This window comes from Carcharodon carcharias, chromosome 30, assembly GCF_017639515.1.
Source record: "Carcharodon carcharias isolate sCarCar2 chromosome 30, sCarCar2.pri, whole genome shotgun sequence".
Lineage (NCBI taxonomy): Eukaryota > Metazoa > Chordata > Chondrichthyes > Lamniformes > Lamnidae > Carcharodon > Carcharodon carcharias.
Window position 1 is genome coordinate 5524744 of NC_054496.1, and position 72089 is coordinate 5596832.

The following is a 72089-nucleotide window of genomic DNA, read 5'->3' on the forward strand; positions in this document are numbered from 1 at the left end:
AGGAGCAGATTGGGATTTGTTCTTTTTTTTTGCTTTGGAAGGTAGAGGATGGGGGAGGGTGAGGATATCTGGGGGAGTGGTGGTGGTGGGGGGGGGGTTGGTCACAGGGTGAATGCATTAGTCGAAGATGCGTTTGAGAGAGAACTTTATTCTGCATCTACCTCGGGAATGATGCTCCGACGTGTGCTTCAGATGGAAAGTGTTCCAATCCCCTTGCATTTGTCGTCTTTCGCTTAGTGACTCAATGGTTGAAAAAAATCCAAAAGAAGCTTTTGTATTAACTGTGAATATTTGTTAATGGAACTCTGAATGTTTTGACATCTTCTTACAGACTGTCTCTGCTGTTGAACCTGCGTCTTGTGTTCAGCATCACATCTCCAAGAGCGAATCTATCGGTGAGGTGCTTTTCTTCAACACTGAGCATAAAACTATTAACAAACTGCAGTTTCCAGGACTTGAAGTTGGATGTCAGGGGGTGATCTTACACTAGTAGTTCTGTCGAAGGGTCATGAGGACTCGAAACGTCAACTCTTTTCTTCTCCGCCGATGCTGCCAGACCTGCTGAGTTTTTCCAGGTAATTCTGTTTTTGTTTTGGTGATCTTACACTGCCGGAGAACCGTGACAGAAAGAGAGACTTGCACTTCTATAGCGTCTTCCACAACGTCACAATGTCCCAAAGCGCCTTACAGCCAATCAAGTACTTTTCTAGTGTAGTCACCGTTGTAGTGGAGGAAACATGGCAGTCAGTTTGTGCACAGCAAGATCCCCACAAACAGCAATGTGATAACAATCAGATGATTTGTTGTTGTGATGCTAATTCAGGCATAAATATTGGCCAGGGCACTGGGGTTAACCCCCTCTTTGAAAAATAGCGCTGTGGGATCTTTTGCATCTGTGGGATCTTTTGCATCTGCCTGAGAGAGCAGACGGGGGCGGGGAGGGGGCGCTCAGTTTAATGTCTCATCTGAAAGACAGTACCTCAGGGATTGCAGCACCCTCTCAGTACTGTGATGGGAATGTCAGCCTGGATTTTGTGCTCAAGTCTCTGGAGTGGGACTTGACACTGAACTTCTGATTCAGAAGGGAGAGCACAACCCACTGAACCACAGCTGATACCTAATTGAGGGTTAAGAATGTTGTTAGGAATGGTCCCACATGGTGGAATGGAGAGTATCCAGGCCCTCACTGAAGGAGGAGCTGCTGATGTCTGTGACAGACTAAGAGTGATATCAGCTGGAAAGCAGGGGAAATATTGGTAGCATTGGAAAGTTATTTTTTTGGAATTCAACACTTATAACCATTGAGCAGACTATAAAGGGCTCTGTCCTCTCCTGTCCCTTAAGTTCTCTTTCTCCCAGTGAAGCAGCTGAATTTTCTGATGGTGATGCTGCCATGTGTCTGTGTTTGATGCGGGGACATAAAAAATGTCGCAGTGTTGATTACAAGTGAGTGATGGTCTCCATTCCTAAGAAAATCATTGGGTATCCATTTGTAATCTTGCCCTTTCTGTTCTCACCAGTTGCAAGGGCTACTAAACAGGAGAGCGGGCTGTCAACATTCAATGGCACACAGCCGTGTTTCTGTGACACAGCACCTGCTCGGGTCTTTGCCATGCTACTCTCATCGAGAACTCCTCCTGAGAGCAAAATAGAAATCAACCCTGGGTTCTGTCCTAACACAGTGAGTGGCTCTAGGTGAGAGAGATGCCAACCCTAACCTTTAATTATTACATAATGTAGTGGGACCTTGAGGGAAATCTCCTATTTAGAAATTGTTTCATTTTATTTATTTGCAAACATTGGAAAGATACCAACAGTGTCTGTCCCAGTCCCTTTCTGCACTGCGAGGTAGGGGGAAGTGGGGGAAGAGTCCCTGTTTACCAGGGTGGCGGGGTGCTGCCCTGTCTGCTGTCGTGAGAGAACCTGCTCTGCTTCTTATCCCCCTCTTTGACATTGGGAATCCCACTTGAAAAGCAGATCCTAACAGAAGCAGAACCTTCGTATTAGAGCCACCAGCTGTCTGGACATTTTTAACAAAATGGCTATTTTATTTCCTGCCATAACTTTTGTGCATCTTGGGGAAAACGTTCATCTTTAAATGGGCTTGAGGGGTCACAGGTTCAGTTTTGAGAGGTCACTGGTTCGGTTTTGAGAGGTCACTGGTTTGGTTTTGAGAGGTCACAGGTTCGGTTTTGAGAGGTCACAGGTTTGGTTTTGAGGGGTCACTGGTTCAGTTTTGAGGGGTCACTGGTTCGGTTTTGAGGGGTCACTGGTTCAGTTTTGAGAGGTCACTGGTTCGGTTTTGAGGGGTCACTGGTTCGGTTTTGAGAGTCACTGGTTCGGTTTTGAGGGGTCACTGGTTCGGTTTTGAGAGTCACTGGTTCGGTTTTGAGGGGTCACTGGTTCGGTTTTGAGAGTCACTGGTTCGGTTTTGAGGGGTCACTGGTTCGGTTTTGAGGGGTCACTGGTTCGGTTTTGAGAGTCACTGGTTCGGTTTTGAGAGTCACTGGTTCGGTTTTGAGGGGTCACTGGTTCGGTTTTGAGGGGTCACTGGTTCGGTTTTGAGAGGTCACTGGTTCGGTTTTGAGGGGTTACTGGTTTGGTTTTGGTTTTTGGATGGCTGCAGATTAAGTATCTTCACTGTTTCTGTGTTTCCTCCACTATCTTGCCTAATACATGATTTTGTTTTTACAGAGCTAGACGAACAAGCGATGCAGGCCACCGGAGCGCTACATTCCCTGGTTCTCGGTCTCAGAGTCTCTTGGATGACAGTGTGATGGAAGATGGTTTATTGCGGGTGATGCAGGCGATGGTCCAGCCTGTCTGTGAACACTCTGCAGGTGAAACACCATCTGCTGTTGCACAGGGGTTTATGACACCATTTCCTGCCTGATTAGGTTTCTCCTTCTTCTGTAGCTTTGTAGCCCTCGAGAAAAAGAGAACCAACTCATGACCTCAGGATACCCCAAAGTGTTTTACAGCCAGTGAAGTACTTTTGGAAATGCAATCACCGTTGTAATGTAGAAAGCACAGCAGCCAATTTGTGCACAGCAAGCTCCCACAAGCAGCAATGAGGCGGTGACTAGGTGATCTGCTTTATTGGTGTTGGTTGAGGGATAAATATTGACCTGGACACCAAAGAGATCTCCTGCTGTTCTTTGTGTAGTGACCATGGGACTTGATGGGGCCTTGGGTTAACGTTTCATCCGAAAGATAGCACCTCTGACAGTGCAGAGCTCCCTCAGTACTACACTGGGGTGTCAGGCTACATTAAGTCTTTGGATTAGAGCTTAAACTTAACTGTCTAATGTAGAGAGGAGATAAATTGGGGGATTGTTTTTTTTTGTTTAGCCAACATCACGTTCAAACTGTGAATAGAATCCTCGTTTATTTTAACCTCGTGGTGCACAGGGGGAAACAGAGAGAAAAACTCCTGGTTGTCTTTTGAACGGTGAGATTTGAGGAAATCTGAAGTGGTAACCAAGCATTTAAAGCTGACTTAATGTCTTTAAGTAAAGAACTTAACTTCCGCCTTTCCCATGCATTATGGAGAGATTAAAATAAACTAGGTTTATGTTCTCAGGAATGTAGAACGTTCGGGGATGATTTGATGGAGGATTTTTAGGAGTTTGAAAGGAATTGATCAGACAGATAGAGCTTTCAAGTGATCTAGGTCATTATCACCTTGCTGTTTGTGGGAGCTTGCTGTGCACAAGTATCTGCCTCGTTTCCTTACATTACAACAGTGTCCACACATCAAAAGTACTTCAGTCGTTGTGGGCTGCTTTAGGACATTGAGGTTGTGAAATGTGCTCTAGAAAATGTGTGTTTTTTTCTTCTCTATAAACCTTTCATGGTGTTTGTCGGTGAGTTGACCACACTAGCCCCCACATCAGTGGAACATTTCTGTTTCACATGCTCGAACCTTCAGATCCCCTCACCTACCAACCCCTGCCTCTTCAAGGCTGACCTCAGCAGTGTGTACCTTACTTGCAGTTCACTAAACTGGTTTGAGCCAGGGTTGAGGGGGGTCCAGGTTAGGGGGTTGGTTGAGGCGGCGGGGGGGTGGGGGGAATGTTTGTATGGTGGGCTGTTGAGGAAACACAAAACCAGCTGGCTGGAGTAACAGCTTCCCCTCTTCCACCTTGGCTGGCTGACCGTCTTGTTTAATGATGTTCCAGTTGTGGATTGAGAACAGTGTGATCTTATGTGGGAATAATCTGTGTTGTTCCACTTTTTGATCATGTTTCTCATTAATCCCCCAACGGTCTCCTCTCCTCCCCCCAGTGGCCCATTACATCGGGATTTAACTAGTGTTAAACACAGTGATTGGGAACAGTTCAGTTTGTGCACCGTGGGAACAGAACTGACCCAATTCTGGGTCCACTCAGCATCTGGCTTTCATCTCTTTAAGAGTCCCTGAAGGGAAGAGAAAGCATCTGTCACCCCCACTGCTTTTCCTCCTATTTCCACATTCCTCTGCACTGAGACTGTTTAGAGAGTCCACCAGCTGCGAGACATTGTGGGCCAGAGACTCCATATGGTATTTCTGAAGAAGGTGGTGATGGACCGACACTTTTTTTCCTTTGTCCCAGCCTCCTGGGAAGAGAGCCGTGACATCGGAGAGAGGAACTCCTGGGTGTCTTTTGAACAGTGAGATTTGGGGAAATCTGAAGTGGTAACCAAGTGGTTAAAGCTGAATTCACATCTTTAAGTAGAGCAAGGTGAATATTTGGACACCCCACCCACCCCCCGACACCAATGCATTAGGGAGAGATTAAAATAAAGTAGGTCTGTATTTTCAGGAATGTAGAATTTTCGGATGTGAAGGAAGGATTTTAGGATTTTGAAAGAATTGATAGGACAGATAGAGAGAAGCTATTTTCTCTGGTGGGGAAGACAGGACAAGAACATATCCTTAAAATTCAGGAGAGAAGTTAGGAAACACATCTTTCACACACAGGGTGGTCACAGGGTGAAATACTCAGATGCAAATGAACATAGATGCTAGTTCAATTAATAACAAAATCTGAAATTGCTAGATTTTGTGCTCACTTAGGGGTATTAAGGGCTGGTGGAGCCAAGGGAGGTGTTGGGATACAAATCAGCGATCTTATTATTCAGTGGCTGGACAGGCTGGAGGGGATGAACTGCAAACTGCTTCCTCCTGTTCATGTGCCCCCCCCGGGCTGAATTTATGTTCACAGAATCACAGTGCCGAAGAGGCCCTTCGGTCCATCGAGTCTGCACTGACACGTGAGAAACACCTGACCTACCTACCTACCTAATCCCATTTACCAGCACTTGGCCCATAGCCTTGAATGTTATGACGTGCCAGGTACTTTTTAAAGGTTGTGAGGCAACCCGCCTCCACCACCCTCCCAGGCAGTGCATGTTAATTAGGATTTGCTTTACTTGTTTTTACAACAGGAATGGGTTCTATCACTCCCTGGGTCCTATGATGAAGCTGGTGGGCAGTTCTCGCAGGAGCTTAGCCAGGTATGTCAGCATCAACATGTGGTACACACTCCACCATTAGATACCCAACATCCTCATCTTTCATCAGTGTGAGTGCACAGGGGAGGGGAACATGTGGTGAAACAGCTCTTGGGAGTGCAGAGAATTATGGGTGGGATACAAATGTCCTGCCCACATCTTCCAGCATCAGGGTTCCTGACTGCTGCTGTGTCCAGTGATGTCTGTCTGTGTTTCAGCTCTAGACTTGGCAATGATGTGTCACTCACAGATCTGGACACTCTCCTCCAACAATAAAATGGATCTCTCCTTACAGCTGCTCAAAGCACAATACAGTATCAAGGGTGCAGTAGGGGGATTGATGCTTATATGCGATGCCCTCTGTGTTCGAGTAGCCAGTTGACAGTCAACTGGAATAGTGACAAAGATATTAAAATCGGATTCTGTATTCCCAGGGAGAGGGCAGGATTGAAAAGGAAATCACTATTCAGTGACCCTTGTCAGACAGCACTTGTATGTAGACGTTGTATGTTGTATGTTCAGTAGGTCTCACAAAGAGGCTGAGTCTTTTATGGTTGACAATGAAGTGTTTATTGATAACATATATAACTATGTACATATCTTCAGCTATACCAATATATATGAGCTAACTCCATGCTTGCTTCTACACAGGTCTCTGTCCAGTCCACAGCTAACTCTTGTCTCAGGTCATATGACTCTTCACATCTCACTGGGCGGAACTGGCCAGTCCTACGTTAACTCTTGCTATGACTGATACCCTTAAACTACCAATGTGGGTTAGGGCAGCATTGACCCTGACTGTTTCAGCTCCCTGTACTATTAATCAGCTTATTGAAACTTGCTGTTTTGCCCATATGTGGGCAAGGTTCTGGACAGAGATGGTGCAGTGGGATTACATCCCAATCTTTGGGAAAGGATTCGAGATCAAATGGGAGGGATAGAGGGGAGAAATCACCTCCCTGTTAATGATTGCTGGAACCGGAGTGTTACCCTCGCCACAGGGAAGTGAAATAATGATGATTTGTTTGAACTTTGAAAATGTCAAGAGGCTGTGGTGCTTCATATTGTTGTGACTGGAATAATGTACCCTAATTTTACTCTACCCAGACCCCCCACTACCCGAGAATTCGAGAGTCCATCCACCATTGAAAGCAAATTGCGAAGGAGAACAATCCTGAAAGACAACAAGAAGCCAATGGTAAAGGGAACATTGAAACACATGTCGTGTTACTGTTGGCTCAGTTTTTATTTCTTGTAGCCCCAAGTTTCTTATTTGCGAATGTACTTTGATTTTTATATTTTATTTGCTGGGAATGGAATACTTTTCGCAATGAGCGTCGACCAGTGGCCAGCGTTTGAAGCCTTGCACCTTGCTGTCCTCATACTGACCTGGCACTTCACAGATCAGAGGGAAATAAAGAAACAGCTGAAAGACTTGCATTTCTATAGGGTCTTGCACGACCTCAGGACATCCCAAGTGTTTCACAGCCAGTGAAGTACTTTTTGAAGCTTTGGCACTGTAGAATACACTGCAGTCAATTTGTGCACCGCAAACTCCCACAAACAATGATAATGACCAGATTTTAGTGATGTTGGCTGATTATATAAATGTTGGACCCAGGTCACCATTGCCATGTGGAGAACCACCACCGCCCCTCCCACCCCACCCCCCGCCCCCCCCCCACCCCCGACCCCCACCCCCGCAACCCCACTGCCATGGGAGAACAGCTCCTCCCCCCGCGCCCCAGCCGTGGGAGAACATTCCCCCTCCCCCTCCCCCTCCCCCTTTGGCCGGTGGAGAACGTTCCCCCTCCCCCGCTGGCTGATGGAGAACATTCACTCCCCACCCCACACCACCCCACCCCGAGCATTGCCCTTGCTTTTCTTGGAAATTGTGTCATTATGCTTTTTACATCCACTCGAGAGGGCAAATGAGGTTTAATGTTTCATTCAAAAGACAGTACCTCCAATAATGTGGCACTCTCACAAAGCTGTACTGGGAGTGTCAGCCTAGAGTTTTGTGCTCAAGTTTCTGGAGAGGGATTTGAACCCACAACCATCTGACTCAGAAGTGAGATTGCTGTCTACTGAACCACTGCTAACATCTGGGCACTGCCGTGTACTGGCTGCAAATCCTGCTTTCAAATCCTGTCACTTACATTGCATTTGGTAAAATGTGGGAGCACTGGATAAAATTGGCAAGAAATATCCACTCATGGTAAATGCTAAAAAGCAACTGTGTCTTGACCTGGGGACTGAAGCAAGTTAAATTCAGGAGTGGAGTAAAATTTCTCTTGCACCCTCCCCCCAACCCAGCACTACTTGACCATGCATACCCTCAAGGCAGCTCTGAACCAAGAAACTTGGTTTCTGGAGTTTGCATGTCCATTGACATTCGAACTGGTGAATGGACTCTGGAATTCCCAGAGAGGTCAGTTTAGCTGGAGACTGTGTGAGATTGTGGAGCTGAGTGTAACACTGGGTCAGCAGAGCCTCTAAACTGGCGACTGTCCTGTCTTAACCCCGGTGTCACTCTGGACAATGTATTGGGTTGCACTCTGTGACAGTCAGCTGCTCTACTACAGAGCCAAATCACTGAAATTGACTGAAAGAAAACAGGTCAGTGTCTTTCAAACATGGATATGGGAAGAGTTTTCATTCCTCCCTAAATATTTACATCTTCTAAAACTGATTAACCATATGTTGGGATGTTGAATTTGAGTTATTGGGCTGGTAAGGTACCTGGGCCGAAGGTGCAAAGCACTCTCAAGTTCCATGTCGAATAATAGGATCAAGAGGCCTTACAGTCCCTCAAATCTGTTCTGACATTCGGTTAGATCATGGCTGATCTGTATCTCAACTCCATTTCCTTTGATGTCCTTACTCAACAAAAACCTCGGCCTTGAAAGATCCATTTGTCCCTGCAATCCTTAACATAACCTATCAGGAGAGAGAGTTCCAGATTCCCACTCTCCTTTTATGCAGAAAAAGTGCTTCCTAATCCCCTTCCTGAAGAGGCTAGCTCTAATTTTAAGATCGGGAAATCAAAAACAAAAAGGCTCAATTAGAGGAAATAGTTTATCCCTCCCTACCCCATCAAAAGCATTTATTAGTGTAAACACTCTGATTAGATCACCCCTCGACCATGTAAACTCAAGGGAATACAAGTCAAGTTTATGCAACCTGTCCTCATAATTTTAACACTTGTGCTGCTAGTCTCATTCTGGTGAATTGGTGCTGCACTCCTTCCCTCCCCGAGGTGCGATGCACAAGTGGAGGAATAGCAATTTAGAAAAAAAATGTTCTCCCCCTTTTCCCCTCCCACCTTGTTACTGCACATTTCAGTTTTGAAATATTTTTGACGAGGGGTAAAGTCTTTCGAGGAGGGCACTGTTCCCAGGTTAGAGTTCAAACACTGAATTCATTCTATTTCCAATTTAAGTGAATCTGAGATAAAGGAATCCTAATCTGCTTCTGTTTCTTTCCAATTGTTGAATTTGAATTGTTTTTTGAGCAGTTGAAGTCGAGCTGGTGTAAGAGAGTATCTGTCATTGATTGGATGCCTCTATTGATGGGTGATCCAGAGGTGGACATGTTCCAGCTCTCAGTTTCTGAGCACAGTGAGATCAACATTGTCTTTATCTTTTTGGAATTGCTTCCTATTTAAAAACCTGAGAATTCCTTTGAATGAGGTGTGAGGTGTAAAGATAATTCTGCTCACAAAGTATTGAGGGATCATTTCTCCCGATGGGGTGGTTAAGAAATTGTTTATTTATATAAGTGCTGGTCCTGTCGTGTGAAACGAGTGGGCACAATCTTCACAAGGGCCACACGAGGGAGGGAACATGTTGGATGTTGAGTGAGACAAGTCTGTGCATCTCTAAAATTGTTGAATATGGCAGCATTGCCAATTCGGGTGGAGCAAGGACAAGGGAGATCTTCTTTGGCCCAAGACACTGGGAACCATTGTGGTTTTTGTCAGTCCTGTATATTGCTATGTTTCTGAGGGGTAGGACTCTCTCTCAATGCTGTCTAGCAGCAGTTGACATCAGTAAGTTAGGAAGAATCTGTCTATCTCTATTTCCATCTGTCCATCTCTCTCTCCCTCTTTGTCTCTCTCTCTCTCTCTCTCTCTGTCTGTCGCTCAGTCACTCTGCCCTTTGAGGATCTGGGGACTGCCCTTTTTCACGTTAGGCTCTGCTGTAATTATCTAAACTTGCCTCGAGTCTCCTCCTGTTTTCCAAGCAGGGAATTGCTATTGGTTTCATGTAGGGAGCAGACTGTGGTTCAGACACCTTGGCAGGGCTTGCAATGGTAACAGGAACCAGGTGAGTGTCACCTGATCAGAGACTAACTAATTTGAAGGCAAGAATGTCTAACTTGTCCAAAGTAAGTTCCTACAAACAGGAAAGTGGTAATGACGAGATCATCAGTTTTAGTGATGTTGACTGAGGGCTAAATATTGCTCTGGACACCAGGGAGAACACCCCTGCCCTTCAAATAAAATATCATGGGAGCTTTTACATCCACCTGGAAGGGTAGGTGGGGCCTTGATTTTAAGATCTCCTGAAAGACAACACCTCTCACAGAGCAAAGCCCCTCCCTCTCAGGGCTGGCCCTCTGACAGGGCAGCAATGCCCCCCACCCCTCAGGGCTGGCCCTCTGACAGATCGGCAATGCCCCCCACCCTTCAGGGCTGGCTCTCTGACAGGTCGGCAATGCCCCCCACCCCTCAGGCCTGGCCCTCTGACAGGGCGGCAATGCCCCCCACCCCTCAGGCCTGGCCCTCTGACAGGGCGGCAATGCCCCCCACCCCTCAGGCCTGGCCCTCTGACAGGGCAGCAGCCCACAGGAAGGTACAGGATGTGGTAGGGATAGGGAATAATCAGCTAGGTGGTTCCCAGTCTCATTGAGTGTTTATAAATGCTGCAGTAAAGGACTGTTTATGAAATAAACAATGTTTCACAACCAATGGAGTTGTTTATTGAATGTGGAATCTTGAGGAACTGCCAGCTGCTGAGTAATGGCAGCATTAGCAGCAGAAACTTAACCAAATGGCAGCTCTTCATGTAAGAAACGACAGTGAGAAGTAGCAGAATATTCATGATGACAACCCAGCCCCATCCCTTCCCACTTACATCTCCCCCTCCCACTCTCCCCGACTTCTGCCTTCCTCCCTCCCTCAGTCTCCCCGAGCCCTGCCTCCCTCTCTCCTGCTTTCCCCTCCCACTCTTTCACCCCCCCACCCCCCCTCTTGCTGTCTGCCCTTTCCATTCTCCCTCTGTCATCTCCCCTACAGCCCTGCCATTTCTTTCATTTTGATCTGGTGCCCAATACAAACCCTGCCCCTGCTCTGAACTGATTTAATCTTTGTTGCAGCCTCTATTGAACTTGATGTCTTTTGAATGAGTGAGAAAGACCATTGGAGGAAAATACGAAAACCACGATACAACTTCTAGGTGTTTGTTTTGTAATGTGCAGGATCTCGGGAGGCAGGTGAAATGATGCAACCTTCTCCCAGTGTAACCATCAGTTCATCAACCTCTGGATATTTCCAAGGAGCCTTGTCATTGTCGAGTTGATCCAGAGACTGGAGTTAAACTGTTACTTCAAGATGAGCAGAGTATGGAGAATGAGTTAAACCCTTGTGAGCAACAGAATTGTTGGTCTGACAATTGTCCAACACAAGAGGGAAGATGGAATGGGGTGATGATTTCAGATCCAGGAGGATTATTACCTGAAATACCAGACAATGAGATCGTGATCCCAATGTTTGGCTTTTGTTTTGAATGGAGGAAATAATCATGAGTGATTTTGTGTGGAACATTTCTGGATCCTATTTGGAGGGTAAAATCACCTCATGAATGCAGCATGTTGATGGAAATGACTCTGCTTGGTTTGGAGAATTCCATTGTCCTTCTTCATGGAGATTTTCCCCTTTTTACATGAACTGTGAATGGAATGTCCGGCCTTTTACCCCAGTAAAGGAATTGGAGTGTGGTGTTCAGCTTGTAATCATTTCTCTGACTGATGTCAAAATTGGAATAACACTCCCTTTGCCCGTCTGTTCCACTATCTCCAGGTTTTTGTCCACTGATGATGATTAAGCTGTTATCTCTGCTCTGCACTTAACCAGCCTGTGATATTCCCATCCAGTCACACCTGTTGAGGAGAGACTGTGAGTAGAAAACCCAGGCTAGAATCTGCAATCTTGCAGAGGACAGTGCAGTTACTGACCACCCTGAGATTCAAACCTCCAACTGTGGGATCAAGTACCGAATAAAGCCCTGGACATGAATCCCATTTTGGCTATTCCAATCTAATTGTGCCCATCAGATCGCCTTTCACCACTCATGGTCGCCTTCCTGAATGCCAAAAGACTTCATTTAAAGCAGGGGTATGAATAAATCCCAGATGACATGACTACTTCCTACCCCAGCATTGAGAGAACACCTGGGAAAGTGTTGCTGAGTGAAAAGTGATGTTTTGCAGCTTGTTTAGAGATTTTCTTGGCTCCCATGTTCAAGTTACAGTTGCCAGCTCTGGCTGGATGTTTACCTGGAGACTTCATCACATGACTCCCCAACTCTAAACCCCCTCCCAAAAGCTGCCGCAACTGGTCACCTGACATGTCCATCCTCACGATTCCCCCTGCATCCTCTGACCCCTTCCCACGCTGGAAAACAACTCACTAGAATCCAGCTTCATATATAATATTAACTTCACTTAGTTCTGAAAATGTTTGGTATCCACCCCTTACTCCCTTGTATCTGCCTCCTGGACCATGTTCACTTCAGTGTTATTGTGCTGTTTTGATACTTTGCCTTGTCCTCATTGTGATTGAGAACATAACCTATGACCCCTTTCACTGCCAGTGATAAGAAGGGTGGTGTTTTTGACAGAAAATTAATTTCCTTCAGTGGTTTGCTTTGTGGCTGCAAATTGAAGAGCAATGTACACTCCGTAGCTCATGAGAAGTCATTGAGTCTGTTCTACAGTACACTAACATTTTGTATGTTACATCACAAGAGTATCCAGTCCACCTTGTGTAACAACACATTAAAGAGAGGGGGTCTGCTATTTCCCCTCCCTTGTGTCAATAATCTGTTCAGTTTGACCTCCTGTTGCTACAATATTTTATTTCATTCACTCTATCACAAATGGAGAGAAAGGATACTGAAATCCTCCTGGGGAACCAGTACCGTAATTTCTTTGTCTCCTTGGTCCTCCCCTTGCCCACCTTCTCCCCCCCTGCCCATCAACTCCCAAACACATCTCCCCTCCCATAACTTTCACATCATAACTAGAACGCTGAATCCACATCACCTACGATAAACGGTTGCTTTGTGTGGAGTTGGGGGGGTGCTAGTGTGGAGTTGAGGGGGGTGGTTTTGTGTGGAGCAGCGGGGATGGTTTGGTGTGCACATGTCTGTTTAATTGTGGTTTTGTTTGTGGGAAAGGCCCTGCCTTTTTCTCTGAGGGCCTGTGATATGTGTTAGAATCTTTCATGCAACAAAAACCAAATTTTAAAACATTTTCTATAGATAGTAATCTGACTCCAGTAACATCCAGAGCCTGTGAATACACCCACATAGGCTTATGGACAATGGGTCTGCTGCGGGTCCCATAAATGAGGGTGAGTAGGGCATGAGAGAGCCCAAGGCTGCACTGTAGCTCGGGATTAGACAGGTCCTTGTAATCTGAGGGGAGTATCAATATTTGTTGCTCTGCAGTGCAGTTAGTGCTGTTTTACACCCATTCTCCAGTGACAACGGTGCTTCAGTCAGAGGTGACGCTGGATATGTTCTGAAGGGCTTTTCTCTGTTCGGGTTTTATATGTTGCATAATAAAGATGGAATTATATTTTAATATATTTGATTCCTTAATCCTGAGCCTATTAAGGAAGTTGTCAGTTAATCTTCACTTCTCTCTGATGAAAATTGGTGTTCACCTGTCCTAGGTGGTGTTTTATCTTTGAAAAAATAAATATTTGATGTAACCCTGCACTTGGCTTTATAACATTTTTCTACCCTGGCAAAATAAAATGCTCTTTGTTTTGTTGCCCTAGTCCAGTGGGTAAACTCTCACCAGCTGTGTGACTGATCCACACAGACCAGTCCGCAATTCAATCTCCTTTCTGTGCTTGGTTAACAGTTGGTCCACTAGTTATCCAGAAACTGCTGTAGATAGAGCTCCTCTTCGTTTATACCCACATAGTGTCGGTCAGTACTGTGATCAGTGAACAGCTTAATCCTACACTTAGGCTGTTGTCAAATGAACAAATAATGACTTTCCTGTTTGGGGAAGAGAGCAACTTCTTTAGATTCTTAATGCCTTTAAGATAGCATGCCTGGAGATTGGAGTCTGTTCTGACTAATATTAACTCTCAAACAACATTAAAACTGTATCTGTTTCTTTTTCCATGGGTATCATTGGAAAGGCCAGCATTTGTTGCCCATCCCTAATTGCCTTTGAATTGAGTGCTCAGCTATTAGAGGGCATTTAAGAGTGGATCTGGAGTCACATATAGGCCAGACCAGGTAAGGACAGCATCTTTCCTTCCCTAAAGGACATTAGTGAACCAGATGGGGCTTTTACAATCAATGATAACTAGTCTCAGTAATGGTAACCATGAAACTTTCAATTCCAGATGTATCAATTAGATTCAATTTCATTAATGCCCCCAGAGCATTAGCTTGGACATCGGGATTGCTAGACCAGTGACATGACCACAGCAGCACCATTCCCCGCTTGTGTTCATAACACATTATCACAACACACCTGTTTCTGAGAGTTTGCTGTGTTTTCTATATTACAACAGTGACTGCACTTCAAAAGCCTTTCATTGGCTGTGAAGTACTTTGGGAGTTAAGTCATGAGGTGCTAGTGAAATGCAAGTCTTTCTTTCTTAAAGAAAAGCAAAACACCGCGGTGCTGGAAATCAGAAAATAAAAACAGAAAATGCTGGAACAACGCAGCAGGTCTGGCAGCCTCTGTGGAGAGAGTTAACGCTTCAAGTCTGTATATAGGTCCTAGAATGTTAGCTAGCACGCTTTCTCTTTCCACAGATGCAGAGTTTTCCCAGTATTTTCTGTTCTTTCTTTCTTACCAGGTCCTGATGAGAACAGCAGTTGCTGACTGACTGGCCTCAACAATGGACATGGCATAATCATCCTATACAAAAACAGAATTACCTGGAAAAACTCAGCAGGTCTGGCAGCATCAATGATGCTGCCAGACCTGCTGAGTTTTTCCAGGTAATTCTGTTTTTGTTTTGGATTTCCAGCATCCGCAGTTTTTTTGTTTTTATAATCATCCTATAGCCTGTCCTCGAGGGTTGAGCCCTCCACCTTTGTATCATTAACCCTGTAAACTGTTCGTTCCCTCGTTTGGATTAATTTACCATCCAACAGTTTATTTTGTGGCCATGGATCCAAACTGTGTCACTATTTAATGCTGACATTAAATAACCTGGTGTTAAACAAAATTCAGACCAAGGCCACTTCACAACTCCTGATACAAGATGACAACAAACTCTCATCACGTTCCAAGTATGAAAAGGGGTGTTTTACTTTAGGAAGGTTACACGGTGACCTGTGCCTCTGAAGTGAAGCGCAGCCCCGCCTGGTTAATGGGGTTTCCGGTCCTCCCGCTGCTCTGTCCCCCCACCCCTCCCCACCACGCGGGTCTGGGGACGGTTTGTTGGGCGGGTTGAGGCCGGAACCTTTGTGCGGGGCCCGTGCGGTTCCGGCCGGAGAGCGGAGCGGGCGGACCCGGAATCACGTGTTTGGCAGCGCCGGGGGAGAGAGAGGGAGGCGGACCCGGAGGAGCCGGAGCCGGAGCCGGAGCGGGAGAGATGGGGAAATCCGAGCGGGTGAGGCCCGGATTAAACTTTAAACTTAAATTTTTATGTCCTCATGAGGGAGCCTCAGACTGAGGAGGCGGCTCCCCCCCAACTCTCCCCCCCAACTCTCTTCCCTCCCCCAACTCTCTCCCCCAACTCTCCCCCCCAACTCTCTCCCCTCCCCCAACTCACCCCCCACTCCCCCCAACTCACCCCCCAACTCACCCCCCCCAACTCACCCCCCCCAACTCTCTCCCCCAACTCACCCCCCCAACTCTCTCCCCTCCCCCAACTCACCCCCCACTCCCCCCAACTCACCCCCCAACTCACCCCCCCCAACTCACCCCCCCCCAACTCACCCCCCAACTCACCCCCCCCAACTCACCCCCCCCAACTCACCCCCCCCAACTCACCCCCCCAACTCACCCCCCCAACTCTCTCCCCTCCCCCAACTCACCCCCCCACTCCCCCCAACTCACCCCCCAACTCACCCCCCCCAACTCACCCCCCCCCAACTCTCTTCCCTCCCCCAACTCTCTCCCCCAACTCTCTCCCCCAACTCTCTCCCCCAACTCTCTCCCCCAACTCTCTCCCCCAACTCTCTCCCCCAACTCTCTTCCCTCCCCCAACTCTCTTCCCTCCCCCAACTCTCTCCCCCAACTCTCTCCCCCAACTCTCTTCCCTCCCCCAACTCTCTCCCCCAACTCTCTCCCCCAACTCTCTTCCCTCCCCCAACTCTCTCCCCTCCCCCAACTCTCTCCCCCAACTCTCTCCCCCAACTCTCTCCCCCAACTCTCTTCCCTCCCCCAACTCTCTCCCCCAACTCTCTCCCCCAACTCACCCCCCCAACTCTCTCCCCTCCCCCAACTCACCCCCCACTCCCCCCAACTCACCCCCCAACTCACCCCCCCCAACTCACCCCCCCCAACTCTCTTCCCTCCCCCAACTCTCTCCCCCAACTCTCTCGCCCCAACTCTCTCCCCCAACTCTCTCCCCCAACTCTCTCCCCCAACTCTCTTCCCTCCCCCAACTCTCTTCCCTCCCCCAACTCTCTCCCCCAACTCTCTCCCCCAACTCTCTTCCCTCCCCCAACTCTCTCCCCCAACTCTCTCCCCCAACTCTCTCCCCCAACTCTCTCCCCCCAACTCACCCCCCCCAACTCTCTCCCCCAACTCTCTCCCCCAACTCTCTCCCCCCAACTCACCCCCCCAACTCTCTCCCCTCCCCCAACTCACCCCCCACTCGCCCCAACTCACCCCCCCAACTCACCCCCCCAACTCACCCCCCCCAACTCTCTCCCCCAACTCACCCCCCCCAACTCTCTCCCCCAACTCTCTCCCCCAACTCTCCCCCCAACTCTCCTCCCCCCAACTCTCTCCCCCCAACTCTCTCCCCTCCCCCAACTCACCCCCCACTCGCCCCAACTCACCCCCCCAACTCACCCCCCCCAACTCTCTCCCCCAACTCTCCCCCCAACTCTCTCCCCCCAACTCTCTCCCCTCCCCCAACTCCACCCCCCACTCGCCCCAACTCACCCCCCCAACTCACCCCCCCAACTCACCCCCCCAACTCACCCCCCCAACTCACCCCCCCAACTCACCCCCCCAACTCACCCCCCCAACTCTCTCCCCCAACTCTCCCCCCAACTCTCTCCCCCCAACTCTCTCCCCCTCAACTCTCTCCCCTCCCCCAACTCTCTCCCCTCCCCCAACTCACCCCCCACTCGCCCCAACTCACCCCCCCAACTCACCCCCCCAACTCACCCCCCCAACTCACCCCCCCCCAACTCTCCCCCCCAACTCTCTCCCCCCAACTCTCTTCCCTCCCCCAACTCTCTTCCCTCCCCCAACTCTCTTCCCTCCCCCAACTCTCCCCCCAACTCTCTTCCCTCCCCCAACTCTCTTTCCCTCCCCCAACTCTCTTCCCTCCCCAACTCTCTTCCCTCCCCCAACTCTCTTCCCTCCCTCCAACTCTCTTCCCTCCCCCAACTCTCTTCCCTCCCCCAACTCTCTTCCCTCCCCCAACTCTCTTCCCTCCCCCAACTCTCTTCCTCCCCCAACTCTCTTCCCTCCCCCAACTCTCTTCCCTCCCCCAACTCTCTTCCCTCCCCCAACTCTCTTCCCTCCCCCAACTCTCTTCCCTCCCCCAACTCTCTCCCCCAACTCACCCCCCTCAACTCTCTCCCCCCAACTCACCCCCCCAACTCTCTCCCCTCCCCCAACTCACCCCCCACTCCCCCCAACTCACACCCCAACTCACCCCCCCAACTCTCTCCCCTCCCCCAACTCACCCCCCACATCCCCCCAACTCACCCCCCAACTCACACCCCCAACTCACCCCCCCCAACTCACCCCCCCCAACTCACCCCCCCCCCCAACTCACCCCCCCCCAACTCACCCCCCCCAACTCACCCCCCCCAACTCACCCCCCCCCAACTCACCCCCCCCAACTCACCCCCCCCCAACTCACCCCCCCCCAACTCACCCCCCCCAACTCACCCCCCCCCAACTCACCCCCCCCCCAACTCACACCCCCCCAACTCACCCCCCCCAACGCACCCCCCCCCCAACTCACCCCCCCCAACTCACCCCCCCCAACTCACCCCCCCCAACTCACCCCCCCCAACTCACCCCCCCCAACTCACCCCCCCCAACTCACCCCCCCCAACTCACCCCCCCCCAACTCACCCCTCCCCAACTCACCCCCCCCAACTCACCCCCCCAACTCACCTCCCCCACCACTCTCCCTCCCCCCAACTCTCCCCCCACCCACACACCCCCCCACTCTCTCCTCCCCCCCACTCTCTCCTCCCCCCCACTCTCTTCCTCCTCCCCCCACTCTCTCCTCCCCCCCACTCTCTCCTCTCCCCCCACCTCTCCTCCTCCCCCCACTCTCTCCTCCTCCCCCCACTCTCTCCTCCTCCCCCACTCTCTCCTCCCCCCCCACTCTCTCCTCCTCCCCCCACTCTCTCCTCCCCCCCCCACTCTCTCCTCCTCCCCCCCACTCTCTCCTCCTCCCCCCCACTCTCTCCTCCTCCCCCCCACGCTCTCCTCCTCCCCCCACTCTCTCCTCCTCCCCCCCACTCTCTCCTCCCCCCCCACTCTCTCCTCCTCCCCCCCACTCTCTCCTCCTCCCCCCCACTCTCTCCTCCTCCCCCCCACTCTCTCCTCCTCCCCCCACGCTCTCCTCCTCCCCCCACTCTCTCCTCCTCCCCCCCACTCTCTCCTCCTCCCCCCCACTCTCTCCTCCTCCCCCCACTCTCTCCTCCTCCCCCCCACTCTCTCCTCCTCCCCCCACTCTCTCCTCCTCCCCCCACTCTCTCCTCCCCCCACTCTCTCCTCCTCCCCCCACTCTCTCCTCCTCCCCCCACGCTCTCCTCCTCCCCCCACGCTCTCCTCCTCCCCCCACGCTCTCCTCCTCCCCCCACGCTCTCCTCCTCCTCCCCCCACGCTCTCCTCCTCCCCCCACGCTCTCCTCCTCCCCCCACGCTCTCCTCCTCCCCCCACGCTCTCCTCCTCCCCCCACGCTCTCCTCCTCCCCCCACGCTCTCCTCCTCCCCCACGCTCTCCTCCTCCCCCCACGCTCTCCTCCTCCCCCCACGCTCTCCTCCTCCCCCCACGCTCTCCTCCTCCCCCCACGCTCTCCTCCTCCCCCCACGCTCTCCTCCTCCCCCCACGCTCTCCTCCTCCCCCCACGCTCTCCTCCTCCCCCCACGCTCTCCTCCTCCCCCCACGCTCTCCTCCTCCCCCCACGCTCTCCTCCTCCCCCCACGCTCTCCTCCTCCCCCCACGCTCTCCTCCTCCCCCCACTCTCTCCTCCTCCCCCCACTCTCTCCTCCTCCCCCCACTCTCTCCTCCTCCCCCCACGCTCTCCTCCTCCCCCCACGCTCTCCTCCTCCCCCCACTCTCTCCTCCTCCCCCCACTCTCTCCTCCTCCCCCCACTCTCTCCTCCTCCCCCCACTCTCTCCTCCTCCCCCCACTCTCTCCTCCTCCCCCCACTCTCTCCTCCTCCCCCCACTCTCTCCTCCTCCCCCCACTCTCTCCTCCTCCCCCCACGCTCTCCTCCTCCCCCCACTCTCTCCTCCTCCCCCCACTCTCTCCTCCTCCCCCACTCTCTCCTCCTCCCCCCACTCTCTCCTCCTCCCCCCACTCTCTCCTCCTCCCCCCACGCTCTCCTCCTCCCCCACGCTCTCCTCCTCCCCCCACGCTCTCCTCCTCCCCCCACGCTCTCCTCCTCCCCCACGCTCTCCTCCTCCCCCCACGCTCTCCTCCTCCCCCCACGCTCTCCTCCTCCCCCCACGCTCTCCTCCTCCCCCCACGCTCTCTCTCCTCCCCCCACTGCTCTCTCCTCCCCCCACGCTCTCCTCCTCCCCCCACGCTCTCCTCCTCCCCCCCACTCTCTCCTCCTCCCCCACGCTCTCCTCCTCCCCCCACGCTCTCCTCCTCCCCCCACGCTCTCCTCCTCCCCCCACGCTCTCCTCCTCCCCCCACGCTCTCCTCCTCCCCCCTGCTCTCCTCCTCCCCCCACGCTCCTCCTCCTCCCCCCACGCTCTCCTCCTCCCCCCACGCTCTCCTCCTCCCCCCACGCTCTCCTCCTCCCCCCACGCTCTCCTCCTCCCCCCACGCTCTCCTCCTCCCCCCACGCTCTCCTCCTCCCCCCACGCTCTCCTCCTCCCCCCACGCTCTCCTCCTCCCCCCACGCTCTCCTCCTCCCCCCACGCTCTCCTCCTCCCCCCACGCTCTCCTCCTCCCCCCACGCTCTCCTCCTCCCCCCACGCTCTCCTCCTCCCCCCACGCTCTCCTCCTCCCCCCACGCTCTCCTCCTCCCCCCACGCTCTCCTCCTCCCCCCACGCTCTCCTCCTCCCCCCACGCTCTCCTCCTCCCCCCACGCTCTCCTCCTCCCCCCACGCTCTCCTCCTCCCCCCACGCTCTCCTCCTCCCCCCACGCTCTCCTCCTCCCCCCACGCTCTCCTCCTCCCCCCACGCTCTCCTCCTCCCCCCACGCTCTCCTCCTCCCCCCACGCTCTCCTCCTCCCCCCACGCTCTCCTCCTCCCCCCACGCTCTCCTCCTCCCCCCACGCTCTCCTCCTCCCCCCACGCTCTCCTCCTCCCCCCACGCTCTCCTCCTCCCCCCACGCTCTCCTCCTCCCCCCACGCTCTCCTCCTCCCCCCACGCTCTCCTCCTCCCCCCACGCTCTCCTCCTCCCCCCACGCTCTCCTCCTCCCCCCACGCTCTCCTCCTCCCCCACGCTCTCCTCCTCCCCCCACGCTCTCCTCCTCCCCCCACGCTCTCCTCCTCCCCCCACGCTCTCCTCCTCCCCCCACGCTCTCCTCCTCCCCCCACGCTCTCCTCCTCCCCCCACGCTCTCCTCCTCCCCCCACGCTCTCCTCCTCCCCCCACGCTCTCCTCCTCCCCCCACGCTCTCCTCCTCCCCCCACGCTCTCCTCCTCCCCCCACGCTCTCCTCCTCCCCCCACGCTCTCCTCCTCCCCCCACGCTCTCCTCCTCCCCCCACGCTCTCCTCCTCCCCCCACGCTCTCCTCCTCCCCCCACGCTCTCCTCCTCCCCCCACGCTCTCCTCCTCCCCCCACGCTCTCCTCCTCCCCCCACGCTCTCCTCCTCCCCCCACGCTCTCCTCCTCCCCCCACGCTCTCCTCCTCCCCCCACGCTCTCCTCCTCCCCCCACGCTCTCCTCCTCCCCCCACGCTCTCCTCCTCCCCCCACGCTCTCCTCCTCCCCCCACGCTCTCCTCCTCCCCCCACGCTCTCCTCCTCCCCCCACGCTCTCCTCCTCCCCCCACGCTCTCCTCCTCCCCCCACGCTCTCCTCCTCCCCCCACGCTCTCCTCCTCCCCCCACGCTCTCCTCCTCCCCCCACGCTCTCCTCCTCCCCCCACGCTCTCCTCCTCCCCCCACGCTCTCCTCCTCCCCCCACGCTCTCCTCCTCCCCCCACGCTCTCCTCCTCCCCCCACGCTCTCCTCCTCCCCCCACGCTCTCCTCCTCCCCCCACGCTCTCCTCCTCCCCCCACGCTCTCCTCCTCCCCCCACGCTCTCCTCCTCCCCCCACGCTCTCCTCCTCCCCCCACGCTCTCCTCCTCCCCCCACGCTCTCCTCCTCCCCCCACGCTCTCCTCCTCCCCCCACGCTCTCCTCCTCCCCCCACGCTCTCCTCCTCCCCCCACGCTCTCCTCCTCCCCCCACGCTCTCCTCCTCCCCCCACGCTCTCCTCCTCCCCCCACGCTCTCCTCCTCCCCCCACGCTCTCCTCCTCCCCCCACGCTCTCCTCCTCCCCCCCACGCTCTCCTCCTCCCCCCACGCTCTCCTCCTCCCCCCACGCTCTCCTCCTCCCCCCACGCTCTCCTCCTCCCCCCACGCTCTCCTCCTCCCCCCACGCTCTCCTCCTCCCCCCACGCTCTCCTCCTCCCCCCACGCTCTCCTCCTCCCCCCACGCTCTCCTCCTCCCCCCACGCTCTCCTCCTCCCCCCACGCTCTCCTCCTCCCCCACTGCTCTCCTCCTCCCCCCACTGTCTCCTCCTCCCCCCACTGTCTCCTCCTCCCCCCACGCTCTCCTCCTCCCCCCACGCTCTCCTCCTCCCCCCACGCTCTCCTCCTCCCCCCCACGCTCGCCTCCTCCCCCCCACGCTCTCCTCCTCCCCCCCACGCTCTCCTCTCTCCCCCCCCACGCTCTCCCCCCTCCCCCCCCACGCTCTCCCCCCCCCCCCCACCCTCCCCTCCCCCCCCCCCACCTCTCCTCCCCCCCCCCACTCCCCCCCCCCCCCCCCCACCTCCCCCCCCCCCCCCCCCCTCCCCCTCCCCCCCCCCCCCCCCCCCTCCCCCCACCTCCCCCCCCCCCCCCCCACGCTCTCCTCCTCCCCCCCCCCCTCCCCCACCTCCCCCCCCCCACCCCCCCCCCCACCTCCCCCTCCCCCCCCCCCCCCCTCCCCCCGCCCCCCCCCCCCAGCTCCCCCTCCCCCCCCCCCCCCCTCCCCCCCCCCCCCCCCCCCTCCCCCTCTCCCCCCCCACGCCCTCCCCCTTCCCCCACCTACGCTCTCCCTCTCCCCCCCCACGACTCTCACTCTCCCCCCCCCCCACGCTCCCCTCCTCCCCCCCCCACCTCCGTCTCCCCTCTCCCCCCCCCCCCGCTCTCCCCTCTCCCCCCCCCCCACGCTCTCCCCTCTCCCCCCCCCCACGCTCTCCCCTCTCCCCCCCCCCACGCTCTCCCCTCTCCCCCCCCCACGCTCTCCCCTCTCCCCCCCCCCACGCTCTCCCCTCTCCCCCCCCCACGCTCTCCCCTCTCCCCCCCCCACGCTCTCCCCTCTCCCCCCCCCCACGCTCTCCCCTCTCCCCCCCCCACGCTCTCCCCTCCCCTCCTTCACGTCCCCTTATCCACTCCCCCTCTGTTCGTTCACCTCCTTTCCCATCCCCAATGCTTCCTTCACCACCATCTCCCCTCACCCTCTCCCCCTTCTCCTCGTCTTGGATTCTAATCCTCTCGATATGAAGGCCATTATCCTATTCTCCTTTTTGATTGTTTTCTGTATCGGTTCCTGACATTCTAATGATCTGAGTACCTAGATCACCATGTCTCCTTGGATCTCCACTTAGAAGTTACTCTGTTTTATCCTTTTTAAGTTGAAAGTGGATGACCTCACATTTCTTTACATTGAAATTAATTTGCCACAGTTTTGCCTATTCACATCATCCATCAATGTGTCTCAGGTTTTGCACTTTCATAATGTAGGTTATCAGGCAGTCCAGTGGAAGCCAATTCCTCATTGTGTTACTGGAGAATTACAGCCAGCTATTGTTGGGTAGTTTTAATCATTCAGACCTTCCCAGGTCATGTTAAAGATTAATTTGTTTAAATACCATTTCAGACCAAGAATCAGAAGAAAGCTCGTGCGAATGCGATTCACCTCGCTCAGGAGGAGTTTGTCAATGTCCCTCACTCCTTTGTCTTTAACCGAGGCCAAGTGGGGCAGAATGTTCACCAGCTGATCACAGACATGAGGAGACTCATGGAGCCGTTCACCGCCCGTGCACTGAAGGTGAGGCACATAGAACGTGTTGTACAAGGTGAAAGCTCAGTTTAAGTTCCATCCTGGGAACTCTTGCTCCTGAGAAATCTCTGAGGGTGAACAGCTGCAATGCAGGAAGCGGATGGATCAAGAAGCAGTGAACAGACAAAGCTTTGGTTAAACCCATCACATTTCTGCTTTTCAGTTTCAGAGAGTCATATTGAACTTAAAACGTTAACTCCGATTCTTTCTCCACAGGTGCTGCCAGACCTGTTGAGTTTTTCCAGCCATTTCTGTGAAAACAGGAAATCTGGAATAAATAGATTTCTCAGTAACTGTGGAAAGCAGCTTAATGTTTTAGGTGACACCCTTGTCTGAAGTGATTCCCCATATGTGAGTTGTCACTGTCTTTGGTAACATGTTACTGATCATCTAACTTGACCGGACGTGATTGGGATATGGGAGAAAGATAATTCTGGTTAGGGGATAGGTCAGCACTGATGATAAGATACCACAGGAAGGGACTATTCAGCCCTTCAAGTCTGCTCCACCATTCAACTAGATTATTCTGGATCATCAACTCCATATACTTGCCTTAACCTCGTATCCCATTTATAGCCTTGTTCAACAACAGTATTGATTGAGGAACGATAGTGGGTAGGTGAAAGTTTCACATTGTGTTTGCTGGAGCTATGGGGGGGAGAAAAGAGAACAGTAATATAGTGGTTATGTATTGGACTAATAATGCAAAGATCTGGATTAATGATCTGGAAACAGTAGCTCATGTCCCACAGTGGCAGCTGGGAATTTAAATGCAATTAATTAATAAATCTGGAATAAACAGTCTCCGTAATGGTGACTCTGTAACTACCAAATTGTTGTAAAAACCCATCAGGTTCACCAATACCCTTTAGGAAAGAAAATCTGTCGTGCTTACCTGGTTTCAGCTACATTGACACCATGTGTCATAAAGTCATTGCGGTACAGAAAGAGGCCATTCGACCCATTGAGTCCATGACACGTCATTGACTTTTAGTTGCCCTGTGAAATGGCCCAGGAAGCCACCCTATTGTATTTCCGAAAGTTGCTCATTGCCACCTTCTCGGCAATGAGGGATGGGCAGTAAATGCTGGCCTTGTCAATGATGCCCGCATTCTGTGAATCGATTAAAAAGAAAGACCCGATTGCAGATTGTGGCCTTTCTTGCCTGGTCTGGGGTGTGACTGGAGAGAAGGTTTGAATGGTGTATTACACTGAGCTGTAGGTGATCCCAAGTCTGTTACTGCTGGTTGGGGATGGGAGCAGTTAATGATAACGAATTAAATGAATCAACTATGAGGTATATCGGCAGATATAGAGTGTCATTTTAATGTAAAATATTGCTAAGCATGCCCGGTGACAGTGTAACTAAGCAACTTGCTTCTTCATTGATGAAGTGGTTCTGTGTGTGTGTGTGTGTGTTACCAGGTGCGGAAGAAGAATTTGCTGAAGGATTTTGTCGCAGTGGCCGGACCACTTGGTGTGACACATTTCTTAATTTTTACCAAATCGTCGACTTGTGTGAATTTTGTAAGTAGGCTGGAAATCTTCCTCCAGGGGAAGAAAATCCTTTTCTTCTTCCTTACTCTTATCTTTTATTCCCACTTTAATGATTCTTCCTATCAATTGAATGGTGACCTTATTCACGATGTAACAGAGGTGCTTTGTCTGGAGTGAACGATGAACTCATTTATCACTGACGTTGACTGACATTTCCTGACGCCAGCCCACAGATTATTAATTTTATTGAATTCGCATTTTATAATTTTCTGTGCTAGGATTCCAACTCACGATGTCCTATACAATATAAGACAAATAGCACAGAAACAGGCCATTCGGCCCAACTGGTCCATGCTGGTGTTTATGATCCACTCGAACCTCCTCGCACTTTCCTCATCTAAATCTATCATCCTAATCCTCTAATCCCTTCTCCTTTATGTGCTTGTCTAGCTTATCCTTAAAATGTATGTATACTGCTCACTTCAGTCACTCCATGTGGGAGTGAGTTCCACGTTCTCACCACTCTCTGGGTGAAGGAGTTTCTCCTGAATTCTTGATTGGATTTCTTGGTGATTAGAGTATATTGACGGCCTCTAGTTCTGCTATTCCCCACAGGAGGGAACATTCTCTCTGTATAGACTATATCAAATCATTCCAGAATTTTAAAGGGATTCATCTTTTATAATTATTTGTGCTGGGATTTCAACTCATGAAGCTCCTGGTACAACATAGGATACACAGCACAAAAACAGGCCATTCAGCCCTTCATTTTTCAATAGAAAAGAGATCCAGCCTCTCAATTGTTTCCTGATGTGTGTACTCTCAAAATGATTGCACTAAACTACCAGTTAAATTTAATAAGTAAATCATTAGATTACAGTAAAAGAAATGGTCATTTCTCATCTATTTTAAACCTGTTTCAAAGTAATAGACATGTTAAAACTTTCATAATTCTCATAACATGTAAAACCATGGCCATGAGTTGCAAAGTTTGTTTGAATTAGGATACCCACGGAGCTTCCAATAGCTTTTTGTTTATCTACCTGACAAAGCAGATCTTTGTGAAGAAGTTTGATGTAGGGACATCAGCTCTACGCACAATTTGGTTTTAAGTACAAACTGAGATGAAGCAATATCAAAAGATGTATTTCATTATTAGTCAGAAGCTGTGATAAAAATGACAGAATTCAGCAGCATTAAGTCACAATTGATGGGCATATTCGTGAAACCCTCCCCCCACCTCAGTCTCATTTGGACAGTTCACCTAAATAGTGGTGAATTGACCGTTTTACACTCACCGGTGGGAATTTCACCCAAATCCAGATATTTTCACTGCTGATGAAGGGTCATATGGACTCGAAATGTCAGCTGTGTCCCTTTCCGCAGATGCTCTCAGACCTGCTGAGTTTTTCCAGGTATTTTTGTTTTTGTTCTAGATTTCCAGCATCTGCAGTATTTTGCTTTTAAGATACTCAAACTTCAGATCACTGACTTGCATTGTTTTCAACTGTCCCTCAGAAAATGGCCCGTTTACCTAGAGGACCTACACTCTCATTCAAAGTTCACCAGGTAAGTGTCTGCTGTTCAGTTGTCTTTCCATAGCCTCACTGCTAATAGCTGCAGTGACAGTAGTCTCAAGACATCTTGAGTTGCTGCAGATCAGACACCCTGAGTATTATTACTCTGGCAAATAGCTGCTCAGTGGCTTATTTCTATATTTCAGTTTGAGTTATTGAATGAATTGTTAAATTGCTCAGTGTGCATATAGTCTGGTCAATCCAGAGAAATCCATTTTGGGAATGTAGTCCGTTTGCTGGAGATTGATCGCTCTGATTACTGAGAACTCCACTATCACTGCACCATGTGATTAGCATGAGGATGGAAAGGTGAATTAAGATGAACCTTGACTTTTATTCATTATTCTGGTTCCTAAAGTGTATTTTGACACTATTATTTGGTGCTTTGTAAAGGTATTTACCCACCTGAAATGCAGTAAGTGATCAGTCTGTTTGCAGCTCCTTTCAGTTATTGTGGGAGGCTAGGTGTCACCAGGCTCAGGTGGCAGGATTCTTGGTTTGAGCCCCAGTCCAGGGTCTAATCTAGGCCCACATTACATGACTGAGAGAGTGCAGCACTGTCAGAGACCCTGTCTTTCTAATGAGATGTTAAACCAAAGCCCCATTCAACACTGCTGACAGTCTAAATGAATATTAAAGTTTCTATAGCATTATTCAGAACTCCTCACAGTTCGCCCCTTCTAGTAAGCCCCTTATCCATCTCACTCTCTCCTGTGGGCCCTTGGCTCCCCCTGCCCCAAGCTCAAACCCCCTCGTCTACTTGTCCCCTTGGGCCCACACCTCCTATAACGGGCTCACACCCTTTTCCTGGTTCGCGTTCCCTCTTCCTCCTATGTCCCTTTTCTGCTTTCCTGGCTCATTCTCTCACCACCCCCCCAACTCATTCTCCCTCTCGTCCCTGGACCCACAGCCCTTTCCTTGCTCATTCTCCCTCTCGCCACACCCCACTGCGCACGCTTGCTTACACCCTCTCGCTTGCTCTCTCGGCTTCTCTCCCCCCCCCCCCCCCCCCCCCCCCAGCAGGGCTCACTCCCCTCTTCCAGCTTGAAGAACTGAGCGTAGTTTTCCCGGATTCACCCTGTACTTCCTGTGATTCCCAGTATTCCTTGGTGAAAGACGTCATCTCGTCCTTGAAGAGACACCGGATGCATGAGCAGCAGTTTAATCATCACCCTCTGCTGGTGCTGAATAACTTTGGAGGGGATGGAATGCATATCAAGCTGATCGCCACCATGTTTCAGAATATGTTCCCGTCAATCAACGTCTATAAGGTAGGAGTAAATGGATGGAGAAGGAAAGGGAGGGAGTTGGGGAAGGGCAGGGGTTGAGGAGACATCTTGAAGAAGTAGGAGTAAAAATCAAAGGAACAAATTCTCTGACTCTCACTGGATATTACCAATTTCCATCACTCCAACATCGGCCGTGCCTTCAAATACTGAGGCTGTAAGCCCTTCTGCTTCTCTCTCTCTCCCCACCTCCTTTCCTATGGTTCCTGCTTTCTGACTCTTTAAACCTCTCTCGCTGACCAAGGTTTTGGTTACCTGCCCTAATATCTCTTTATGTGGCTTGGTGTCAGACTTTGCTCCTGTCAAGCACCTTGGCATTATACTATGCTAAAGGTGCTATATAAATATAAGTTGTATCACCTGTTGTGAAACTGATCTGTAGAAACCAGAGGTTCCCTGATTGTGTCCCTGGTCCATGCTGATTGGGTGTCTATTTATTCTCAGTTCTCTGATCCAAATAAAGAACTCAGTCAGCCAGGATCGCTGCCACTGACTGCTATTGAGTCAGCCTGTCTGGAACGGGTATATGTGTCTGATTTTGTTCTGATGTCAGAATTCCAGGCTGCACAATGTCCTGTTCAAGCTGTGGGCTGGCATTGAGACCAAGTCCTCTTGTACACTGTGTCACTGTTGCTGTGCCTAACCCTGTCATATCTGTTTATTTCCAGGTTGGATTAAATGCCATTAAGCGCTGTGTCCTGATCAGTTACAACCCCGACACACACATGATTGACATCAGGCACTAGTAAGTGAATGTGCAGTACCTCAGCTCAACTCCCAGTTAGACCATATGATGTAGGAGCAGAAGTAGCCCACTCCGCCCATCAAGTCTGTTCTGCCATTCAATAACCTGATGATCCTCAACTCCACTTTCCTGCCTTTTCCCCATAACTCTTGATTCCATTACTGATTAAAAATCTGTCTATCTCAACCCTGAATATACTTAACGACTCAGCCTCTACAGCCCTCTGCGGTAAAGAATTCCACAGCTTCACTACCCTCTGAGAAGAAATTCCTCCTCATCTCTGTCTTAAATGAGCGATCCCTTACCCTGAGATTATACCCTCTGGTCCTAGACTCTCCCACAAGGTGAAACAACCTCTCAGCATCTACCCTGTCAAGCCCCCTAAGAATCTTATGTAAGGTCGCCTCTCATTCTTCTAAACTCCAATGAGTACAGGCTCTACCTACTCAACCTCTGCTCATTAGAAAATCCCACCATACCTGGGATCAACCTAGTGAACCTTCTCTGGACTGCGATCAATGCCTGTCTATCTTTCCTTAGATAAGTTAGATAAATTGTTCACAGTATTCTAGGTGTGGTCTAACTAGTGCCTTGTATAGTTTTAGCAAGACTTCCCTGTTTTTATCTCCATTCTCTTTATTTCAAAGGCCAACATTCCATTTACCTTCCCTATTGCCAGCTGGACTTGTATGTTAGCTTTTATTGATTCATTTATGAGGACCCCCAAATCCCTCTGTGCTGCAGCTTTCTGCAGTCTTTCTCCATTTAAATAATATTCAGCTCCTCTATTCTTCCTGCCAAAGTGCATAACCTCACATTTTCCCACATTGTACTCCATCTGCCATAGCTTCATAGCTTTGTCACGTATTTTTAAAATAGTGTGGAGGAGGGGGTGTTTTCCTCTGAGTCTGAGACTAAATGAACCTCTGGAGGTATGGGGAGAGTGAATCAGCTGCCCGCTGATTCTCGGGGAGAGTGAATCAGCTGCCCGCTGATTCTCGGGGAGGGGAATCGGCTGCCCGCGGATTCTCGGGGAGAGTGAATCAGCTACGCGCTGATTCTCGGGGAGGGGAATCGGCTGCCCGCGGATTCTCGGGGAGAGTGAATCAGCTGCCCGCTGATTCTCGAGGAGGGGAATCGGCTGCCCGCTGATTGTCGGGGAGAGTGAATCAGCTGCCCGCTGATTCTCGAGGAGGGGAATCGGCTGCCCGCTGATTCTTGGGGAGAGTGAATCAGCTGCCCGCTGATTCTCGAGGAGGGGAATCGGCTGCCCGCTGATTGTCGGGGAGAGTGAATCAGCTGCCCGCGGATTCTCGGCGAGGGGAATCGGCTGCCCGCGGATTCTCGGGGAGAGTGAATCAGCTACCCGCTGATTCTCGGGGAGAGTGAATCAGCTACCTGCTGATTCTCGGTGAGGGGAATCGGCTGCCCGCGGATTCTCGAGGAGGGGAACCGGCCGCCCGCGGATTCTTGGCGAGGGGAATCGGCTGCCTGCTGATTCTTGGCGAGGGGAATCGGCTGCCCCCGATTCTTGGCGAGGGGAATCGGCTGCCCCCGATTCTTGGCGAGGGGAATCGGCTGCCCCCTGATTCTTGGCGAGGGGAATCGGCTGCCCCCTGATTCTTGGCGAGGGGAATCGGCTGCCCCCTGATTCTTGGCGAGGGGAATCGGCTGCCCGCTGATTCTTGGGGAGAGTGAATCAGCTACCCGCTGATTCTCGGGGAGAGTGAATCAGCTACCTGCTGATTCTCGGTGAGGGGAACTGGCTGCCCACAGATTCTGTATTTGAGAGTTTGTTAATTTGAGAATTGAATTCCACCCCTCCCCCTCTTGTCGTGCTCATCGTGACCAAGAATATAATTTGAGGATCAGATGTGTTACTGTGTTTGTAAATCTGGAACTCTTTTCCCCTCACCTAGCCTCTTGCAAAGGACCGTGGACATTGGGCGGGGATGGAGGGGTCAGCTGAATATTTCAAGGCTGAGGTTAATTAGATTTCTGTTGGGTTAATAGTATCACAGGATGTGGATCAATTGCGGGTAAATGGAATGACAGATCAGCTTTGATCTAATAGCAGAGCAGGATTGAGGAGCTGAATGGCTTTCTGTCCCTGTAGCTGTGTTAGTAACAAGCATTCTTCCTGTTTCCAGCTCCATTAAAGTAGTTCCTGTGGGGATGAGCCGGGGGATGAAGAAACTGCTCCAGGAGAAATTCCCCAACATGAGCAGGTTTGAAGATATCAGTGAGCTGCTTATAAAGTAAGTGATGTGGCAGGAGGGAGCCTGGTTATGTTTTTCTACGTACCTCTCCCAAGGCCCCCCCCCGCCCCCCCCACACACCCCCACACCCAACCGTATGGGTTTGGTTCCAATCGTTTGGGTTTGGTTCCATGGGCCGTGTTACTTTGCAGCCTGTCTCTGTGTCTGTGGGGCAGGGGAGTTGGTCATATTCGGTGTTTGGCTGCCCTCTCTCTGTATATGCCTGGGTTATTAAATTTATATTATATGCAGGCACTCGTTATTAAATGGGGATTGACTTGTGCTCCTATTGACACAGACTGAAACGCTTTTTTTGGGGGGTTAGGAGGTTCAGGCTTGTAATGTATAACTCTGTAAATAAACGTTTATAAAAGTGTGTAAAGATTGGCTCCAGTTCTATCCTTCACCAACTGCTTTCTAGGTCATAACACAGTTGTGAGACACACAGCCACTCATATGGCTTCCTGATTTGGGTCACGGCTTCTTGGGTTTTCTGGCTGCCCCAATGACACACCTTCCTGGTTGAATGATTCTCTCTTGATTTGCCTCCCTCTCTCTCTCTCCCTCTCTCTTCCTCTCTTGGTCCTTTCATTCTCGGTAACAAAATTGTCGGTGTATTTATCCAGTAAAGTTCACCGTGTCTAACAACAAACTGGAGCTGTTTTTCTTTTTTTCTTCCTCACTTCTCGCACACTCGTTAGTCAGTCTCTCTCTCCCTCTCTCTCTCTCTCACACACTCATCCTCCTCTCCCTCTCCATTAATACAAAGACGTTCTGAGTCATTTATTTGTGTCTGAATTTCAGGGGAGCCAACCTCTCTGAGAGTGAAGCTGAACAGGACGGAGATCACAATGTCACTGAGCTGCCTCAGGTGTACGCAGGGCGTGGGAACCTGAAGGCCCAGCAGAGCGCCATTCGGCTCACCGAGGTCAGTGCGTTTTCCACTGGTTCCGACATTGCTGGATTGGGTCTTACCTGGAGACGATAACCTGGGGAGTTAGAATTCTGCACAATTTCTAGCCCACTCTTTGGCAGTCAGCTGAAATGGAACATTTCCACATTTTCAATGAGAATCTTCTCATTGGATTGTCAGTGCCTTTTGCCTGGCTGGTTGGGGGTTCTTTGGTGGGGGGGGTGGGCCGTGAATTAGTGCATCAGCCAGAGTCAAACTGGTTAGGTTCCAGGACTGCACTGTCCATACCAATGCCCCCTGGGGCCATATTGAACGTTTCCCCCTACAATCACTACCCTCAGTGGCAGGAGTGGGGAGTTAGCCAGGTTCCAGATCTCTGGCTCCCCTAGCCCAAGCTCCAGGTCAACCAGGGATGTGGTACCATTTGTCACTCATATGTCAGTGTGATAAGCCCTTACTCTGCAGCTGTATTCTGTGATCTCTGCACTCACTGGCTCAGCCTGAGGGTATGGATACATACAGGGAGGGATATTCAGTCTTCATGTAAAACCCCATTTATCATTGCAACCCTGTCTCTCAGATTGGCCCTCGAATGACCCTGGAGTTGGTGAAGATTGAAGAGGGGATGTGCGATGGACAAGTGATGTATCATGCATTTGGTAAGTGCCAGTGAAAGAGCTGCCCCACCGCCTGTCAGGGTGTGTGGGGGAGGGGGAGTCAGAGACTCCTATGTTGGGGTGTGGGGGGGGTGGGGTCAGAGACTCGCCTGTTTGGGAGTGTTGGGGTGGGGGGGGGGGGGGTCATAGACTCGCCTGTTGGTGAGGAGGGGGTCACAGACTCGCCTGTTGGTGGGGGGGGGTCACAGACTCGCCTGTTGGTCGGGGGGGGTCACAGACTCGCCTGTTGGGGGGTGTGGAGGGGGTGGTCACAGACTTGCCTGTTGTGGGGGGGTTCACAGACTCGCCTGTTGGGGGGTGTGGAGGGGCGTGGTCACAGACTCGCCTGTTGTGGGGTGTGGGGGGGTGGTCACAGACTCACCTGTTGGGGGGTGTGGGGGGTGTCACAGACTCGCCTGTTGGGGAGTGTGGGGGGTGTCACAGACTCGCCTGTTGGGTGTGGGGGCTGTCACAGACTCGGGTGTGGAGGTGGTGGTCACAGACTCGCCTGTTGGGGAGTGTGGAGGTGGTGGTCACAGACTCACCTGTTGGGGGGTATGGGGGCGGGTGGTCACAGACTCGCCTGTTGGGGAGTGGGCTTCAAGATTTGATTTGTTTGGAGGGAGGGACAAGTCTGTTTTTTTAAATATCTGTTTTGAGCTTTGTTTGTTTGCTGCTCAACTTGGTGCAAAAGTTAAATGAACACTGTCTTGATGTTTAGATGCCAAGCGGTTCAGTGTGTTGATCCCATTAGCTGCAGAGACGTACAGGAGAGTAAGAGCCCAGGCCTGATGTTGGGAGCATTGTAGGGAGGGCACAATACTTCCAAAGCCCCTGATCACTAAATGCACTGCTCAGGACAGGACTGTCTACACCTGTGGGGTTCACCATGGTGGAATGATCTCTAAATACTCACCACAGAAGGTGACAAATAAATAATGGACGCCTGCGTCTTGAGTTTTTGGAGGCTTTTCCATTAAGCCAAAGTCTTGCAAGAATAAAGCAGTATTTCCAAGAGAAAAATGTTTTGAAATGGCTGTTTAATGTATTCTATCCTTTGTCTAAACTCTGTCCCAGTTCAAAAGACAGAGGATGAAGTCCAAAAGATGCTTCAGCAGCGAGAGAAGCGACTGAAACTGAAAGAGATGAGACAGAAAAAGCAAGAAGGAGACATCCAACGCAAGCGGGAGGAGCGGGAGCTGCACAAGTGAGTATAGCTCACCCTCAGTGTTCACACTCTGCTTTCATCGGGGCTTGTCCCACTGGCACCAGCTTGACAAGCACTTGGGCCACACACTGGCATTGCAAGCCCAATGTGACATTGTGCCTTTGGAGTATTTAACCATCTCTGTTTATTCTTGTTTCTGAATTCATCAACCCAACGTCTTGAGTTTGAACACAGGAATTGTTGTATGAAGACAGACCAGGATCTGTCGAATTCCCCTTCAACTGTCCTGGGATTCACATGATCCAATGATATTGGAATTATTAACCAATCACAGCGATCAGTCTCTATCATTGAGTCTATAACAGACCCAGACATGAGGTGAGGAAAACCTCCAGTGCTGGAGAAATTTGGGAATCACAGGTCCAAAGTTACCTGTTCCTCCTGAGCATGCTCACCACACATCAGGTCTCTACTGTTATTTTCTGAAAGAAATCCATCTAATTTGTATTGGACTGAATCAATACAAACTGCCTCCCTCCAGAGCCAAAGATTGACCATTCACTCACTCACTGAAATATCATTGCTGCAGATTTGTTTTGAACTTGGTCAAGGTGAAATGGCTTGTCATAGCTGACATCTAGTCTGTTAGAATCCTTAAAAAAAGTAGCTCTCAGCACCTCTCAACCTTCTCCTTTCCAGTGTATTTACACAATAATTCATATTCAATCCCTCCCTTCACTCACTCATTCTGGTTGGGTGAATTGCGTGGGTAAGAGTGTCTAACAGACTGTCCCAACCCAAGCTCTCCAGAGGCTCCAGAACGAAGGTGATAATTGATGCTGCCAACGTTATGAAATCTAATGCCCAGCCCCCCCCAACTGCTAGAATCATTGCGGAACTGATAAATAGCTGGGATTCAGTCATGATGCAATTCCCTCATTCCATTTTACTTTCTCTTTTACTTACTGAGCAGAGAGAGTAGAAACTTGGTGGTAATGTACACAAGAGTAACATTTTGACAAACTGAAAGCTGTACCCAGCCATTAGTGCAGGACAGGACAGCGTGAGCTGAGTTGGGTTAAATCAAAGGCTAATGATTGGATGGCAACAGGGTTTTGGATTTGGCCTGGAGATTGTAGGATTGAGGCTGTTAACAGCACCTGGCAGTGAATGAGCCAGAGTAAGGTAGGAGTAGTGAGGGAAATTTGGCTAAGAGGAGACGGTTCAGAGAAACATGGGTCACAGCTGATATAAATTCAGGAACTTTATTCTCATTTTCAGTTCACATCTGTTTATTTCAGGAAAAAGAGTCTGGCTGGAATGAAGAGGAAGAAGCTTCAAGATAACGATGCTGAAGGGGACCTTGAGGCTGAAGATCCGTGTACTGAGGAGAGAACACAGAGTGACCAGTCCGATGCTGATTCAGATCGAGAATATTACAGACAGGAAGTTGGAGTGGAGCCAGATGATGGTAACAGTTTATTTCACTTTATCCGAAGTTCTTGCCTTTCAATATAGAACATTCATATCAATGAATATTAAGGATTAATGTAGGTGGCAAATTACAAAAACCATTCAGGTTTGGGAGGAGGTTCAGATAAAAACCTTGGACATTATTGGCAGAATTTCTGTGGAGGAGTTGTGTTGACAGTTGCAGCATTATGAGGGAGGGGATATGGGACAGGAGAGGGCTTACACACCTCACAGAGGACAGGAGGAAGATGTTGGTAAGAGGTCTGCTCGATTGTTTCCTTTTGATTTGTGAAAGGTAATGCTTTTCCTGCACAGGGAGCCAAATGTCTTCCCCTCAGATTTGTTGGTTTTAAATAAATAAACCTTATCTCTGTCTAAGGGGGAAATCAGCTCTTTATCTGGGATCCCTCTGTCCTACCTGTACACAATAAGGGACCAAGTCGTATAAACTTGAAGAAGTCAACATTTCTATTTCCTTCAGTGCCAGGTATCTCCATTAATGCTTAGAAAGGTTCCTATCAAATATGGTCATTTAGAATTTTTTTTATCTGAACCTCCTCCCAAACCTGAGTGGCCTTTTTGTAATTTGCCACCTACATTAATCCTTGATGTTCATTGATATGAATGTTCTCTATAATCAAAAAATCAGTAAAGAAAAAGCAACTGGCTATTACCATTTACAATAAATTCCAAAACAACACACAAAAATGAGTGTCAAAATTAGTGATTTACCTGCAATGTACCCTCTATGTTGAATAGATCCTTTGAATATAAGAGCAGTTTAAGCAAAGCTGCCTCAAATAAATTGGGTTTTTTTAAATCTTTTATACAAATAAAATAATGACTTTTGTTTACAAGCATGATCTTATTTACGGGCTTTAGTCAGTGTTGGTCCGGGGATGCACAGGGCATAAAGGCTGAATGCAGCTCTCGGGCAGCAAGTCTTGGCATGTTCTACAAATGGTCTTTCTTACCGTTAATCATTTGGATTTTAATTACCATTCTGTAGGTACATTGAAACAATTTGCACATATGTGTGACGCTGAAATATGATGCCCCTGATTTTAAAATAAACACTTTTTAAAAAAAACAATCCCCACGGAAAGGATTTTCACTGCACAAGGAAGTGTTCCAAAAATGCACAATACAGTGCCAGAGCCACAATGTCTGTAGGCTCTTCACAGAACCCATGAGCAAGCTCGAAACTGAATAGTAATTAATTCACAGGGTTTAATTATCATTTGTAGTCTGATGTCAACAGAACACAAGGGGAGCAATTTTAACCTCACTCCCATCACAGAAATAGATACAAGACTTGTTTTTAAACCCAAGGGATATATAAACTGCAAGTGCATCCGATCCTCTAGATTTCTCAACTGCAGAGTTTGGTTAAAATTGTCCCCATAGTGTTTTAATGGCATAATGTTACTATCTTTAAAGAACATGGGTAAATCTCCCTCTAACCCTGTCTCCGCACACTAATACATGTCCCATCCCTCTGCATTGTATACTCTGAACAGTAAGCTGTTTGAGAGAGTTAACAGAGTTAGTAAAAAGCACTGAGCTAAATCAGCTCCTGCTTCTGTTGGACATGAGCAGGGTTATAGGTTAGTGAGATTTTTTGCTCCTTCACATTGGTTTGTCTGAACCGACTTGCAACTTTTTTTCCTCAGATCTATTTCCAGCAGCTTCACACAGGAAAAGGAAGAGGGGCAAATCCCCACAATCAGTCAGGAAACAGAAGAGGGCTAAGGGCCCGGATAAAGCAGACAGCAAGAAACACACCAGCCAATATTCAGACAGAAAAAGCAAAAAGAGTTCACGAGGGAGGAAGACCAGGCTTGTTGGGACTCGCCTGGTTAATTCCAAGCTCAAGGGCTCCGTACTCGGGAGTAAAGCTGTATTCAAGGGCAAGGGTCATCGGGGTCTGGGCTCCAAGGACAAAGGTCAATCCAAGGGCAAAGGTCAACGCCCAAGTGCCAAAGGCAAAGCTAAATATCAGAGAAGACCCAGAAGAGAACGTTGTTTTAAACAGGAATGAAAATAAGACCAGAAGACTGCACCTGGACAATAAAAAATAATGTTTCTGGATTTATAATATTGTTTCTCCAGTTTGTGGGCCATTCCCGAAGTTCTGGTTTATGCAGCAATGCAGCTTAAAGCTGCCAGTATTGATGGACAATGACTTAGATTTGTTCACAGTAATTCACGCTACCACAAAATGTAAACCAGAAAGTGTTTTTTTTTAAAAGAGAGTATACAGCAACATCTATTACTGCTTGTCAGGAAGTTGTTTTTTGGGTCATGTACAAATTTAGCTGAGAGGATAGTGGCTGACACTTGTGGTTTAAATGTTAACTTTGTGGCCAGAGCTGCATGTGGAACCCTTCATGTTCGTCTGGTGGTAACTGCCCTTGGGAAAGGGGCTTGTTGTAACTGCGATCCGGTCTCTCCTGCAGTCCTGAACAATGATCAGGGGAGATCTGCCTGGACGATTTGCCCCTGAAAGGGCTGGAACACTGCTTTTTAACTAAGTCCTTGCAGATTGTGCTGAGAATTAGAACCTGTTTCTACCCAGAGTCTCTGCTGAATCAGGAGTCAAGTCACAGGATGCAAACTCCAGCCATGAGGCCAGGGGCATCTTGTCTCGCTCCATCCTGAGCCCTGTCTGTACCGATTTGAGCAAAAGTGTTAAATGAAAGAGCAGATCAATATGGCAGGTGGGTGCTGGCTGGAAGAGGTGGGGTGGGAAGCAGCTGGGTGGCGAGGGTAGGGCTGATGGGTGGAGTGGAGAGGGAGAAGTCGGTAGGGTAGGCCAGGGATACTGAGCTCTGGTGGTGAAGGATACAGGCATGAGAGCCCTGCTTCATTCTGTTTCTTAGTATTCCCCTGGGGAGAGTTGTGACAGTAGGAACTCCGGGTTCAGCCGCAGGTCATAGTGTCACCCAGGGACACGTCTAATTGGAGGGGGGAAAGTTACAAATGAGGGGAGAAACTTAAAAAAAAAACTAACCTCATTTAATAACACAAACACTGCAAGTGAAGAGCCATGTGTAGATGAGGTGAACTCACTGAACTCTCACTCAATGTATCATCACCAGAGGCTCCTGGACAGTGAGTGAATGAATTGTCATAAAGCTGGTTTAGTCCAGTTCCCAATCACAGTTACCTATGGAACAGAATGAAGAGTCCTTACCCAGAATGAAGATGTAACTGAGTAAAAATAGGATACACTAAAGGAATCTATACAAATTGAAATAAAGTTCCTGTTCTTTGCGCTCAGCCAATGTTGGTTGAGTTTGTCTCCTGTGCCTCTTTATGTTCCCCGGCTGATCTTGGGAATCCAGTTGTGGTGATTCTCTGCTTGGCCTAGGTCCCTCTACATTAGGAAGAGAGAAGAGGGCCAGTGTTCTGACTCCTGATTGTTATCCAGTTAGCTCCACAATGGGGTTCTGTCTGATTTTTTTTTTCCCCCATCTCCCTCAGTTGAATTGCTTCATGATGCAGCCTGGCTCTTGGGGATAAATTGGAGGAGGGGAGGGGAGAGCCTTTGGATTGAGTTGAGGATTCCTGGTGTGCTTGAATGTTTAACATGTTCCAGCAGCTTCAGGAGAAGTTGGGACATTGCAGTTTGGGTGTGTTGGTTCAATCAATTCTGTGACATAAACTTACCTGAGCTGGTAACAATGCAACCCGTGTCAGTTTCATTACACCAGTTCACAATCTCCTTTCCCCATCACCCAGAGTGCGTAAAGTCAGATGGTGTGTAAGGTTAGCACTGTGAATTTATCACCCAGAAATGCCTAAGAGCCAATACATGATCAGTATTACTGTTCTGTAGAAGTCTCTTGTTTAATATATTGGTGTGATTCACACTAGCACTGACATTCCTCTGTCAGTGAAGAGGAAAGGGAAGTATGCCTGGAAACCCATACAATTGCCTGCCTGCCACAATCAAAAGCTAAACTCTATTCTCTAGCTGCCACCTCCATCCCTCTCCCTGACAACAGTCTGAGATTAAGCCAGTCTATTCACAACCTTGATGTTATGTTTGACCCCAAGATGAGTTTCTGACCTCATATTCGTGCCATCACCAAAGTATTTCCACCTCTGTAACGTCGCTCAATTTCACCCCTGTCTCAGCCCATCTGCTGAAACCCTCATCCATGCTTTTATTACCTCTAGACTTTATTATTCCAATACACTCTTGGCTGGTCTCCCCCATTCTACTCTTCTTAAGCTTGAGGTCATCCAAACCTCTGTTAGCTGTGTCCTAACTTGCAGGAAGTCCGTTCCCCGCTCACCCCTGTGCTTGCTGACCTAAATTAGCTCCAGGTGAAGCAACATCTTGATCTTAAAATTCTCATCCTTGTTTTCAAATCGATTCATGGCCTTGCTGTTTCCTCCATTCCCACAACCCTCTGGGATTTCTATCCTCTAAATCTGGCCTCTTGTGCATCCCCAATTTTAATTGCCCCACCATTGTTGTTTTCAGTTGTCCAGGCCCCAAGCTCTGGAATTCCCTCCCTGTACCTCTCTGTTTTCCTCATTTAAGACACTCCTCAAAGCATAAATCTTTAACCAAGCTTTTGGTCTTCTGACCTAATATCTCCTTGTGTCTCTTGGTGTCACATTTTGTTTATAATGTGTTTATGAAGCACCTTAGGACATTTTGTAATGTTGAAGGCTCTTTATGAATGTTATTGTCAGTTATCCTGAGAACTGAGACTTTCCTCTTTTTCAGCTTTTTTTATGCCCTCCCCGCTTCCATTTAAAATGTTTCTATTCCCTCTTTTTACTTTCTTCTTCCCAATATCACCCCCCACCCCCGCCTCACAGTCAATTTTGTCGTACACCCAAACTAGCTCAAGCCATTCTATTTCAGGACCACTGTCTCCCAGGATGTTGACTGTCCAGAGAGCACTTTCATTAAAGATTCAGTCATGACCTGAACCTCATATTTCAAGGTTCAACCTTCGATCCTGGTCTAACTGGCCTGGACCACAGTGTTGAGGCTTTACACTTGGTCTGTGTGTGCCGTAGTACATCAGCCAGTGTTCCTGCTCCTGATCAAACAGCCACTACGGTGGTGATGCTGGGTGCAGGTGTGAAGCCGCTTCTCCCCTCCACCCCCGCCATTCCCCTGGTTGAAGATCATGTCTAGGCTGAATAGCCCAAGACAGAATAAGCTGTGGTTCTGACAGCCACATGCAGTATGGGGAAAAACAGAATTATGTTGATCTATCTCAATGAATTCATCAGGTGAGCATTTCAGTCCTACAGACCCTGCTCCACAATGTTAGTTAATCTAACAGCAAGAGTGCTACAAAGGAATGAGTCCAATTCCTGCTCCTTGTCAGCACCATCTACTCCCTCTGTCGCTGGTGCACAGTGGCTGCAGTGTGTGCCATCAACAAGATGCAATGCATCAAGGCTTTTTCAATAGCACCTTCCAAACCCATGACCTCTACCACCCAGGGCAGCAGTAACATGGGAACACCACCACCTCCAAGTCGCACACCATCCTGACTTGGTCATTGTCACTGGGTCAAAAACCTTGAGCTCCCTCACTAACAGCACTGTGGGTGTACCTACACCACATCGACTGCAGCGGTTCATGAAGACAACTCACCACCTTCTCAAAGGGCAACCAGGGATGTAAAATAAATACTGGCCATGTCAACAACACCTACATCCTGTGAAGAAATAATGAAATGAGGTTTGTGGTCTTGATAAGGCAAGATACAATGGGAGAGAGAGAGAAAACAGTATAATTGGCTGGGAGACAGGTGTGATTTACCGTAAATGCTTTATTGCTTCGTCAGTTAGTTTCCTGTTATTCATAGCAGCTTTCAAACCGGAATGCTGTAGCAGTTAATGTCTCAGCTTTGAGCAGAAAGAAACTTGGAACTAACTATTAAGGGTTTGGTTTATGCCTCAGTGGTGCAATCATATCTAGCAGTGTGCTCTGAAATTGGAGTGGGTCTTGGGGAGGATGATAGGTGTAGAGCAGAATTGAGAGGGGGGATCTAAATGGGGCTATGGGGCAATGTTGGGGCAGGGGTCATAGCATGGAAGTGGTGTGAGGAGGAGGAGGATAGAAGCAGCTAGTGGGAGACAATGGTCTGCACTGGAGAGGGGTCCATGTAGAAGTGGGGGATGGTAAATAATATGCACTCACTGTGAGCGCTGCACCTGGTGGTCAGCCAGCAGCGGTGACAACTATAAATGTCAATAAACACCACCCTTTTGCTTTCACACGTTTTTCTATGAGTGCTAAGCATTACATCAGACAAAAAAAAATACCTGGAAAAACTCAGCAGGTCTGGCAGCACTGGTGGAGAAGAGCACAGTTGACGTTTCGAGTCCTCAAGACCCTTCAACAGAACTAAGTAAAAATAGGAGGGGGTGAAATATATCATAATAAATATTATATCAGACAGTTTGATATTTCAATTTTTCAATTTTTTTTCCAATAATTTATATAGATTTTTCTTTTCCCACCTATTTCCATTATTTTTAAGTGTATTTCCATCTATTGTTTTATCTCTAACTTTTAGCCTGTTTCGATTCCTTCACCCCACCCCCACTAGGGCTATCTGTACCTTGCTTGTCCTGCTTTCTACCCTTTATTAGCACATTCCTTAGATAATATCACCACCTTCAACATCTCTTTGTCCTTTTGTCTGTGACATCTTTTGGTTATCTCCACCTATCACTTGCCCTTTAAACCGTTCTACCTTCCCCCTCCCACCCTTAAACCAGCTTATATTTCACCTCTTTTCTGTTTTTACTTAGTTCTGTTGAAGAGTCATAAGGACTCGAAACGTTAACTGTGTTCCTCTCCGCAGATGCTGCCAGACCTGCTGAGTTTTTCCAGGTATTTTTATTTTTGTTTTGGATTTCCAGCATCCGTAGTTTTTTGCTTTGATATTTCAGTGCTGTGTTTTCAGATGTATGGAGTCCTCCCAGTGTTGTGCCTAACATCACTCCTGCAAACTGGGTGCCATCTTCACTAACAGAGAAATAATCGCTGCCTTCAATTTTACATGTTGTATGTAAATATCGTAAGACATTTCTGAGATGTGAAAAGGCACATTTAGTGGAATACTTTTTAATTTGTTGATGTGACCAACACAGCAAAGGCCACATTTATTAGTTTCCTTGATATTATACTGGCTTACACAGCCACTGAGAATCCCTGTGTAGTGGGGCTGGTCACACATATAGACTCAGGCTGGACAGAGACAGCAGCTTCCGTTCTCTGGAGGACTGAACAAGTTGGGTTTTTGCAGCCAACTCCAGAATGTAGATTGATTGAATAGGTGACTGTGTGGGTGTGTTGCTAGCCTATTTATGTAACCAATAATACAACCTGTGGTCTGTGTTTCTTACTTAATAATATGCTTGATGCATTATGAAACTGACTTGGTAATAATTCCCCACACCAGTTCAGTTGATAACTTTGTAATTACTTGTGACTTCAGTTTTGATGAACTGAAGAGAGAAAATGCTTCACTGTTTGTGATTTAATGAGGAATTAAACAATTTTGTGTCGATTACAATTAGAAACATAAAAAAATAAGACCAAAGCAGGTCACCTCCTGACACCTTTAGAGTCTAGAAATCCATCTATTTCCTTCTTAAATATATTCAGTGACATGCCTCCACAGCCTTCTGTGTTAGAGAATTCCACAGGTTCACCACCCTCTGAGTGAAGACGTTTCTCCTCATCTCAGTCCTGACTGGCCTACCCCATATGCTGAGGTTGTGACCCCTTGTTCTAGACCCACCCCCCCAGCCAGAGGAAACATCATCCCTGCATCCAGTCTGTCCATCCCTATCAGAATTTTATACATTTCAACGAAATCCCCTCTCATTCTTCTAAACTCCAGTGAACACAGGCCTAGTCGGCCCAACCTCTCCTCATACAACAATCCTGCCATCCCAGGAATCAGTCTGGTGAACCTTCACTGCACTCCCTCTATGGTAAGTATACCCTTTCTTAGGTAAGGAGATCAAAGCTGCACACAATACTCCAGGTGTGGTCTCACCAAGGCCCTGTACAGCTGCAGTAAGACATCCTTGCTCCTGTACTCTAGTCCTCTCGCAATGAAGGCCAACATACCATTTGCTTTCTTAACTGCTTGCTGTACCTGCATACTTGCTTTCAGTGATTGATGTACAAGGACACCCAGGTCCCTTTATATATCAACATTTCCCAATCTATCACCATTTAAATAATACTCTGCCATTCGGTTTTTCCTACCAAAGTGGATATCTTCACATTTATCCACATTATACTGCATCTGCCATGTCCTTGCCCATTCATTCAACTTGTCTAAATCGCCATGAAGCCTCTTAACCCCCTCCTCACCACTCACATTCCCACCTAGTTTTGTGTCGTCAGCAAACTTGGAAATATTACATTTGGTTCCCTCATCCATAAAATCATTGATATATATTGTGAATAGCTGGGGCCCAAGCACAGGTCCCTGTGGTACCCCACTAGTCACCACCTGCCACTCAGAAAAAGACCCATTTATTCCTACTCTGTTTCCTGTCTGCTAATCAATTCTCAATCCATGCCAATATATTACCCCCAATCCCATGTGATTTAATTTTACACACTAACCTCTTATGTGGGACTTTATCAAAAACTTTCTGAAAATCCAAACACACATCCACTGGTTCTCCCTTATCTATTTTGCTAGTTATGTCCTCAGAAAACTCCAGTAGGTTTGTCAAACATGATTTCCCTTCATAAATCCATGTTGACTGTGTCTAATCCCATTGATATTTTCTAAGTGTCCTGTTATCACATCCTTTATAATAGACTCTAGCATTTTTCCTACCATTGATGTCAGACTAACCGGGTCTGTAATTCCCTGTTTTCTCCCTCCTTTTTTAAATAGTGGGTTACATTTGCCACCCTCCAATCTGCTGAGACTGTTCCAGAATCTACGGAATTTTGGAAGATGACAACCAATGTATCCACTATTTCAGCGGCCACCTTCTCTAGTACCCTGGGATGTAGATTATCAAACCCTGGGGATTTATTGGCTTTCAGCCCCATTAATTTCTTCAGCACTGTTTTTTGAGTAATACTAATTTACTTCAATTCCTCCTCACTAGACCCTTGGTTTCCTAGTATGTCTGGGATGTTATTTGTGTCTTCCTCCATGAAGACAGAGCTAAAGTAGTTGTTTAATTGCTCTGCCATATCCTTGTTCTCTGTTATAAATTCTCCTGTTTTGGACTGTAAGGGACCTACATTTATCTTCACTAATCTTTCTCTTCTTACATACTCATAGAAGCTTTTACAGTCCTTTATTATGTTCTTTGCAAGTTTACTCTCATACTCTATTTCTCCCCTGTTAATCAATCTCTTGCTTCTCCTTTGCTGAATTCTAAACTGCTCCCAATCCTCAGGCTTGCTACTTTTTCTAGCAACTTTATATGACTCCTCTTTGAAACTAGTACTATCCTTAATTTCTTTTGTTAGCCATGGTTGGGCCACTTTTCCTGGTGCGTTTTTGTGCCACAAAGGAATATATAACTGTTGCAATGCATACATTCGTTCCTTAAATATTAGCCATCACCTATCCACATCTTTTTTGTTTACTACAGCCTTATGTGCTGTGAGCCCCGTTTCCTCTGCCTTCCACTTTTGCTTTTTACTTTTCAGTCTTTTACTTATAATGAAGTTCCCCAATCTATCTTAGCCAACTCACGCCTCATACCTTTGTACTTTCCTTTGTTTAGATTTAGGACCCTATTTTCAGATCGGACTACTTCACTGTCCAACCTAGGGGAGAATTCTATCATGTTATGGTCACTGTTCCCTAAAGTACCCCACACAAAAAGTTATTAATTAACCTCTTGTTGCACGGAACCAAATCTAGGGCAGCCTGTTCCCTAGTTGGTTCCTAGATGTACTGGTCTAAAAAAACCATCTCATACACACTCCAGAAATTCATCTGCCACAGTATTATTACTAATTTGGTTTACCCAGTCTATATGTTGATTTAAGTCACCCATGATTACTGTAGCACCCTTGTTACGTGCATCTCTAATTTCCTGTTTAATACTATCCCCTACCTTACCACTGCTGTTTGGAGGCCTATAGACAACTCCCACTAATATTTTCCACCCCTTGTTGCTTCTTAGCTCCACCCAGACTGATGAGCCAATATCCGCTCTCACTATTGCACTGATTTCATCCTTAACTAACAATGCCACCCCACCTCCTTTTCCTTTTTGCCTATTCTTCCCAAATATCGAATACCCTTGGATATTCAATTCCCAGCCTTGTTCACCCTGCAGCCATGTCTCTGTAATCACAATCATATCATACCCGTTTACATCTATTTGTGCTGTTAATTTGTCTGCCTTATTGTGAATGCTCCATGCATTCAGATCCGATGTCTTTAGACTTGTCTTTTTACATTTACATTTTTTTTGTACTATGGCCCTATTTGCTGCCAGCTCCCTTTCCTCTGCCTTCCATTTTTACTTTTCTGTCTTTCATTTCTATCTTTGCTTTTCTCTCTTGTGTCTCCCCACTCAGGTTCCCACCCCCCTGCCACTCGAGTTTAAACTCTCCCCCCACAGCACTAGCGATTACGCCTGCGAGGATTTTGGTCCTGGACCTGCTGGGGTGCAACCCATCCAGCTTGTACCCAGAATTGGTCCCAATGCCTCAGAAATCTAAATCCTTCCTTCCTACACCATCTCTCCAGCCATGCATTCATCTGGTCTATTCTCCTATTCATGATCACACTAGCACATGGCGCCGGGAGTAATCCTGAGATTACTACTTTTTGAGGTCCTGCTTTTTAATTTATTTCCTAGCTCCCCATATTCTGCTCTCAGGGCCTCATCCCACTTTTACCCTATGTCTTTGGTACCAATATGGACCACGACCTCTGACTGTTCACCGTCCCTCATCAGAATGTCCTGCAGCCGCTCAATGACATCCTTAACCCTGGCACAGGGCAGCAACATACCATCCTGGTGTCAAGTCTGTGGCTACAGAAACATCTATCTGTTCCCTTTATGATGGAATCCCCTATCACTATCGCTCTCCCACTCTTTTTTCCCCTACTCTCTGCAGCTGAGCCACTCATAGTGCCATGGACTTGGCTCTCATTGCATTCCCCTGAGAAACCATCTCCCCCAGCAACATCCAAAACGGAAAATCTGTTAGAGAGGGAGATGGACCCAGGAGACTCCTGCACTACCTGCCTAGTGCCTTTATTCTGTCTGGCAGTCACCCATTCCCTTTCTGTCCGTGCACTCCTTTCCTGCGGTGTGACCACCTCACTGTATTTGCTATCCATGAAGATCTCAGCCCTGTGGACGTTCCACAGTGACTCCAGCTGCTGCTCCAGATCCGAAATGCAGATTTCAAGTAGCTGCAGCTGGAGACACCTCCTGCACATGTGGTCACCATGGACACGGGAAGTGTCCCTGACTTCCCACATTGCACAGGAGGAGCATTCCATGTGACCAAGCTGCCCTATCATGACATACCCTTAAATTACTCCCTTTACTTTTACTTCTCTAGTTTAGATAATATTAAGGACAGTAGAAATACTCACTAAATCTCACTTACCAAGGCTGCTGCTCTTCTTTCTGAGGAAAGGTAGAAAATGAAAGGATCACCTCCTTCCCTCTTTACTGAACTGCCTCACTCACCAAACTCCACCTGAAGCAATCAAATGCAGCCCAAAGCAGCACTGTAGATGGCTTGCTTTTATGATGTCTGAATCTAGCTTCTGAATTAAATAGATGACCTGCTTGGTGCTGTTGGTGCTCAGGGTGTCTACTGTGGATAAGGAGATTCAGAGATTGGCTGAGGCTGCCATCTGGTAGAAAGAAAGAGTTGAATTTTTATAGTGCCTTTCAGGATGTTCCCAAAGTGTTTCAAAGCCAATAAAGTAGCTTTGAAATAATAGAAAATGTTGGAAATTATCAAAGATCTGGCAGTGTCTGTGGAGAGAATCAGTCAGCATTTCAGGTCAATGAGCTTTCATCACTGTTTATGTAAGTGCATCACTCAAATGCTGGATCTTCATGTGTGCCTTGATGATTTGTGGGATACTCAACAGGAGGAGGCTTCCCAGCTGAGTCCGACTGTTATGGCACAGCAGATGGTAAATGCTGAGCTATTCTAATCCCAGACGGAAACTTGAAACAACTGCCACAACTATTTTACAATTTGTATTTATTACAAGATGTGAGCCTTGAATTCAGTAGTAATAAGACCTCAGAGTCTTATAGATTTCTTACAAAACTAAATTAAACCTTTATTAATAAAAAAGATTTTAAGCACATACATAGGTTTACAAATTACTACTATGATAACTCCTAGCTCCCCTAATTAATCTAACTCCCAGTTACACCTCCGTTAGGGCAACAGTAAAACGAGATCAATTCCAACAGATTCAGGCAAAGAAACACGATACCCTGAACAGTTGAATTCAAAGTGAGTTTTCTTCACTTCAGTTCGTGTACACAGCAACTTGAGGCTTAGAGGCTGGAGGCTTTTCACACTTGTTAGATCTTAGAAAGTCTTCCTCTTATACATAATCTAATCTCCTTTATGCAGGTTTCTCCCTTTTTAATGTAAATCCTATTGTCCCAATATGTCTTTTCAACTCTACTTTTCTAATAAAAATTTTTCAGAGTACCAATTTTATCAGTAAGCTTTGGGAAAAATAAACACACTGGCTTCTTCTGGCTGAGTGTAACATTTCACCACCTCTTTTGAAATTCAACTTACTCTGGTTTACCTAAATATGCAAATGTTACTTTTCCAATTCACTCTAAAACTTCATCCATGTTTACCTAATTAACATTTCAAACCTAGCTTCTCTTCTGACACATCAAAGCCTTCACGCCAGCTGTCTTTAACTCAATTAAGTCCCACACAGGCGCGCGCACACACACACACTATTCCTACCTTACAATAAATTCCAATAACATTATGAAAATTATTATATTTTCCTGACACTGGCTCCATCATGGGGAATCACTGAGTAAGTGATCTACGCCAACAATGCTGCCAATTGCTTTCCCCTTTCTCTAAGCCAGTGGAACTGAAGGCAGCTGTAGATTCCCAACCAATCACCCAGTTTAGCTAACAGGGATTGGGATCAAACCTTAGTCCTGTCTCTTCTGTAAGACACTGTATAGATGCTGTTGGGAGTGCGATAAAATCCCGCTGCCTGACTGAATTACCAAAGGTTTCCTGTTCAAAAACTGATCAAAAATCTCCCACAGGAAACAGAATAAGTGAAACTGGTTTGTATGCACCCTGAGCTGCTACCTCTGCCTCTTGCACTGACGTACATCAGCATGCTGTGCAGACTTTACCGTTAGACAAGAAGCGGACAAGTAAGGAACTCTTGAGGAAAAGGACTGGAGAGTTTGCTTTCAGGTCGCGGAACTCCTACTGGCGATAGCAAACCCAGAGCTCTGACCCGTTGGGATTGAGCCATCAGGTAGGTGTGAGAGAGATTATTGTAACTGTTCCGTTGATGTGCCATCTCAGTAATGGTGTCTGATCAGAGGAGCGTGCTTGAATTTCAGTTCTCTTTTTAAGAGATGAGATTTTTTTTTAACCGGTGTTCAGGGGGACGTGTTTCAATATTCCACCCTTCCCCTTCACTCCCGAGATAGATTGCACCTGCTCTTAGTAACACTGAAAGGCTTGAGTTCAAAAATCAGCTCCCCGGATCAGTGAAAATTACAAAGGCGGTTAACAAATCAGCCTTTCCCCATCGGAACTGCGACTGTGTGGAGTTTCCAGTAATTAGAAGGAACAATATTTTGGGGACTGGAAAACACAGCCAACTTGATTTGACTACGTTAGGGTCTTTGCTACGAGACACAGCCAGCTCTATGCTCACTCACTCTCTCTGAAAACGCAACCAGTTTAAGCAGGTCACAGTGTAACGCAGCCCAGAAGGATGCCTGGACTGACCCAGTCTGACATCCTCTCTGAGTCAGAAGGTTCTGAGTTTAGGTTGGATTCCAGAAGCTTGAGAACACCAATGCAGTACTGAGGGAGCGCTGCACTGCCAGGTGCCATCTTTTGGATGAAACATTAAACCTGTCTGCTCTCTCAGGTGGATGTAGAAGATCCCAAGGCACTATTTTGAAGAAGAGGGGGAATGGCATCTCTAGTCCTGGTCAATGTTTATCCTTCAATCAACATCACTAAAACAGATTATCTGGTCATTATCACATTGCTGTTTGTGGGGAGCTTGCTGTACGCAAATTGGCTGCTTCATTTCCTATGTTACAACAGTGACCAGACTTCACAAAAACACTTCATTATTGGCTGTAAAGGTTCTGAAAGGTGCTAAATAAATGAAAGTCCCATCTGAAAGACAGCACCTCAAACAGTGCAGCACTGCCTCGGTATTTCACTGAATTGTTAGCCTGATTTTCTGTGCTGAAGTCTTGGGCCTTAGAGAAGTGTTACTACCTGATCCACAACTAACACTACTGCAGGACCTCAGTTTGGACACTATAATCAAGAGAGCTGAGTACAAAGCAAGAATCACTGTCTTACTTTCTTAGCTAAAGTTAGCAAAGTATAGAAATATAGTATCTCTGTGACTGAGGTTAGCCAGTTTTAAGGGTAGTTTGTGCTGTGATTCGACATCTCTGAACTCATTGAATCTTGAACCCCTTACAATCCTCAAAGATAGGGACTTTAGACCATGGGCTCAATATGAAGTGGAGAACTGGATGTGCTAGTGCTCCCTAGCTTTTCTAGAATATGTTACACTATGTGGTGTAACATAACCACAGAGATTTAAGGTTTATTTTCAGTTTTGACTTCAGTGCACCTGGCATAAACAAAGTTATTGTGAGACTAGAGCCAAGTTTAACTTCACCAGCTGTTGTCTGTGCATTAATTCGACATATCTAAAGAAACTTCCTGCAGCCTTGAATGTTTGACACTGCTATGTGATCTTGAAGTGTCTATAGTTTCTTTATAAAGCTTGTCCTATATTTGTAGGTCACAGGGTCTGTGTGCAGGTTGATAGCACTTTCACTACAATACAGCTGTGACTATGTTTCAAAAGCACCTCATTGGCTGTAAAGAGCTCAGAACAGCTCTATAGAAATAAAAGAAAGAGAAATACTTGCATTTCCATAGCACCTTTCAGAACCTCGGGATGTCCTGCAGCACTTTAAGCCAATGCAATACTTTAATGAAATGTAGTCACTGTTGTAATGTGGGAAACAGGATGGCCAATTTGTACAGAGCAATATCCCACACAAAGTAATGTAATAAAAACTAGATAATCTGCTTTAGTGATTTTTGATTGGGGGGATAAATATTGGCCAGGACACCAGGGAGAACTCTCCCACTCTTCTTTGAAATATGGTACAGTAGCAAAGTTGTAATGTTACTGTAATCTGGAAGTCTGGAATAATGATACAGACATGAGTTCAAATGCCACCACATTAGCTGGGGAATTTAAATTCAGTTATTAGCTTTCCCTGGGATGAGGAGGATGTGTTCTGCTGAGAGGCTGAGTAAATTAGGTCTATATTCTCTCGAGTTTGGAAGAATGAGATGTGATCTCATTGAAACATTCAAGATTATGAAGGGGCTTGATGGGGTAGGTACTGAAATGTTGTTTCACCTGACTGGAGAATCTAGAACAAGGGAGCACAGTTAGAGAGCAGTTAATAAAGCATACAGTATCCTGGGCTTTATTAATAGGGGGATAGAATACAAGAGCAGGGAGGTTATGTTGAATTTGTGTAAGCATTAGCTGGAGTATTGTGTCCAGTTCTGGGTGCCGCACTTTAGGAAGGATGTGAAGGTATTGGACAGAGTACAGAAAAGATTCACGAGAATGGTTTCAGGGTTGAGGAACTTGAGTTATGAAAATAGATTGGAAAAGCTGGGACTGTTTTCCTCGGAGAAAGGAAGGCTGAGAGGAGATTTGCTAGAGGTATTCAAAATTAAGAGAGGTCTAGACAGCATAGATGGGGAGAAACTGTTCCCACTCATGAAAGGATCGAGAATGAGAGGGCACAGATTTAAAGTAATTGGTAAAAGAAGCAAAAGCAACGTGAGGGAAGACGTTCCCACACAGTGAGTGGTTAGGGTCTGGATTGCACTGCCTGAGAGGCTGGTGGAGGCAGGGTCAATCGAGGCTTTCAAAAGGGAATTAGGCTGTTGAATGTGCAGGGCTAGGGGGAATAGGCAGGAGAATGGCACTAGGTGAATTGTTCATTTGGAGAGCTGGTGCAGACACGATGGGCTGAATGGCCTCCTGTGCTGTAACAATTCTGTGATTCAGTTTCAGGATAAGGGGCCAATCATTTAAGACTGAGATGAGGAGAAATGTCTTCACTCAAAGGGTCATGAATCTTTGGAACTTTCTATCCCAGAAGGTTGTGGATGCTCCATCGTTATATACATTTAAGGCTTGAATAGACAGATTTTTGACCTCTCAGGGAATCAAGGGATATTGGGAGCAGGCAGGAAGCTGGAGTTGAAGCCCAAGATTGACCATGATCATGTTGAATAGCGGAACAGGGTTGATGGGCCGTATAGTTTTCTCCTGCTGCTGTTTCTTATGGCCATGGGATCTTTTGCATCCACCTGAGACGACAGAGAAGGTCCGGGTTTAACATTTCATCCAAAAGACAGTGCCCCTGATAGTGCAGCACTCCCTCAGTAAGACCGTAAGACATAGGAGCAGAAATTAGGCCATTCGGCCCATCGAGTCTGCTCCGTCATTCAATCAAGGCTGATAAGTTTCTCAACCCCATTCTCCCGCCTTCTCCCGGTACTGGGACTATCAGTTTGGATTTTGCACTTGAGTCTCTAGAATGGGACTTGATCCCACAATCTCCTGACTCAAAGGTGAGAATGCTACCCATTGAGCCACAGCAAGAGAGTCAATAGCTTTCATTCTTCAAGCATCTACTAAGGAACTTGTATTGTCTTAGCGCAGTATAATCAGACAATTCCATTAGAGGTAAAAAGAGAAAATGCTGGAGTTACTTGGGAGTCTGACAGTACCAGTGGAGAGAGGAGCAGAGTTAAAGTTTCAGGTCAGTGATGAGATTCTGAAGGGTTACTGATTTGAAACACTAACTCTGTTTCTCCTTAGACCTTGTCAGACCTCATAAGCATTCCAGCATTTCCTGTTTTTATTCCAGATTTCCAGAATCTGTAGTATTTTGTTTTTGAATTCCGTGGGAGGGTTAGTTATTACAGAAAAGGAGAACACCACCCTCTCTCCAAGCAGATCCCCCAGAATTAATGTCTCTGAATATTTGTTGATGGGCAACTTGCAGTCTGTACCCTGGGGCTGGGAACATAGTGAAAGTAAAACACCAACATCCCAATTGCAGGAATAATTGAAGCAATTACGGGGAAAACTTTTTCAAAGTCTTTTAACCCAGCCACTGCTCTCGTTTCAAAGTAAATTTAATTGGGGAAGTCTGCTTGCTGAGACCCGGCTGATTATTGGGCGTGTTTTTCTCTCTCTATCTTTAAATTAAGGTTCAATCTGAAACTTTGTTGAATCCATTCGGCTCCTGTCAAATCCAGGGGTCAGCAGAGAAAGGGAGTTGAAGTTCAGATTTATTCACTTTTCAGAATCCCTCTAACTGCAACCCCCCCTCGTTATACCTCCAGGAGATCAAGGAGCTGGTCACGGTCTCTAATTGCAGAGCCAGGTCAACTCAAAGAGAACACTTTCCTTTTAAAGGAGGAGCGAGTAGGAGCAGCACTGATACTGGACTGCTGGAGACGAGTGAAAATGACAGAAGGAGTGAATACTCGGCCCAATAATGCTTCGTTCGCTGAAATCCAGAGGGCATTACTCCCCCCGGTATTTGGCATCGAGTTTATTTGGGCTTCTTTCATCAACTCTTTGGCTATCTGGCTGTTCCTTAGCCGAGCAAAGCACTGGCATGCCGGACTTACATACGCCTTTTGCCTGGCTCTGAATGACCTGTTGTATGTCACCACACTGCCCCTGTTAGTGATTTATTATGCCAATAATAAGGACTGGATCTTTGGGAAGGGGTTTTGTAAAATTGAAAGATTCCTGTTCACCTGTAACCTGTATGGGAGCATGTTCCTCATCGCCTGTATCAGTCTGAATCGCTACCTGGCCATTGTACACCCCATGTTCAGCCGCAATCATGCCCAGACTAAATATGCCAAGATTGTCAGTCTGACTGTCTGGTTTCTGGCCATTGCTATAACCTCGCCGACACTTTACTTCTCCACAGTCAGTGTGAATGGGACCAAGACAGAATGCTTGGGTTCCTCCAGCGATGAGTTGCTGCCTGTATATTTCCCCTACAGTCTGTTTCTGGCTGTCTTTGGCTGTGCTTTCCCCTTTGCGGTGACTCTTCTTTCCTACATGTGCATTTTCAGGGAGATCCGCAGCAGCCAGAGTGTAAACCGGTCAGAGAGGAGGCAGGTAGCTCTCCTGGTCTGTGTTGTCATCGTGTTGTACACTATATCCTTCATCCCATACACCCTACTGAGGAATCTCAATATGTACCGGCGCTTACACAGATTGGACGGAGAAAAAAATCCCAGCCCCAGCCCCATATACATAGGCTACCAGGTGAGCAAGTGTCTGCTCACTCTCAGCATGTGCATCCACCCGCTACTGTACGCCTCCCTATTTCAGCGCCTCAGGAGCATGTGTATGAGCTGTGCCCAGCAGAAACTCCCCACAGAGGAATCTCGATGTTAAGATGGGTTCCAGCTCACCAGGATTCATCCTTCAATGGGCCAGATAATATATTTAACAATTTATACTCGGGACGTGGATGTCACTGATATTTATCTTGCTGGGCAGTCAAGACTGAACCATATTGCTGTGGGTATGGAGTCCAGATCGACCAGATTGGGTAAGGAACATAGGATTTAGGGGCAGCAGTAGGCCCATCGAGCCTGCTCCACCATTGGATAAGATCACTGCTGATCTGGTTGTGGTCTCAACTGCAGTTTCCTGTCTGCCCCCCATAACTATCGACTCCCTTGTCAATCAAAAGTCTGTCTAACTCAGCCTTGAATAAATTCAATGACCCAGCCTCCACTACTCTCTGGGGAAGAGAATTCCACAGGCTCACGACCCTCTGAGAGAAAACTTTTCTCCTAATCTTCATCTTAAAAGGGAGACCTCTTATTTTTAAACTGTGTCCCCTGGTTCTAGGCTCCCCCAAAAGGGAAACCATCCTTTCAGCATCCACCTGGTCAAGTCCCCTCAGGATCTTATAGATTTCAATAAGATCACCTCTCATTGTTCTAAACTCCAATGGGTATGGGCCCAAGCTGTCTTCATAGGATAAGCCCCTCATCCCAGGAATGAATCGAGTGAACCTTCTCTGAACTGCTTCTAATGCAATTATAACTTTTTTTCAAATAAGGAGACCAAAACTGTACGCAGTATTCCAGATGTGGTCTCATCAATGCCTTGTACAGCTGCAGTAAAATTTCCCTACTTTTATATCCCATTCCCCTGGTAATAAATGCCGATATTCCATTTGCTTTCCTAATTACTTGCTGTACTTGAATACTAGCTTCACATGACTCAGATTTTCTTCCTTAGACGACATTAGTTGGGTTTTTACAACAATATAGAACTTTTACCAATACCAGATTTTTATACAAATTCTCAATCTGTCATGGTGGGATTTAATTCTCATTTTCTGGAACATTATTCCAATTCTGGATTGTTAGTTCATAACAGAACTGCTGTGCTATCCTGATTATTGTCCATGTTCACATCATTGCCGAGATTTCAAAACAAGATCTCCAAATGTAAAACCTTGGGATAAATTTTGGGTTGAAAAAAAATTAGTTACTGTTCTGTATCAGAAACCGATGAAGGGTCATCAGTAGAAATAAACTTTGGAAGATATAGCCCAGTATCAGTTGCACAACGGGACTGTCCTATGGTTGAAATTGGGGGAGAGGAGATAGGGACAGATGATGTGATAGGGTTCTAGACTTGTGCATTCCAATCCCATCAACTGCAGATTTCCCCTCCACCCCTACCCCCACCCCCACCACCCCAACTACACAGAATTCCTGAATTTAATCTGTTAACATTCGCAATCTCTTACACAGGGAATGTCTGATTATCCTGTTAGGGACACTGCCAATCCAAAACATGAAATGCAAAGAAGATCAAAGTGGGGATAAGCAGCGAGCTTCTCTCATAGTGTCTCAACTCCACTGGCAGGGGTCTGGAAATTGGTCTTACAACTCCCTACCTCTGGGGGAAGTGGAGAGCAGAAATCTGTTGTGTGCCCGTCACTGAGGTGCATTATTTTTTTTTCCTTTTTCCTTCCATGGGGTGTGGGCATCGCTGGAAAGGCCATCCCTAATGGCCCTTGAACTGAGTGCCTTGCTCCACCATTTCAGAGGGTATTTAAGAGTCAGTCACATTGCTGTGGGTCTGGAGTCACATGTAGGGCCAGACCAGGTAAGGGTGGCAGATTTCCTTCCCTAAAGGGCATTAGTGAACCAGGTGGGTTTTTACAACAAAAAAATGATAGTTGCTATGGTCACCATTACTGAGACTTGCTTTGGAATTCCAGATTCGTAAACGGAATCTAAATCCCAGCAGCTGCCTTGGGGGGCTTTTGAACCCACATCCCCAGCGCATTAGCACAGGTCATCGGGACATTACCGCTACCCGACCACCTCCTCGTCATTGCTTGTTCCTGTCTCAGCCTGACAGAAGCCTGGGTGACTGGCATCAACATTCCTCACCTCTGGCAGAGTGGGTGTGATGCCAAACTCAGGCCCTCGCAACCCCTCCCATTTTGCCAGCCCTTCACACGGCTCAGAGTTTCACTGTTACAGCCCTTCCCATTACTGGAGCATCAGGGTTACAGGCTGCATGTCGGCTGCTGATCGAAATACTGTTTTGGATTTCCGGCATCCGCAGTTTTTTGCTTTTATATTTGCCGAAATACTGAGATTTGTTCTGCGCCGAGTTTACCAATTGTCATGAACACCCTTCTGGTTTTACAACTGTACATCTGTGCTTTTAATTTTCTAAATTTCAAATAAAATATTTTATTTACCGTGCCACCTGAGAGAGGAATGTCACAGTTCGATGTTACGTTTCCTCTCAGACTCTCATTGTGTGAGAATCATTGTTTTGTTTCCTCTTTGACTGACTCACTTCCAGGAGTCCAGGACCATGAGATTCCACACTTCCTTCAGCCTTTCCTACCGTCTAACTCATGTCTATCAGCTGATCACTATTTCCTTATGTTTCTCACCTTCTCTCAAACACATTTCACATTTTACCCGTATTCTCACACTTGGTTTCTTCAAAAAAAAATCAGATCCTGATTTCCTGACTTATTCAACAGCCACATAACTCAGGAAGGTGAGGCTCAGGAGAACATGATGGTTAGAGCTTCACTGGGATAATCTCAAGAACACTTGAAAGACAGAATTCAACTCAGAGTGGGAAGAGCAACTATTATAAAAGCATGGACTGGACGCCAGTGAAACATTCACCCAGTTGCTCGACATTCAAAAAATAAATTTGCACCTTCAAAAACACTCTGAATAAAAGCCTGTGATGTGTCAAAACTAGTGATTACACTGAGAGGGCAGTGGGACAAGGGCTGCTGGGCTCACATTCCCTGCTTCCAGGAATTGCTGTACCTGTCCTGGAGGCTGTCCCTTTGGCAGTGCAGCACTCCCTCAGTACTGACCCTCTGACAGTGCGGCACTCCCTCAGTACTGACCCTCTGACAGTGCGGCACTCCCTCAGTACTGAACCCCTGACAGTGCAGCACTCCCTCAGTACTGACCCTCTGACAGTGCAGCACTCCCTCAGTACTGAACCCCTGACAGTGCGGCACTCCCTCAGTACTGACCCTCTGACAGTGCAGCACTCCCTCAGTACTGACCCCCTGACAGTGCGGCACTCCTTCAGTACTGAACCCCTGACAGTGCGGCACTCCCTCAGTACCGACCATCTGACAGTGCAGCACTCGCTCAGTACTGACCCTCTGACCGTGCAGTAGGACCTCAGTACTGACCCTCTGACATTGCAGCATTCCCTCAGTACTGACCCTCTGACAGTGCAGCACTCCCTCAGTACTGACCATCCACAGTGCAGCACTCCCTCAGAAACTGACCCTCCAACAGTGCGGCATTCCTTCAGTACTGACCCTCCGACAGTGCGGCATTCCTTCAGTACTGACCTTCTGACAGTGCACCACTCCCTCAGTACTGACCCAAACAGAGCGGCACTCCCTCAGTACTGACCCTCTGACAGTGCAGCACTCCCTCAGTACTGACCCCCTGACAGTGCGGCACTCCTTCAGTACTGAACCCCTGACAGTGCAGCACTCACTCAGTACTGACCCTCTGACCGTTCAGTAGGACCTCAGTACTGACCCTCTGACAGTGCAGCGCTCCCTCAGTACTGACCCTCTGACAGTGCAGCACTCGCTCAGTACTGACCCTCTGACCGTGCAGTAGGACCTCAGTACTGACCCTCTGACATTGCAGCATTCCCTCAGTACTGACCCTCCGACAGTGCAGCACTCACTCAGTACTGACCTTACAACAGCACAGCACTCCCTCAGTACTGACCCTCCGACAGTGCGGCACTTCCTCAGTACTGACCCTCTGACAGTGCAGCACTCCCTCAGTACTGACCCTCCGACAGTGCGGCACTTCCTCAGTACTGACCCTCTGACAGTGCAGCGATACCTCAGTACTGGCCCTCCGACAGTGTAGCACTCCTTCAGTACTGACCGTCCACCAGTGCAGCGCTCGCTCTGTACTGGCCCTTTGTGAGTGCAGCATGCCCTCAGTACTGACCCTCCGACCGTGTAGCACTCCTATACTACTGACCCTCAGAAAATGCAACAGCCCCTCAGTACTGACCATCTGCCAGTGCAGCACTCCGTCAGTACTGACTCTCAGAAAGTTCAGCACTCCCTCAGTACTGACCCCACAACTGTGCAGCGCTCCTTCAGTACTGACCCTCCGACAGTGCAGAACTCCCTCAGTACTGATCCTTTGATAGTTCAGCATTCCCTCATACTGACCCTCTGACAGTGCAGCACTCCCTCAGTATTGACATTACAACAGTGTAGCACTCCCTCAGTACTAACCCTCCAACAGTGCAGTGCTCCCTCAGTATTGACCCTCTGATAGTGCGGCATTCCCACACTGCTGAAACTCCGACAGTGCAGCACTCCCTCAGTACTGACCCTCCAACCGTGCAGAACTACCTCAGTACTGACCCTCTGACAGTGTGGCACTCCCTCAGTACTGACCCTCTGACTGTGCAGCACTCCCTCCGTACTGACCCTCCGACAGTGCAGCACTCCCTCAGTACTGACCCTCCGACGTTGCAGCACTCCCTCAGTACTGACCCTACGACAGTGCAGCGCTCCCTCAGTATTGACCCTCCGATGTTGCAGCACTCCCTCAGTACTGACCCTACGACAGTGCAGCACTCCCTCAGTACTGACCCTACGACAGTGCAGCACTCTCTCAGAACCAACCTTCTGGCAGTGCAGCGCTCCGTCAGTACTTACCCCCTAACAGTGCTGCACTCCCTCAGTACAGATTCTCTGTCAGTGCAGCACTCCCTCAGTACTGACCCGCTGATAGTGCGGCATTCCCTCACTACTGAAACTCCGACAGTGCAGCACTACCTCAGTACTAACCCTCTGACAGTGTGGCACACCCTCAGTACTGACCCTCTGACAGTGCAGCACTCCCTCAGTAGTGACCCTCCGACAGTGCAGCCCTCCCTCAGTACTGACCCTCCAACCGTGCAGAACTACCTCAGTACCGACCCTTTGATACTTCAGCACTCTTTCAGTACTGACCCTCTGACAGTGCAGCATTTCCTCTGTACTGACCCCCTGACAGTGCGGCACTCCCTCAGTACTGACCCTCTGACAGTGCGGCACTCCCTCAGTACTGACCCTCTGACAGTGCGGCGCTCCCTCAGTACTGACCTCCTGACAGTGCGGCACTCCCTCAGTACTGACCCTCTAACAGTGCGGCACTCCCTCAGTACTGACCCCCTGACAGTGTGGCACTCTCGCAGTACTTACCCCCTGACAGTGCAGCACTCCCTCAGTAATGACCCTCTGACAGTGCAGTGCTCCATCAGTACTGACCCTCTGACAGTGCGGCACTCCCTCAGTACTGACCCTTTGATAGTGTAGCACTCCTTCAGTACTGACCCTCCGCCAGTGCAGCACTCCCTCAGTACTGACCGTTTGACAGTGCAGCATGCCCTCAGTACTGACCCTCCGACAGGTTAGCACTCCTATACTACTGACCCTCCGACAATGCAGCACCCCCTCAGTACTGACCATCTGCCAGTGCAGCACTCCCTCAGGCCTGACCCTCAGATAGTTCAGCACTCCCTCAGTACTGACCCCACAACAGTGCAGCGCTCCTTCAGTACTGACCCTCCGACAGTGCAGAACTCCCTCAGTACTGATCCTTTGATAGTTCAGCACTCCCTCAGTACCGACCCTCTGACAGTGCAGCACTCCCTCAGTATTGACCTTACAACAGTGTAGCACTCCGTCAGTACTAACCCTCCAACCGTGCAGAACTACTTCAGTACTGACCCTCTGACAGTGCAGCGCTCCCTCAGTACTGACCCTCTGACAGTGCAGCACTCCCTCAGTACTGACCCTCTGACAGTGCAGCACTCCCTCAGTACTGACCCTCTGACAGTGCAGCACTCCCTCAGTACTGACCCTCTGACAGTGCAGCACTCCCTCAGTACTGACCCTACGACAGTGCAGCACTCTCTCAGATCCGACCTTCTGGCAGTGCAGCACTCCCTCAGTATTTACCCTCTAACAGTGCAGCACTCCCTCATTACAGATCCTCTGTCAGTGCAGCACTCCCTCAGTACTGACCCTCTGACAATGCTGCATGCCCTCACTACTCACCTTACGACATTGCAGCACTCCCTCAGTACTGACCCCCTAACAGTGCTGCACTCTGTCAGTACTGACCCTCTGACAGTGCAGCACTCCCTCAGTACTGACCCTCTAACAATGCAGCACTCACTCAGTACTGACCTTACAACTGTGCAGCACTCCCTCAGTACTGACTCTCCGACAGTGCAGCACTCACTCAGTACTGATCTTACAACAGCGCAGCACTCCCTCAGTACTGACCCTCCGACAGTGCGGCACTTCCTTAGTACTGACCCTCTGACAGTGCAGTGATACCTCAGTACTGGCCCTCTGACAGTGTAGCACTCCTTCAGCACTGACCCTCCACCAGTGCAGCGCTCCCTCTGTACTGACCCTTTGTGAGTGCAGCATGCCCTCAGTACTGACCCTCCGACCGTGTAGCACTCCTATACTACTGACCCTCTGACAGTGCAGCACCCCCTCAGTACTGACCATCTTCCAGTGCAGCACTCCGTCAGTACTGACCCTCAGATAGTTCAGCACTCCCACAGTACTGACCCCACAACAGTGCAGCGCTCCTTCAGTACTGACCCTCCGGCAGTGCAGAACTCCCTCAGTACTGATCCTTTGATAGTTCAGCACTCCCTCATACTGACCCTCTGACAGTGCAGCACTCCCTCAGTACTGACCCTCGGGCAGTGCAGCACTCCCTCAATACTGACCCTCCAACAGTGCAGCCCTCCCTCAGTACTGACCCTCCAACCGTGCAGAACTACCTCAGTACCGACCCTTTGATACTTCAGCACTCCTTCAGTACTGACCCTCTGACAGTGCGGCATTTCCTCTGTACTGACCCCCTGACAGTGCGGCACTCCCTCAGTACTGACCCTCTGACAGTGCGGCCCTCCCTCAGTACTGACCCTCTGATAGTGCGGCGCTCCCTCAGTACTGACCTCCTGACAGTGCGGCACACCCTCAGTACTGACCCTCTGACAGTGTGGCACTCCCTCAGTACTGACCCCCTGACAGTGTGGCACTCCCTCAGTACTGACCCCCTGACAGTGCAGCGCTCCCTCAGTACTGACCCTCTGACAGTGCAGTGCTCCCTCAGTACTGACCCTCTGACAGTGCGGCGCTCCCTCAGTACTGTCCCTTTGATAGTGTAGCACTCCTTCAGTACTGACCCTCCGCCAGTGCAGCACTCCCTCTGTACTGACCCTTTGACAGTGCAGCATGCCCTCAGTACTGACCCACCGACAGTTTAGCACTCCTATACTACTGACCCTCCGACAATGCAGCACCCCCTCAGTACTGACCCTCTGACAGTGCAGCACTCCCTCAGTACTGACCCTCTGACAATGCAGCACTCACTCAGTACTGACCTTACAACTGTGCAGCACTCCCTCAGTACTGACCCTCCGACAGTGCAGCACTCACTTAGTAGTGACCTTACAACAGCGCAGCACTCCTTTAGTACTGACCCTCCGACAGTGCGGCACTTCCTCAGTACTGACCCTCTGACAGTGCAGCGATACCTCAGTACTGACCCTCTGACAGTGTAGCACTCCTTCAGCACTGACCCTCCACCAGTGCAGCGCTCCCTCTGTACTGACCCTTTGTGAGTGCAGCATGCCCTCAGTACTGACCCTCCGACCGTGTAGCACTCCTATACTACTGACCCTCTGACAGTGCAGCACCCCCTCAGTACTGACCATCTTCCAGTGCAGCACTCCGTCAGTACTGACCCTCAGATAGTTCAGCACTCCCTCAGTACTGACCCCACAACAGTGCAGCGCTCCTTCAGTACTGACCCTCCGAATAGTGCAGAACTCCCTCAGTACTGATCCTTTGATAGTTCAGCACTCCCTCAGTATTGACATTACAACAGTGTAGCACTCCCTCAGTACTAACCCTCCAACAGTGCAGTGCTCCCTCAGTATTGACCCTCTGATAGTGCGGCATTCCCACACTACTAAAACTCCGACAGTGCAGCACTCCCTCAGTACTGACCCTCCAACCGTGCAGAACTACCTCAGTACTGACCCTCTGACAGTGCAGCACTCCCTCAGTACTGACCCTCGGACAGTGCAGCACTCCCTCAATACTGACCCTCCAACAGTGCAGCCCTCCCTCAGTACTGACCCTCCAACCGTGCAGAACTACCTCAGTACCGAACCTTTGATACTTCAGCACTCCCTCAGTACTGACCCTCTGACAGTGCGGCACTCCCTCAGTACTGACCACCTGACAGCGTGGCACTCCCTCAGTACTGACCCCCTGACAGTGCAGCACTCCCTCAGTACTGACCCTACGACAGTGCAGCACTCTCTCAGAACCGAACTTCTGGCAGTGCAGCGCTCCCTCAGTATTTACCCTCTAACAGTGCAGCACTCCCTCAGTACAGATCCTCTCTCAGTGCAGCACTCCCTCAGTACTGACCCTCTAACAATGCTGCATGCCCTCACTACTCACCTTACGACATTGCAGCACTCCCTCAGTACTGACCCCCTAACAGTGCTGCACTCTGTCAGTACTGACCCTCTGAGAGTGCAGCACTCCCTCAGTACTGACCTTACAACAGCGCAGCACTCCCTCAGTACTGACCCTCCGACAGTGCGGCACTTCCTCAGTACTGACCCTCTGACAGCGCAACACTCCCTCAGTACTGACCTTACAACAGCGCAGCACTCCCTCAGTACTGACCCTCCGACAGTGCGGCACTTCCTCAGTACTGACCCTCTGACAGTGCGGCGCTCCCTCAGTACTGTCCCTTTGATAGTGTAGCACTCCTTCAGTACTGACCCTCTGCCAGTGCAGCACTCCCTCTGCACTGACCCTTTGACAGTGCAGCATGCCCTCAGTACTGACCCTCCGACAGTTTAGCACTCCTATACCACTGACCCTCCGACAATGCAGCACCCCCTCAGTACTGACCATCTGCCAGTGCAGCACTCCCTCAGGCCTGACCCTCAGATAGTTCAGCACTCCTTCAGTACTGACCCCACAACAGTGCTGCGCTCCTTCAGTACTGACCCTCCGACAGTGCAGCACTCACTCAGTACTGACCTTACAACAGCGCAGCACTCCCTCAGTACTGTCCCTCCGACACTGCGGCACTTCCTCAGCACTGACCCTCCACCAGTGCAGCGCTCCCTCTGTACTGACCCTTTGTGAGTGCAGCATGCCCTCAGTACTGACCCTCCGACCGTGTAGCACTCCTATACTACTGACCCTCTGACAGTGCAGCACCCCCTCAGTACTGACCATCTTCCAGTGCAGCACTCCGTCAGTACTGACCCTCAGATAGTTCAGCCCTCCCTCAGTTCTGACCCCACAACAGTGCAGAACTCCCTCAGTACTGATCCTTTGATAGATCAGCACTCCCTCAGTTCCGACCCTCTGACAGTGCAGCACTCCCTCAGTATTGACCTTACAACAGTGTAGCACTCCCTCAGTACTAACCCTCCAACCGTGCAGAACTACTTCAGTACTGACCCTCTGACAGTGCAGCGCTCCCTCAGTACTGACCCTCTGACAGTGCAGCGCTCCCTCAGTACTGACCCTCTGACAGTGCAGCTCTCCCTCAGTACTGACCCTCTGACAGTGCAGCACTCCCTCAGTACTGACCCTCTGACAGTGCAGCACTCTCTCAGAACTGACCTTCTGGCAGTGCAGCGATCCCTCAGTATTTACCCTCTAACAGTGCTGCACTCCCTCAGTACAGATCCTCTGTCAGTGCAGCACTCCCTCAGTACTGACCCTCTGACAATGCTGCATGCCCTCACTACTCACCTTACGACATTGCAGCACTCCCTCAGTACTGACTCCCTAACAGTGCTGCACTCTGTCAGTACTGACCCTCTGACAATGCAGCACTCACTCAGTACTGACCTTACAACTGTGCAGCACTCCCTCAGTACTGACCCTCCGACAGTGCAGCACTCACTCAGTACTGACCTTACAACAGCGCAGCACTCCCTCAGTACTGACCCTCCGACAGTGCGGCACTTCCTCAGTACTGACCCTCTGACAGTGCAGCACTCCCTCAGTACTGACCCTCTGACAGTGCAGCACTCTCTCAGAACTGACCTTCTGGCAGTGCAGCGATCCCTCAGTATTTACCCTCTAACAGTGCTGCACTCCCTCAGTACAGATCCTCTGTCAGTGCAGCACTCCCTCAGTACTGACACTCTGACAATGCTGCATGCCCTCACTACTCACCTTACGACATTGCAGCACTCCCTCAGTACTGACTCCCTAACAGTGCTGCACTCTGTCAGTACTGACCCTCTGACAATGCAGCACTCACTCAGTACTGACCTTACAACTGTGCAGCACTCCCTCAGTACTGACCCTCCGACAGTGCAGCACTCACTCAGTACTGACCTTACAACAGCGCAGCACTCCCTCAGTACTGACCCTCCGACAGTGCGGCACTTCCTCAGTACTGACCCTCTGACAGTGCAGCGATACCTCAGTACTGGCCCTCTGACAGTGTAGCACTCCTTCAGTACTGACCCTCCACCAGTGCAGCGCTCCCTCTGTACTGACCCTTTGTGAGTGCAGCATGCCCTCAGTACTGACCCTCCGACCGTGTAGCACTCCTATACTACTGACCCTCTGACAGTGCAGCACCCCCTCAGTACTGACCATCTTCCAGTGCAGCACTCCGTTAGTACTGACCCTCAGATAGTTCAGCACTCCCTCAGTACTGACCCCACAACAGTGCAGCGCTCCTTCAGTACTGACCCTCCGACAGTGCAGAACTCCCTCAGTACTGATCCTTTGATAGTTCAGCACTCCCTCATACTGACCCTCTGACAGTGCAGCACTCCCTCAGTATTGACATTACAACAGTGTAGCACTCCCTCAGTACTAACCCTCCAACAGTGCAGTGCTCCCTCAGTATTGACCCTCTGATAGTGCGGCATTCCCACACAACTAAAACTACGACAGTGCAGCACTCCCTCAGTACTGACCCTCCAACCGTGCAGAACTACCTCAGTACTGACCCTCTGACAGTGCAGCCCTCCCTCAGTACTGACCCTCCAACCGTGCAGAACTACCTCAGTACCGACCCTTTGATAATTCAGCACTCCTTCAGTACTGACCCTCTGACAGTGCAGCATTTCTTCTGTACTGACCCCCTGACAGTGTGGCACTCCCTCAGTACTGACCCTCTGACAGTGCGGCACTCCCTCAGTACTGACCCTCTGACAGTGCAGTGCTCTGTCAGTACTGACCCTCCAACAGTGCAGCCCTCCCTCAGCACTGACCCTCTGACAGTGCAGCGCTCCCTCAGTACTGACCCTCTGACAGTGCGGCACTCCCTCAGTACTGACCCTCTGACAGTGCGGCGCTCCCTCAGTACTGACCTCCTGACAGTGCAGCACTCCCTCAGTACTGACCCTCTGTCAGTGCAGCACTCCCTCAGTACTGACCCTCGGACAATGCAGCATGCCCTCACTACTCACCTTACGACAGTGCAGCGATACTTCAGTACTGACCTCCTAACAGTGCTGCACTCCGTCAGTACTGACCCTCTGACAGTGCAGCACTCCCTCAGTACTGACCCTCTGACAGTGCAGCACTCCCTCAGTACTGACCCTACGACAGGGCAGCACTCTCTCAGAACCGACCTTCTGGCAGTGCAGCGCTCCCTCAGTACTTACCACCTAACAGTGCTGCACTCCCTCAGTTCAGATCCTATGTCAGTGCAGCACTCCCTCAGTACTGACCCTCTGACAATGCTGCATGCCCTCACTACTCACCTTACGACAGTGCAGCACTCCCTCAGCACTGACCCCCTAACAGTGCTGCACTCTGTCAGTACTGACCCTCTGACAGTGCAGGACTCCCTCAGTACTGACCCTCTGACAATGCAGCACTCACTCAGTACTGACCTTACAACAGCGCAGCACTCCCTCAGTACTGACCCTCTGACAGTGTGGCACTTCCTCAGTACTGACCCTCTGACAGTGCAGCACACCCTCAGTACTGACCCCCTAACAGTGCTGCACTCTGTCAGTACTGACCCTCTGAGAGTGCTGCACTGCCTCAGTACTGACCCTACGACAGTGCTGCACTCTGTCAGTACTGACCCTCTGACAGTGCAGCACACTTTCAGTATTGACCCTACATAGTGCAGCACTCCCTTAATACAGATTCTCTGTCAGTGCAGCACTCTCTCAGTACTGACCCTCTGACAATGCTGCATGCCCTCACTACTCACCTTGCGACATTGCAGCACTCCCTCAGTACTGACCCCCTAACAGTGCTGCACTCTGTCAGTACTGACCCTCTGACAGTGCAGCACTGCCTCAGTACTGACCCCCTAACAGTGCTGCACCCTGTCAGTACTGACCCTCTGACAGTGCAGCACTCCCTCAGTACTGACCCTCTGACAATGCAGCACTCACTCAGTACTGACCTTACAACTGTGCAGCACTCCCTCAGTACTGACCCTCCGACAGTGCAGCACTCACTCAGTACTGACCTTACAACAGCGCAGCACTCCCTCAGTACTGACCATCCGACAGTGCGGCACTTCCTCAGGACTGACACTTTGACAGTGCAGCACTCCCTCAGTACTGACCCTCCGACAGTGCGGCACTTGCTCAGTACTCACCCTCTGACAGTGTGGCACTCCCTCAGTATTGATCCTCTGACTGTGCAGCACTCTCTCAGTACTGACCCTCCGACAGTGCAGCACTCCCTCAGTACTGACCCTCCGACGTTGCAGCACTCCCTCAGTACTGACACTACGACAGTGCAGCGCTCCCTCAGTACTGACCCTCCGATGTTGCAGCACTCCCTCAGTACTGACCCTACGACAGTGCAGCACTCCCTCAGTACTGACCCTACGACAGTGCAGCACTCTCTCAGAACCAACCTTCTGGCAGTGCAGCGCTCCGTCAGTACTTACCCCCTAACAGTGCTGCACTCCCTCAGTACAGATTGTCTGTCAGTGCAGCACTCCCTCAGTACTGACCCTCTGATAGTGTGGCATTCCCTCACTACTGAAACTCCGACAGTGCAGCACTACCTCAGTACTAACCCTCTGACAGTGTGGCACTCCCTCAGTACTGACCCTCTGACAGTGCAGCACTCCCTCAGTACTGACCCTCCGACAGTGCAGCCCTCCCTCAGTACTGACCCTCCAACCGTGCATAACTACCTCAGTACCGACCCTTTGATACTTCAGCACTCCTTCAGTACTGACCCTCTGACAGTGCAGCATTTCCTCTGTACTGACCCCCTGACAGTGCGGCACTCCCTCAGTACTGACCCTCTGACAGTGCGGCACTCCCTCAGTACTGACCCTCTGACAGTGCGGCACTCCCTCAGTACTGACCCTCTGACAGTGCGGCGCTCACTCAGTACTGACCTCCTGACAGTGCGGCACTCCCTCAGTACTGACCCTCTGACAGTGCGGCACTCCCTCAGTACTGACCCCCTGACAGTGTGGCACTCCCTCAGTACTGACCCCCTGACAGTGCGGCACTCCCTCAGTACTGACCCTCTGACAGTGCAGTGCTCCCTCAGTACTGTCCCTTTGATAGTGTAGCACTCCTTCAGTACTGACCCTCCGCCAGTGCAGCACTCCCTCTGTACTAACCCTTTGACAGTGCAGCATGCCCTCAGTACTGACCCTCCGACAGTTTAGCACTCCTATACTACTGACCCTCCGACAATGCAGCACCCCCTCAGTACTGACCATCTGCCAGTGCAGCACTCCCACAGGCCTGACCCTCAGATAGTTCAGCACTCCCTCAGTACTGACCCCACAACAGTGCAGCGCTCCTTCAGTACTGACCCTCCGACAGTGCAGAACTCACTCAGTACTGACCCTACGACAGTGCAGCACTCCCTCAGTATTGACCTTACAACATTGTAGCAGTCCCTCAGTACTAACCCTCCAACCGTGCAGAACTACTTCAGTACTGACCCTCTGACAGTGCAGCGCTCCCTTAGTACTGACCCTCTGACAGTGCAGCACTCCCTCAGTACTGACCCTCTGACAGTGCGGCACTCCCTCAGTACTGACCCTCTGACAGTGCAGTGCTCTGTCAGTACTGACCCTCCAACAGTGCATCCCTCAGTACTGACCCCCTAACAGTGCTGCACTCTGTCAGTACTGACCCTCTGACAGTACAGCACTCCCTCAGTACTGACCCTCTGACAATGCAGCACTCACTCAGTACTGACCTTACAACTGTGCAGTATTCCCTCAGTACTGACCCTCCGACAGTGCAGCACTCACTCAGTACTGACCTTACAACAGCGCAGCACTCCCTCAGTACTGACCCTCCGACAGTGCGGCACTTCCTCAGTACTGACCCTCTGACAGTGCAGCGATACCTCAGTACTGACCCTCTGACAGTGCAGCGATACCTCAGTACTGGCCCTCTGACAGTGTAGCACTCCTTCAGTACTGACCCTCCACCAGTGCAGCGCTCCCTCTGTACTGACCCTTTGTGAGTGCAGCATGCCCTCAGTACTGACCCTCCGACCGTGTAGCACTCCTATACTACTGACCCTCTGACAGTGCAGCAGCCCCTCAGTACTGACCATCTGCCAGTGCAGCACTCCCTCAGTACTGACCCTCAGATAGTTCAGCACTCCCTCAGTACTGACCCCACAACAGTGCAGCGCTCCTTCAGTACTGACCCTCCGACAGTGCAGAACTCCCTCAGTATTGATCCTTTGATAGTTCAGCACTCCCTCATACTGACCCTCTGACAGTGCAGCACTCCCTCAGTATTGACCCTCTGATAGAGCGGCATTCCCACACTACTAAAACTCCGACAGTGCAGCACTCCCTCAGTACTGACCATCCAACCGTGCAGAACTACCTCAGTACTGACCCTCTGACAGTGCAGCAATCCCTCAGTAATGACCCTCGGACACTGCAGCATGCCCTCACTACTCACCTTACGACAGTGCAGCGATACCTCAGTACTGACCTCCTAACAGTGCTGCACTCCTCAGTACTGACCCTCTGACAGTGCTGCACTACCTCAGTACAGATCCTCTGTCAGTGCAGCACTCCCTCAGTACTGACCCTCTGACAATGCTGCATGCCCTCACTACTCACCTTACGACATTGCAGCACTCCCTCAGTACTGACCCCCTAACAGTGCTGCACTCTGTCAGTACTGACCCTCTGACAGTGCAGCACTGCCTCAGTACTGACCCCCTAACAGTGCTGCACTCTGTCAGTACTGACCCTCTGACAGTGTGGCACTCACTCAGTACTGACCTTACAACAGCACAGCACTCCCTCAGTACTGACCCTCCGACAGTGCGGCACTTCCTCAGTACTGACCTTCTGACAGTGCAGCACTCCCTCAGTACTGACCCTCCGACAGTGCGGCACTTCCTCAGTACTGACCCTCTGACAGTGCAGCGATACCTCAGTACTGGCCCTCTGACAGTGTAGCACTCCTTCAGTACTGACCCTCCACCAGTGCAGCGCTCCCTCTGTACTGACCCTTTGTGAGTGCAGCATGCCCTCAGTACTGACCCTCCGACCGTGTAGCACTCCTATACTACTGACCCTCCGACAATGCAGCACCCCCTCAGTACTGACCATCTGCCAGTGCAGCACTCCCTCAGTACTGACCCCACAACTGTGCAGCGCTCCTTCAGTACTGACCCTCCGACAGTGCAGAACTCCCTCAGTACTGATCCTTTGATAGTTCAGCACTCCCTCATACTGACCCTCTGACAGTGCAGCACTCCCTCAGTATTGACATTACAAAAGTGTAGCACTCCCTCAGTACTAACCCTCCAACAGTGCAGTGCTCCCTCAGTATTGACCCTCTGATAGAGCGGCATTCCCACACTACTAAAACTCCGACAGTGCAGCACTCCCTCAGTACTGACCCTCCAACCGTGCAGAACTACCTCAGTACTGACCCTCTGACAGTGCAGCAATCCCTCAGTAATGACCCTCGGACAATGCAGCATGCCCTCACTACTCACCTTACGACAGTGCAGCGATACCTCAGTACTGACCTCCTAACAGTGCTGCACTCCTCAGTACTGACCCTCTGACAGTGCTGCACTCTGTCAGTACTGACCCTCTGACAGTGCAGCACTCCCTCACTACTGACCCTCTGTCAGTGCAGCACTCCCTCAGTACTGACCCTCGGACAATGCAGCACTCCCTCAGTCAAGACCCTCTGACAGTGCAGCACTCCCTCAGTACTGACCCTCCAACTGTGCAGCAATCCTTCAGTACTGACCCTACGACAGGGCAGCACTCTCTCAGAACCGACCTTCTGGCAGTGCAGCACTCCCTCAGTACTTACCCCCTAACAGTGCTGCACTCCCTCAGTTCAGATCCTCTGTCAGTGCAGCACTCCCTCAGTACTGACCCCCTAACAGTGCTGCACTCTGTCAGTACTGACCCTCTGACAGTGCAGCACTCCCTCAGTACTGACCCTCTGAAAATGCAGCACTCACTCAGTACTGACCTTACAACTGTGCAGCACTCCCTCAGTACTGACCCTCCTACAGTGCAGCACTCACTCAGTACTGACCTTACAACAGCGCAGCACTCCCTCAGTACTGACCCTCCGACAGTGCGGCACTCCGTCAGTACTGACCCTCTGACAGTGCAGCACTCCCTCACTACTGACCCTCCAACAGTGCAGCCCTCCCTCAGCACTGACCCTCTGACAGTGCAGCACACCCTCAGTACTGACCCTCCAACAGTGCAGCCCTCCCTCAGTACTGACCCTCTGACAGTGCAGCACACTTTCAGTACTGACCCTACATAGTGCAGCACTCCCTCAGTACAGATTCTCTGTCAGTGCAGCACTCCCTCAGTACTGACCCTCTGACAATGCTGCATGCCCTCACTACTCACCTTACGACATTGCAGCACTCCCTCAGTACTGACCCCCTAACAGTGCTGCACTCTGTCAGTACTGACCCTCTGACAGTGCAGCACTGCCTCAGTACTGACCCCCTAACAGTGCTGCACTCTGTCAGTACTGACCCTCTGACAGTGCAGCACTCCCTCAGTACTGACCCTCTGACAATGCAGCACTCACTCAGTACTGACCTCACAACTGTGCAGCACTCCCTCAGTACTGCCCCTCCGACAGTGCAGCACTCACTCAGTACTGACCTTACAACAGCACAGCACTCCCTCAGTACTGACCCTCCGACAGTGCGGCACTTCCTCAGTACTGACCTTCTGACAGTGCAGCACTCCCTCAGTACTGACCCTCCGACAGTGCGGCACTTCCTCAGTACTGACCCTCTGACAGTGCAGCGATACCTCAGTACTGGCCCTCTGACAGTGTAGCACTCCTTCAGTACTGACCCTCCACCAGTGCAGCGCTCCCTCTGTACTGACCCTTTGTGAGTGCAGCATGCCCTCAGTACTGACCCTCCGACCGTGTAGCACTCCTATACTACTGACCCTCTGACAATGCAGCACCCCCTCAGTACTGACCATCTGCCAGTGCAGCACTCCGTCAGTACTGACCCTCAAAGTTCAGCACTCCCTCAGTACTGACCCCACAACTGTGCAGCGCTCCTTCAGTACTGACCCTCCGACAGTGCAGAACTCCCTCAGTACTGATCCTTTGATAGTTCAGCACTCCCTCATACTGACCCTCTGACAGTGCAGCACTCCTTCAGTATTGACATTACAACAGTGTAGCACTCCCACAGTACTAACCCTCCGACAGTGCAGTGCTCCCTCAGTATTGACCCTCTGATAGTGCGGCATTCCCACACTGCTGAAACTCCGACAGTGCAGCACTCCCTCAGTACTGACCCTCCAACCGTGCAGAACTACCTCAGTACTGACCCTCTGACAGTGTGGCACTCCCTCAGTATTGATCCTCTGACTGTGCAGCACTCCCTCAGTACTGACCCTCCGACAGTGCAGCACTCCCTCAGTACTGACCCTCCGACGTTGCAGCACTCCCTCAGTACTGACACTACGACAGTGCAGCGCTCCCTCAGTACTGACCCTCCGATGTTGCAGCACTCCCTCAGTACTGACACTACGACAGTGCAGCGCTCCCTCAGTATTGACCCTCCGATGTTGCAGCACTCCCTCAGTACTGACCCTACGACAGTGCAGCACTCCCTCAGTACTGACCCTATGACAGTGCAGCACTCTCTCAGAACCAACCTT

The 72089-nt window shown here is 49.8% G+C and overlaps 1 protein-coding gene across 1 annotated transcript; it reads left to right on the forward strand.

Annotated features, from left to right (window-relative positions):
• Positions 1-15225: 15225 nt before the first annotated feature.
• Positions 15226-53879, forward strand: ppan (peter pan homolog). Its single transcript, XM_041176920.1, has 13 exons — positions 15226-15370; positions 23217-23387; positions 24825-24926; positions 26415-26465; positions 27574-27744; positions 28428-28504; positions 30655-30762; positions 31567-31690; positions 32256-32334; positions 33409-33538; positions 34801-34970; positions 36646-37012; positions 52659-53879. The coding sequence occupies exons 1-13, from the start codon at positions 15353-15355 to the stop codon at positions 53734-53736; spliced, it is 2646 nt and encodes an 881-aa protein (XP_041032854.1). The 5' UTR covers positions 15226-15352; the 3' UTR covers positions 53737-53879.
• Positions 53880-72089: the final 18210 nt, after the last annotated feature.

Coding starts and splice junctions, on each gene's coding strand:
- ppan (XM_041176920.1), top strand. Junction 23,388..24,824: donor TCACCGCCCGTGCACTGAAG/GTGAGGCACATA, acceptor GTGTGTTACCAG/GTGCGGAAGAAGAATTTGCT. Junction 28,505..30,654: donor ATGATTGACATCAGGCACTA/GTAAGTGAATGT, acceptor TCCTGTTTCCAG/CTCCATTAAAGTAGTTCCTG.